At 42.6% G+C, this 72,089-nt stretch overlaps 1 protein-coding gene and 2 long non-coding RNA genes across 3 annotated transcripts in view; all 3 read left to right on the forward strand.

The window, feature by feature from the left end:
• The first annotated feature begins 9,481 nt into the window (after positions 1-9,481).
• Positions 9,482-15,615, forward strand: LOC143737951 (uncharacterized). The gene is made up of 5 exons (XR_013203788.1): positions 9,482-9,534; positions 10,390-10,408; positions 14,145-14,287; positions 14,650-14,694; positions 15,344-15,615. It is a non-coding gene; the product is annotated as an uncharacterized LOC143737951 (long non-coding RNA).
• A 26,444-nt stretch (positions 15,616-42,059) lies between these two features.
• Positions 42,060-43,386, forward strand: LOC143737952 (uncharacterized). The gene is made up of 4 exons (XR_013203789.1): positions 42,060-42,352; positions 42,455-42,497; positions 43,046-43,140; positions 43,206-43,386. It is a non-coding gene; the product is annotated as an uncharacterized LOC143737952 (long non-coding RNA).
• Positions 43,387-71,206: 27,820 nt separating this feature from the next.
• The window catches only part of LOC143737955 (H-2 class I histocompatibility antigen, Q10 alpha chain-like), an 8,576-nt gene continuing 7,693 nt past the window's right edge, over positions 71,207-72,089 (forward strand). The window contains exon 1 of the mRNA XM_077229762.1: positions 71,207-71,463. Within this exon, the coding sequence (XP_077085877.1) occupies positions 71,400-71,463 (64 nt within the window). The 5' untranslated portion in view covers positions 71,207-71,399. The remainder of the gene's footprint in view (positions 71,464-72,089) is intronic.

A 72,089-nucleotide genomic window follows, 5' to 3' on the forward strand; every position in this document is an offset into this window, starting at 1 on the left:
TCTGCCACTAAAGATTGCTTTATCAATAATCTTCCTAATCAGTTTCATCGTCTCAGCATCCCAGATAGCTTAGAAGAACTTGATATTGCAACAGAAACTTTTAACTCTCTCCTTTCCAGCACTTTAGATACAGTTGCTCCGTTGCGCTTAAAGAAGATTAAAGAAAATAGTCCAACACCGTGGTACAACGAGCACACCCGGGCCCTTAAGAGAGCAGCCAGAAAAATGGAGCGCAACTGGAAGAAAACAAAACTAGAGGTATTTCGGATTTCATGGAAGGAGAGCTCGATTGCTTACAGAGAGGCTTTGAAAGCTGCTAGATCTGCTTATTTTTCAACCCTATTAAAAGAAAATAAACATAATCCAAGGTATTTATTTGAAAAAGTGGCTACACTAACGAAAAAGAAAGCTTCAAGCCCAGAAGTTTCCAAGAAACACAGCAGTAATGACTTTATGAACTTCTTCACTTCACTTCACATAAGATTGATAATATATGGACAAAATTATAACTATGCAACCGTCTACTACAGCATCACATCAGGGAGTGCATTATAGTCTCCCCGAGGTAAAATTTGATTCATTTGTTGCCATAGGAGAGGAAGAATTTTGCAAACTCGTTAATTCATCTAAATCGACAACATGTATGTTAGACCCTATACCGACTAAACTACTGAAAGAGATGCTTCCAGAAGTCATATATCCTCTTCTTAACATCATTAATTCATCTTTGTCTCTAGGATACGTACCAAAAACCTTTAAGCTGCCTATGATTAAACCGCTTGTTAAAATAACGCAACTTGATCCTACAGAATTAGTCAATTACAGCCCGATCTCAAATCTACTTTTTCTGTCAAAGATACTAGAAAAGGCAGTATCCTCACAACTGTCTTCCTTTCTTAAAAGAAAAGGTATCTGCGAGGATTTCCAGTCAGGATTTAGACCGCACCATAGCACTGAGACTGCTCTCATTAAAGTCACAAATGATTTGCTCTTATCATCCGATCGTGGTTGTATCTCTCTATTAGTGTTACTTGATCTTAGTGCTGCATTTGACACCATTGACCACAACATAGTCTTAAATAGACTAGAAAACTATGTTGGCATTAGTGGAATTGCACTAGCATGGTTTAAATCATATTTATCTGACCGCTATCAGTTTGTATCAGTAAATGAAGAGATGTCTTATCGATCACAAGTTCAGTATGGCGTACCACAAGGCTCAGGACTAGGACCGCTGCTGTTCACTCTGTACATGCTACCTTTAGGAGATATCATTAGGAAACATGGAATTAGCTTTCACTGTTATACTGATGATACTCCGCTCTATATTTCTTCCAAACCTAACGAAACTCACCAATTCACAAAATTATCGGAATGCATAGTTGATATTAAAAATTGGATGACTAGTAATTTCCTACTACTAAATTCTGAAAAAACAGAGATTCTAACTCATCTTTATCAAGTCAAGTCATCTTCATTTATATAGCGCTTTTAACAATGTAGATTGTTTCAAAGCAGCTTTACAGAGATAAACATATAATTGAAGGTAACAGAGATTGGTTTTGTTTTATAATGGCTCTTGAAAAATGTTTTTTCCAGCTAAAGTTAGTTTTGATTGATTCACTTCCGTCTAAATGATCATTTGTTATTAAATTAGGGGCCGCTAAGACGACACCGTTCTCTCTAGAGAGACTTTAAACGTGAACCTTTGATAGACGCTGATGGCGTTCACATGCGCATTAAGAATTGATTCTATAGTTGTAATTCCTTACAAACCATGCCTAAACAAACGACTTGTCAATAAATTTTGATGCAGAATTTTTATTTTATCTCATCACTTTGGGTAGGTACGCAAACCGAAAAACTCCACAACGCTTTATCTGTAGAGTGGTATAGGGATCCTCCATAGGGAGAGGCTAGTTGGCACTTCAGCACTGCATTGTCATCAGGTCCAGGCGAAAGTCCTTCGTCAGATCTGGAAACAGCCTGGATCCAGCAGGCTGCGGGAAAACCTCGGGATAAACAAAGACACTAAAATTAGCGTAGATGCCATTCTTCTTATGATGTAACGAGTACATCAGGATTTATGGGAAGTGTTCCCAGTTCCGGCTGACCTAATCTAAGCAGCCTAATATTGAATTATAGAAGTCTATAGAGTGTTACGTGAATGCTAGGTCAAAGAGATGTGTTTTTAGTCTAGCTTTGAACTGACAGACTGTGTCTGCTTCCCGGACAATGTTAGGAAGATTTTTCCAAAGTTTTGGTGCTAAATAGGAAAAGGATCTACCGCCAGCAGTCGATTTATATATTCTAGGTATTATCAACTGGCCGGAGTTTTGAGATCGCAATAGATGTGAAGGACTATAATGCGTTAAGAGCTCGCTCAAGTACTGGGGAGCTAAACCATTTAGTGCTTTGTAAGTAATCAGCAATATTTTAAAATGTATACGATGTTTAATAGGGAGCCAATGCAGTGTGACAGAACCGGGCTAATATGGTCGTACTTCCTGGTTCTGGTAAGAACTCTAGCGGCTGCGTTTTGAACTAGCTGTAGTTTGTTTATTAAGCGTGCAGGGCAACCACCCAGTAGAGCATTACAATAATCTAGCCTTGATGTCATGAACGCATGAACTAGTTGTTCCGCATTTGTCAATGAGAGCATATGAAGTACTTTAGGTATATTTTTAAAATGGAAAAATGCGGTTTTACAGACACTAGACACGTGACTTTCAAATGAAAGATTGGTATCAAAGAGCACACCCAGGTTCCTAACTGACGACGAAGACTTAACAGAGCAGCCATCAAGTGTTAGACGGTATTCTAGGTTATTACGTGTGGAAGTTTTTTGTCCAATAATTAGAATCTCTGTTTTTTCAGAATTTAGTAGTAGGAAATTACTAGTCATCCAATTTTTGATATCAACTATGCATTCCGATAATTTTGTGAATTGGTGAGTTTCGTTAGGTTTGGAAGAAATATAGAGCTGAGTATCATCAGCATAACAGTGAAAGCTAATTCCATGTTTCCTAATGATATCTCCTAAAGGTAGCATGTACAGAGTGAACAGCAGCGGTCCTCGTACTGAGCCTTGTGGTACGCCATACTGAACTTGTGATCGATAAGACATCTCTTCATTTACTGCTACAAACTGATAGCGGTCAGATAAATATGATTTAAACCATGCTAATGCAATTCCACTAATGCCAACATAGTTTTCTAGTCTATTTAAGAGAATGTTGTGGTCAATGGTGTCAAATGCAGCACTAAGATCAAGTAACACTAATAGAGAGATACAACCACCATCGGATGATAAGAGAAAATCATTTGTGACTCTAATGAGAGCTGTCTCAGTGCTATGGTGCGGTCTAAATCCTGACTGGAAATCCTCGCAGATACCATTTATTTTAAGAAAGGAACACAGTTGTGAGGATACTGCCTTTTCTAGTATCTTTGACAGAAAAGGTAGATTCGAGATTGGCCTGTAATTGACTAATTCTGTAGGATCAAGTTGCGTTTTTTTAATAAGCGGTTTAATCATAGCCAGCTTAAATGTTTTTGGTACGTATCCTAGAGACAAAGATGAATTAATGATGTTAAGAAGAGGATCTATGACTTCTGGAAGCATCTCTTTCAGTAGTTTAGTCGGTATAGGGTCTAACATACATGTTGTCAATTTAGATGAATTAACGAGTTTGCAAAATTCTTCCTCTCCTATGGCAACAAATGAATCAAATTTTACCTCGGGGAGACTATAATGCACTCCCTGATGTGATGCTGTAGTAAACGGTTGCATAGTTATAATTTTGTCCCTAATATTATCAATCTTATAAGTGAAGAAGTTCATAAAGTCATTACTGCTGTGTTTCTTGGAAACTTCTGGGCTTGAAGCTTTCTTTTTCGTTAGTGTAGCCACTTTTTCAAATAAATACCTTGGATTATGTTTATTTTCTTTTAATAGGGTTGAAAAATAAGCAGATCTAGCAGCTTTTAAAGCCTCTCTGTAAGCAATCGAACTCTCCTTCCATGAAATCCAAAATAGCTCTAGTTTTGTTTTCTTCCAGTTGCGCTCCATTTTTCCGGCTGCTCTCTTAAGGGCCCGGGTGTGCTCGTTGTACCACGGTGTTGGACTATTTTCTTTAATCTTCTTTAAGCGCAACGGAGCAACTGTATTTAAAGTGCTGGAAAGGAGAGAGTTAAAAGTTTCTGTTGCAATATCAAGTTCTTCTAAGCTATCTGGGATGCTGAGACGATGAAACTGATTAGGAAGATTATTGATAAAGCAATCTTTAGTGGCAGAAGTGATAGGTCTAACATACTTGTAACACAGAGTTGGCTTTGCAGCCTTGGCTAAATGTAATTTACATGAGACTAGATAATGATCTGAGATGTCGTCGCTCTGCTGCAGAATTTCAACAGCATCAACATTGATTCCATGTGATAATATTAGATCTAGAGTATGATTACGACAATGAGTAGGTCCTGACACGTGTTGTCTAATTCCAATTGAGTTAAGAATGTCTTTAAATGTCAATCCCATTGCTTCTTTTCCATTATCTACATGTATATTAAAATCACCAACAATTAGGACTTTATCTGCAGTCAATACTAATTCTGATAGAAAGTCAGCAAATTCTTTGATAAAATCTTTATGGTGCCCTGGTGGCCTGTAGACAGTTGCCAGCAGAATTCTCAAACTTGATTTATCGTTTACATTATATATTTTTACATTAAGCACCAACACTTCAAAAGAAATATATTTTAAACTAGATTTTTTAGTGGTTTTGAAAATATTACTATAAATTACAGCAACACCTCCCCCTTTGCCTTTCAGGCAAGGTTCATGTTTATAACAGTAATCATGAGGGGTGGACTCATTTAAAGTAATGTAATCGTCTGGTTTTAGCCAGGTTTCTGTCATACACAGCACATCTAGGTTATAATCTGAAATCATATCATTAACTATGAGTGCTTTTGAAGTAAGGGATCGAATATTCAGCAACCCAAGCTTTATCGTTTGCTCATCTGTATTATATCTATTTTTTATTTGTTGAATATCAATTACATTTTTAACCTTAGATCGGTTTGGACGTTTTTTGGATTTCCAAATTCGGGGAACAGACACAGTCTCTATATGATGATATCTAGGTGAAAGAGCCTCTATGTGATGGGATTTATCTGACCTTGGTGACGCGAGGCCGCTAGCAGACGGTCGGTTTAGCCAGTTTGTCTGCTTCCTGACCTGAGCCCCAGATTGTCATGTTTTGTCTCTAAGACTATGAGCCAAATTACTAGAGAGAAGAGCAGCACCATCCCAGGAGGGATGAATACCATCTCTTTTCAACAGGTCAGGTTTGCCCCAAAAACTTTTCCAATTGTCTATGAATTCTATATTATTTTGCGGACACCACTTAGACAGCCAGCCATTGAGTGATGACAATCTGCTAACTATCTCATCACTCCTTCGAACAGGAAGGGGGCCAGAGCAAATTACAGTGCCTGACATCGTACTTGCGAGTTCAAACACCTCTTTAATATTAATTTTGGTGATCTCCGACTGGCGGAGTCGAACATCATTAGTGCCGACGTGAATAACAATCTTAGAGAATTTACGATTAGCATTAGCCAGCACTTTTAAATTTGCTTTGATGTCAGGCGCTCTGGCTCCCGGCAAACATGTGACTATGTTGGCTGGTGTCCCTATTTTCACGTTCCGTGTAATAGAATCGCCAATTACCAGGGCACAATCAACAGAATTCTCAGTGGGTGTTTCACTGAGTGGGGCAAATCGATTTGTTGTGGTAATCGGAACGGAAGAGTGGTTTTTTGATCCGTGACTAGAGCGATCCCTCACTGTCACCCATCTGCCTGGCTGCACAGGCAATAATTCAGCCGGAACCGAATCATGTAAAGAGTTCACTATGCTAGGCGCATCCAAAGTAGAATCTAAAGCTCTAGCACACTTACTATCCTCAATTAAAGTTTGGATGCGTGTTTCTAATTCTGAAATCTTCTCCGTCAGCCTGACTGTTTCCTTGCATTTATCAAATATAAACCCTATATTGCCGACGGGGAAGGCTATGCTAAACATGTAACATGAAGTGCAAGTGACAATAACAGGACAAGACATTACTCACCGTGTTTGTTGACTGATTCTTACTCACCTGGCCTTTTTATGAACTCAGAGGCGCGGGCGCGCGAGAGCAAAATAAATAAATAACTGAGCGCACGGGTGGCGAGTTACTAGCGTGTTGTTCTAACAATAACGGAAGCTAGCGATGTCAGGGTAATCTGAGATGTTGTCTAAGCTGTATTTAGTAGTATAAACAACTAGAAATGGTAGTAAATGATGGTTCAAAACAGATAGAAATACAAAGCTAATACGAGGCTTAGACGGAGCTTACAGCCTCGAAGCAAACAAAACACAGCAGGCAGCTAGGCAGACAGGAGCAATCGATCAGGAACAGCAATCGAACATAATCGAACATCTCCTATACAGATCCTTGTTTTATTTCGGACTTTGTCACGAAGAATTTCGGATTCATAACGAGTTTATGAGTTTATCTGATTCGCAACGTTAGACTTTTTTTAAATCCGATTTCGACACGTTTGTAGCTGCAGCTGTGGTAACAAGAGTAGAGCTGGCAACCCGGATGCCGCAACACTACTGACTTCGTGATTGGTAGATAGGTGGAGGGTGACGCACCAGACTAAAACACAACATGACAACATCAACATCAGTTGAGGGCTGCAACTTCACTTTTTAAATGACAATATCCTGGCCGGACTACTGTTGTCAGTGATATAAGTATTTGAAATGAACATGATTTCTTAATGTCTAGTGACATATCAGGGCCATTTTATGATTAATTTAAATACATTTCTTACATACAGCTCCTTTAAGCTTACTATCCACTTAAAAAAATCAACTAAAAAAAAAACGTTTCCGGACATTTTATCTTTTTTTCTTATGATTCACTCCATCAGTATTTTTAATGTTTTAATTGTAGATCTATATTCATGTAAATTCTGCATATGGTAACTTAACGATGCGTTTCAATGGGCACGCGTGCTGATCATTCAAGTCGCATTTGATTTGAGCGGAGGGAGTTACCACGGAAACGCCAAACGGAGCGGGGACTCAATTGACGACAAGCTGCAAAACTGTCTGTTGTTTTCACGGCTTTCAGGTAAGTTTATTCCCTGAAGTTACACAAATAATAGACACACTGTTCCTGACACTTTCCTACATGTAATTGATACGCTCCTGGTGAATATTTAGTTTACAGAAATGGTTTAGTGTCTTCGAAAAAGACCGTTAGCATCTTAGCCGTCAGGCTGACTATAAGAGGTTGGCTATAGACTTGAGCTCATTTTTAATGGAAGTTTGTGCTTTGAATCACATCTTATGTGTAAATGAGATTTTTTATATATAGTTTTGTGAAGGTTGTGCTGGTAATTTGTCAATGGATGAAATTTAAGCTAATTAATCGGACTGACACTATTTCAAACACGTTTTGATCTTTCATGTTAAACACATAGCTGCTAATGATAAAAAACAACAACTGTTCTTTGATTTCAGGAGCATCAGAAAATTTACAAGGGAACACAGGTGAGCTGAGAAAGCTCTTTCAATAACTTAATATGCATTTTCACAATAAGTTTCACCTATATCACCATGGATGTATACAGTGGCGGATCTAGAGATTTTTTCCTGGGGTGGCATGAGGTTTCAGGAGGGGGGCCATGGACATTATTCATAATTTAAAATGCTACGGTTTTCATTGAATGTGTTTTGTTCTCTACACTACATTACACGGAGTGGGAGTCAAATCAGAGAAGTAGCTGGGTTTTTGGATGGTGTGGGTCTTAATTTGTGAATTGTGGACCCTTTCTCTGTGCAATCACTATCAACAGTCTGTGTAGTCCCCAGCAAACATGCCAGTGCGGGCCCACTGTGGGTAAGTGTGGGTTTTCTGTGGGACATTGTGGGCAAGGGCAAACCCTTTGGGGCCCCATGTGGGCTTTCTGTGGGCAAGCCCACAGTGGGCTTACCCAAACAAAACCCACACGGGCCCCCAGTGGGTTAGCCCATGCGGGGCCCATTGCAGTTTTGCCCATTTGGGCCCCCATTAGGATTTACTGTGGGCAACCCACTGTGGGTTTGCTCAAATAAAACCCACACGGGCCCCCAGTGGGTTAGCCCATGCGGGGCCCATAGCAGTTTTGCCCATTTGGGCCCCCATTAGGATTTACTGTGGGCAACCCACTGTGGGTTTGCCCAAATAAAACCCACACAGGCCCCCAGTGGGTTAGCCCATGCGGAGCCCATAGCAGTTTTGCCCATTTGGGCCCCCATTAGGATTTACTTATTTTTAGTTTTTCACTGTGGGGCCACCATGAGGGTTTACTGTGGGCAACCCTCCATAACAGTACAGTTACATCATTGTTTTAAGATTAGAAGCTCAGGGTTAATCAACCTATTTTAACGATCCCGTTAAATGTCATAAATGCTATTTCATTCAACAGTCATCCCATAATTGCACACAGACAGTCAACATAGCAATACAAGTAGTATCTTTACCTGTTTGCTTGTAGCAGCTGTTCCCAGACAGACTGATAAAGTGACAGACCAGTACATTACAGTATAGTTTAAATACCATTAGACTATTAGACCTCAATAAATCACAGCACTTAAATATTAATACGTTCATAAATAACATAATAACATTATAGATGCAGGTTGCATCTTTATAAATACATTCATAGAACCATAAAACTGACTAATTAATACTTATGAATCAGTGTATAATGGATTATGAGCATGCGCATTGAAAGAGTAAAATGAGTGACTTATAAGGAATTATAAAAATTAAAATAAATTTAACTATATCTTATAATGCAGGTCTCAATGAGTCTTTATAAATATACTTATAGAATAGTAATATTGCTCCTAAAAAAGTATAAAGGGAGCTATAATTCATAATAATAATAATACATCAGTCTTATATAGCGCTTTCCAAGGAACTCAAAGACGCTTTACAAATGAAACAAACAAACAATGATGAGAGTGCTATTATAGATTGTAGGCAAGCTGAAACAGGTGGGTTTTGAGCAGTTTTTTGTATTTATAAGCATGGTCTGCATAGAAAGTGTTACCATATTTATTAAATAAAATTAACTTATTTGTCACAATAAAACAATGCAAATAGTTGACTGATTTGTTTTGGTATTCATCAGTGATGTATTTATTATTATAAAATTATATATTTTTATACAAATACATCACTGATTTTATATATATATATATATATATATATATATATATATATATATATATATATACACACACAGACACACATATATATTATAATATTATATTTCTGAAACTACAAAAGAAAAAAGAAAAATTATAAGTAACACAGTAGATGGCGTCATCACGTGATTAATTCATACCAATGAGACTGCTGGAACTTTCCATCGCGAAAGGAGCTGTCCATCTGGATCCGACTGGCCGCCCAGCTTTGCACCAAACAGGTAAGCTTTTTAAATTTCCATAGTAATTTGAGTTTTCTATTAAAATTAGTGAAACGGGTCAAAATGGTAATGAATTAAGTAATTGGTATTAAATTACACTCATGTTATTGTTATCTGATTATAGCTAACGTTACTCTGCTGCTGTTTAAATGAAACGGTCTCCGAGGTAATCTCCGAGGTAATATATACTTTAAAACTAAATGAATTCAAGTTTGTGTAAGTGTAAGTGTAATGTAAGTGTTTTACATACCTTTTGGTGCTATTATAATTTGGTTCATTATTGTTTTAACGTTACCGTTTACGCGATGAACTAGGGCCGAGCTAATGTAAACACAATGGCCCGGCTGAATCAGTGATGTCTTTATTTTAAAGTTTTGAATAGCGATGTAACGTTAAACGAGTATTTATGTAGTGTAAATACAATACATAAGCTACACACTCTAACTACATCTCGTTAAATATGATTATGACCGTTCATAATTGATAGACACCTTGTAAACACTGCGCACTGACAGGCAGCAAATCATATAACGTTAGGCTATTTACATAACGTCATAACTATAATGTTAACGTGAGCTAAAAATAACAGATTTTACAATTCTAACTTTAATTGATAACTGAAATGAAATCAACCATCTGTAATATTTAATTAACTTAATTATGAAAAAAATATAATGGAAGTAAAACATTTAGGCCATGAAATAATATTCATTCATTTAATAACATTAAATATGAATGTAATAATTTCTTTTAAATGTATACATTTCATCAACTTTATCCATACAGATACTGTAAATATTTCACTGAAATATTAATATTTGTTTATTTTTCTACTTTTTCCTTGTGTGTAATCAGACAATTGGTACTGCTCTGTGTAAGTCAGGGGTGCCCAACCTTTTTTGACCCAAGATCTACTTTTCAAGTAGCCAACCTCCCGAGATCTACCAGTCCAGTGTCAATATCGCAAACCCACACACATCGTTTCCAGCCTGCAGTAACTAATCTCACAACACTTTTTCTTAATAATAATAAGTTTATTTTTTATAGTGCCTTTCAAGATACCAAGGTTGCTTCACAAAATAATACAAACAGTTGACAGACAAAGAGACAAGCAATCTGCTTATTATAACAATTAAACAAGCAGAAAAGCAGATGGAGACAACCAATAACAACAAATAATTAACATGTTATATAATCAAAGAAAACAAACACTTTGATAAAGCAAGCATGTAACATAAAAAATGAAAGACAAGTAGTTATTGTTGTCACACAACTACTAGACATCACAACACACACAGACAAATTCATCTCACACAGTTGCCAGTTTGCATAGTGCGCTGTATCTCTCTCTCTCACACACACACTCTCTCTCTCTCTCTCTCTCTCTCTCTCTCTCTCTCTCTCTCTCTCACACACACACTCTCTCTCTCACACACACACAAACACACTCTCTCTCTCTCTCTCTCACACACACACTCTCTCACAAACACACTCTCTCTCTCTCTCTCTCTCTCACACACACACACTCTCTCTCTCACTCTCTCTCACACACACACACAAACACACTCTCTCTCACACATACACACACACACACACACACACACACACACACACTCTCTCTCTCACACACACAAAATAAGAATAATATAAATATAAATATTAATAATATTAATATAAATAAAAATAATAGTAATAACTGACCTTAATATGAACCAAACAGAACAATTAATCAGATACAAAACAGGTAGATCTGTCAGAGTTATAATAAAAGGATCCAAGAGCAGGAGTTGACAGGATTTAATGGAAAATATAAACAAGCCAGTCTGTCGTTATGGCACACATAACTGGGTAAAACAAAACAGTCAAAAGAAGAAAAGACTGAATAAAAGACTGTCTTCATGAGGAAATAGAACTGATCACCCGTAGAGAAGGAGCAGGGAAAAGGATCAGAGGATCTCACACAGCTGAAGCAGGACACAGACAAAACTATTGCGTCTGTACCGGACAAACAAGAAAAGGTTGAGTAAAAGGATAGTGAGAAGCAAAGAGAAGATAACCTGACTCATGACAGATCTCTGAGTTTGAAAAAAGGAAATCACTTTCTACCTTAGTGGGAGACCTGGCACTGGGAGGAGGAGGATAGCTTCTCGTAGTCAGGAGTGTATGAGCTGGTTGCAAGGCGTAGGCAGGCTGCAAGGTGGTCATCAGTCATTGTTGATCTGTACTTGGACTTGATGATTTTCATGTGCGAGAAAGCAGACTCACACAAATAAGTTGATCCAAAAAGAGCTGTCAGGTTCAAGGCACATCTTCTGAGATTGGGATACTTCTCCTCCACCAGTAGATTCCAGAACACTACATGCTCTCCAGGTTAAGCGGATGTGGATCTGGCTTTGATTTCAATGTCATTTTGCAATGTCAGAATCTCATCCTCAAGTGCGGAGCTTTCCAAGTCGAAAAGTGCTTTGACTTTGTCGGCAATGTCACCAACATCAATACTTGCACCAAATGGATAACACATATAGCTGGCTACAGGCTCGATGGATGCAAAGTCAGTAAAACGCCTCTCAAACTCTGCCAAGATGCTCTGAACATGCTCCTCATAGCGTGCACTGTCAAGCTGTGTCACACCTTTACCTTGACGTTGTAGTCTGCTTGCATGTGAGGGAAGTTGCACAGGTTACCACGCTGCAGCCTGCTTGACATCAGCTTTAGCTTGCTTTTAAATGTTTTCACTGAACTCATCATGTTGACTACATCTTTATCCTTACCCTGCAGCACTAAATTCAATTCATTGAGCTCGCCAGTGAGATCAGTGAGGAAAGATCAATCTAAAAGCCACTGGTGGTCCTCTAGCTTTGTATAGTAATACACATGTTTTGAAAGCGTCAGGAAGTCCTTGAATCTGGCCAAAATATTATCCTCTGCTTAACCACCTAACATCCGTGTGAAGCAGCAGGTCTGTGTGCTCAGCATCATTCTCCTCCAAGTAAGCACGGAAAAGCCTTCTCTGCAGACTCCTGGCCCGAATTGAACACACAATCTTCATCGCAATATCCATAACTTCTTTCATATTTAAAATCTTTCCACACAACGCTTGCTGGTGAATTATACAATAATAATTCAGGATATCCGGGAAAGATTCACTTTCTTTTCACAGTGCAATGAACCCACAGGTGCGGCCCATCATAGCAGGCGCCCCATCAGTTGTGATGGAGATCAGCTTGAAGAGCGGCAGTTTTGTCTCGCTAACAAATCCCATGAAAGCATTAAAAATATCCTCACTTCTGGTGTGTCCTTTTAATGGCAAAATTGTGAGTAGCTCTTCCTTGGCGCTCATGTCTCCAAAAACCATCCTGATGAAAACAGACAAATTGTGCCACATCCACCATATCAGTCGACTCGTCAAATTGGAGGGAAAAGCACTCACACGCGTCAATATCCTTCTTCAGTTGCTCCTCTACATCCACAGCCATTCTCTCAAATCGCCTTGTTGTAGTATTCCGGGAGAGTTGCACTTCTTTAATGGCCTTCACGATCTCTGTTTTATTTTTAAAGTCGTCAAAAAGGCTATCCGCTGCCTCGCGAAAGGCTTCCTTCACCATATCGCCGTCATTGAATGGCTTCTTGTGTTTAGCAAGGACGTGACTAACGCGATAGGAAGCAATAGTTGCGGCCTTACCCTGGGTCTTCGGTTTGGTGAAGATAGATTGCCGCGCAGCAAGCTGTGCTTTCAAATCCCGCACTTTTGTGGCACGTAAAGGCGTTTTTGCAGGGAAATCCCTCTCGTAGCTCCCGTGTACGGTTTTAAAATGCCGCTCCAGATTTCCTTTTTTTGCCAACGCCACCGTTGCTTTGCAGATCAAACAAACAGGCTTTGAATGAGAATAAACAAAACAATAATCTTCCTCCCATTCAGGGTGAAAATGGTAGGTCTTGGCTCGTTTCCCCTCAGCCATGTTTACGTTTAGGAGCGTGTAACCGCTGTTCGCTAGCTTCTAGTTACTGTTGACAACTGTCAAACTCCTGTCATGCATGTCACGCGCGACCTAAAAACGCGCGGTTAAACGTGACCTACTTTTTTCTTTTTCTCTTTTTTAAATACTTTTTTTGTGGACATGTTGGCAAGGACTCATGATATAGGCTGTAGTGTACATTTAATAAAAAATATAACACACACATAAAAAAAACTTTTATTTAAAAAAAAAAATCTACACTCCTCGCGATCGACTTGGGATCAGTCCGCGGTCTACCAGTAGACCGCGATAGACTGGTTGGGCACTGATGGTGTAAGTATTCTGTTGGAATCACTGTCTGACACATTCTCAGTTTTTGCATTGTAGATTTGTCATAGACATTTACAAAAACGTTCTTTACACCATATATATAACTGTATTTTCATAAACATTTTGCTTATGTTATCTGTTAATATTTTGGGTATCAAATTTTTTTAAATGAGATGTGCCTCACCCACTGAACAAACACTGTATTTTGCAGTACAGTGGTGTCATATGTAGCATAAATTATTAGATGTTATTGTACATATTCATGAATAAAAGTTTAAACTGGGTTTATAACATTAAAATGTTGTTTGTCCTCTCTCTTTTCAGTATTCATTGCCATCTAATCCTGATTGCAGAACTGAGCTCCAACCCCAGTTAAGCAGATTTGAACCAGTTGATCGAGGTCTTCAGGATCAGCAGAAAGTACAGACAGCTAAACTCCTCCATGACCAGGACTGGACACCACTGCTGTAAGTGATCCATCTTGTCATGTTCAGAACATATTGCAGAGGATCTCAGCTCTGGCCCTTGAGGACCACTGTCCTGCAGACTTTAGCACCAAACCCTGGTCCAAGTCCAACACACCTGAACAGCTAGCCTAATCGAGCTCTTTTGGTTAAAAGAGCAAGTGAAATTGATCAGGTCTGGACATAAACTGCAAGACAGTGCACTTCGAGGACCAGAGTTGAGAACTCCTGACATATTAATTAGTCAATAATCACTTACGAAAAAAAATATAAGTTTTATTTGTATAGATTTATGTAATATGTAATATTACTAATACTCAGTTGTCTTCTCTCTTCTTTCCTTAATTGTGTTGTGTGTCAAACAGCTAAATAAACCCAACAGAGAGCCGCACAGGCCACTCTTTTTCTGTGTAAGTACATTTTTGACTGTCAGACTCTGTATTTTCTTTTATAAAAATGACATATCCATGCTGCAAGTTAAAGCCATCAATGATTTCTTGATAAAGACATTAAAGGGATTGTTCTTCATGTTGTTCCAAACATGTATTATTTACTTTTTTCTGTGGAATGCAAAAGAAGAATTTTGAATAATGTTTAATCTGTTTTGTCTATACAATGAAAATCCCATTGACTTTTTATTGAGTAATTTTTCGAAATATCAGAAGAATCTTCCACAGAAGAAATAATGCAGGTTTGGAATGACATGAGTGTGAGTACAAGTTGACAGAATTATATATTGTGTTGATAATTTTGTAAATTGTTCTCATGCTCTCATTTCATCATGCACTCAATTGGTTCACTCTCTGTATGTTTCTCTCTCAACAACACCACCTATATTTGTTTTTAATATTAATAAAAAAACCTGTAACTATTTTCCCGGAACTCAAATTATCCTCCAGTCAAAGTACAGAAGATTATTTTTTTTCTGAGGTGGAAATGGCCTAACCATTGGGAAAACACAAGTGAATAAATTACACTTGGAACAACCCCCGTTTTTTTTTAATACATTTTTTTATGTTAACATTTCAATTGTTGTTGTTGTTTTTTTTCTCACTTTAGATGATGACACAGCTGAAGCAGCATCCAAAGGGGTTGATGCTGATCCTAATGCAAGAGACTGGGATGGTGGAAGGAGCAAGTTACTCCAGTATCTGAGGGGATTGATTGATGTGGTTTTAAATTAATTTTTTGTTTTGACTTTTTTTTTTTTTACTCAAAATCTTTTTCAAATAAATGCCGCTCTTTTGACAGTTCTGTTCAAACATTCCTGAATTTTTTTCACGATTTACATGCTGACGACTAGATTACTTTGTTCAAAAGTAGGGCTATTTGTATATATATTTTACATGACTGTGAATAAATGAAATTATTTAAAACATATGACTTGTAATACTACTTCGACTTTCAACAAGTGAAATTATTTTGCATGTATTGTGGCAAATGCAAAGTAGAACCAAACTAATCTTGTTTGTTAAGGCCACAGGTATATTACAACACATCTTTGAAATTGTTGGATAATTTGGATAAATTTGGATAAATTTGGATAAATTTGGATAAATTGGATAATTTGTCCGCAGTATGCCCACACTTTTCCTAGTGCACCCACAGTATGCCCAAACTTAACCCAATGTACCCACAGTATGCCCACACTTAACCCAATGTACCCACAGTATGTCCACACTTAACCCAATGTACCCACAGTATGCCCACATTTAACCCACTGTACCCACAGTATGCCCACACTTAACCCAATGTACCCACAGTATGCCCACACTTAACCCACTGTACCCACAGTATACCCACACTTTGCCCACCGCATGGGGACCCTGCAAACATGCCCCTGCGGGGCCCACGCTGGCTTTTTGTGGGGACAGTGGGCTAGGGCCAGCCCACGCCAAACCTAAACAGGCCCAGTGCGGGCTTGCCCAGGCGAGGCCCACTGCTTTGGGCTCACCGCGGGCTATCTGTGAGCAGCCCAAACTAGCGTGCTGCCCACATTAAGCCCATGATGGCCCATTGTGGGCCATCCCGTTCGGGCCCAGAGCAGGTTTTGTACCTTTGGGCCCATGCAGGTTTTGTTTAGGTAGCCCACTTTCATACGTTTTGGCTCCTTTTTAAAATTTAATGTGAAATTCATAAGACCTTCCATTTATCTGCTCAGAAGGAATAAAAAGAAAAAATAATTTGCATTGGATTGTGTCTACAAGACAATGCGAGATCCCTTAAAAACTCTAAGAACAAATCTTACTTTAAAAAGGATATTATTTTGATAATTGATAATTCACATGTAACGTGAACGCGTCCCCACCGCATCAAAAACATGATTGCGTGATGAAAACATGAAAAATACAACATAAACATATAACTGTTTAGAAAGAAAACACAGAACAAATATGCGCATATGTCCATCTCGCGAATTTAGCTCTTCTTCATGTCAGTCTTCTTCATGTCCAGTGACGTTGGAACTATATTGTAAGAGGGGGGGGGGGGGGGGGGGGACAGTCACAAAAGAACAGTCACTTTTTAGTGTAGGCCTATAGAAGGCTGTGTTATGTATCCTTATTGACTTTATGATTAGTTAAATCTGTTTTGCACAAGCATCGCCGCAGAGTTAACCTTTTCAGACCGTACCGGACATCGTTCACTTCACGTCTGTGGGCGTTACGCACAGCTCAGTGTGGCCGCTCCAATTTACCTTCAATGAAATCTAATGTAATTGACAGAATTACTAAAAAATATTTAGCTATACCTAAAAGTTAAAGATTTTTAATAAACTCAAGAGATGGTAGATGTGTGCATTTTCATGATTTATGAGCGACGTTAGTCTAGCAGACTTTTCTAAAAAATAATTTGCTATACCTAAAAGTTAAAGATTTTTTGTGTCACGCATGCATGTCTATTTCCCTCATATTAAATATAAAACGCATGTGGATTGTGGACTGATATTTTTCCAATGTCTGGACTCCTTTATTAATGGAGAAGGCCTATATAAACAGACGTTCCAATATATTGGTATTAGGGATGCACGATATATCGACCACATATTGATATCGGCCGATAAATGGTCTTTGACGTTATCGTTATCGTTATCGAGCCGATAAGAAAATTGGGCCAATATATCAAAGCCGATAGATAGATTATTTACTTCAGTTGAGAGATTAGCGCTGTTCACTATGATGGTTCTGAATGATTGGATTCACTTCGAAAAGGAAGATATACAGTTCAGTGCAACGTGTGCAGCACAAATCTGTCACATAAGCTTCATAATATTATAATAAGAGCACTACCGCAAAAGAATGTTGTGAATTCTTGTTCGCCAGTGTTTCAGCGCGACGAGCGCGTTGTGGCGGAAAGAGCGCGTTTATGGAGTTAAGCCTTCATGACAAGCACAGTCAAGTTCTATTGAGCATTCGCAGCATTCTGTGCCATTGTAAGTTGCAATAATATGTTTATTTTGTGTATATATATCTGATTAATCTAATATGGGATGCGTTTGGTTGAGTTAATGATGCAGTAGCGCTTCATTGTACGGGTGATCATCTTTAGCGTGTGCAGCTCAAACAGAAATGCACATTTATAACTATAATTGGGACTGTCATATACATGCCATTATAATGAGAACATTATTGTAATAAAACGTTGTAAATTCTCTGAGTTTAGTTGCCGTTTCAGCGCGCTTGTTGTGGGAATTGCACGTCCAGAACAGGGCCTACACATTATGACCAGCACAAGTTCGATTGTGCATTCACGTCATTTTTTGCAGATAAGTCGTGATATAAAGTTGATGTAATATAAATATATGATTAATCTCACATATGATGCATTTCGTTTAAACAACCTGCTAGAAAAGTTCTTCAGTTTCCCGGTGCTCGTTCTCTTCAGCTTCAGCGCGCGCACTTTAAACAACAATGCAAAACATTAAAAGCTGATTGGGACTGTCATATAATTATAATTGTATTCACTATTGTAATAAATTAGTAAATTGGGCAACCGTTGAGTTGATTAATCTTCTAGCAAAGCGATTCAGTTTCGTTCTCTTCAGCTTCAGCGCGCGCAGCTCACACTGACAGCAATGTCATTTGAAACCGTACTTAAGCTATTAAAGATGTTTACTATCACTGTAATATTAAAAATATTTTTTTTTCAAAAACATTGGGTTATAATTGTTCTCGAATTATTTTCATCAACGATATGGTTTGATTGAATTAATTTCCTTATTGTCGGTGCAGAGGCGATTCCATTTTATTGATCCATGGCACATGCATTTAGTTTCTTTATATGCAGCCCAATGTTATCCAATGACTTATTTAGGTTTTTTTTGTTTTGTTTTTTTGTTAGGCAATAGATTTTTTGATAACACTTTACAATAAGGTCTCATTTGTTAATGCATTAACTAACAGAGAGCAATAGCCTTTGTTATTGTTATTATAAAATATGTGCGTTCATGTTAGTTCACAGTGCATTGACTAATGTTAACACATACAAATTTCTTAAAAATGTCTTATAAAATTTTTGGTTCAACTAATGCTAACAAAATTAAACCTTATTATAGTGTTACCATTTTTTAATAAAGAAAGTTGCCCAGTGTTATTTTACAGTTGATTCTGCTACTTTATTTGGGTGGTCCGCCGACTCATTGCTATCTGGGAAGTCACCTTACACCAACAGTACCATACGAATTAAAACGGGAACGAAAATGTGTAACCAAATGGAAAGATGAATTCGACTGGGTTATTTATGAAGACGGAGTTATGCTCTGTGGTGTCTGTCGGGGTCAACCCAACCTGGCTGACAAGTAAGTGACGTTAGCTGGCTAGCCGTGTACTGTAAACAAGCATTAACAGCATTTGTATTAGGGCTGCACGACATTGAAAAAATGACATTGCGATATTTTATTTTTCTGCCATATATAACTTATGTAAAATTAAGGGATAATGTAGAGCGAGCTTCGATTCGCGTCGGGGTCCTAATGAGCCTGAAGGGATTGTATTCACTATAACAACCGCCTCACTCTACATTATCCCGCTTATTACAAGGCTACCTACCAAATAAATCAATAATTTTACACAAAATATTGATTTAAAAAGGAGTTTATTGATTTAAAAAACGATTGTATTGCTTCCGCTAAAGAAAATAGTCCGTTCCGTCTCTACGGTTAGAATCTATGGTTAGAATCCATGGCAACGTTCTGGTTTTCATGGCAGCGGTGTGTTATACTTAGGTTACCAGCGGTCTGTTGTCAAGCAATAACAGGCCGCATTCTACATTACAATTCAACTTTGTATAGTGTTTCCGATGTCTCGTGAGTTCAGTGTTGGACAGATCAATTGTTTTAACCATTCATTAAAGTGAGTCGTTTAAAGGAGTCATTAACGTTAGTTCGCGAATCAGACGTGTCATTAACGGACCACGGCACACGTTGTGTGATTATACAGGCAGTTTAGGACATCACATAAGATTTGTCAACACAGAAAACATTTCATCACTGGATAGATTTTTTGTTTTGTTTATTGAAAGTGTGGTGTCACACTGAATGTGTGAAAAGCTTTTCAGAGAAGATAAGGCAACGTTATTTTAGCACATTCACAACCAGTGGTAGTTCAGAAAAAAAAAAAAACTTCGGTCTTCCGACCTTTTACCATCGTGTATTCTCAAAGATATCTAGTCAACTCAATTAATTAATATGCGCGAGGGAGGGAGAGAGAGCAAGATAGTTTGAAGACGGTGTGAGTGCGCGCGAGCGAGCGGGGCTTTCACTCTCTCTGCTCGTTCTCTCGGTTAAACAAGCGCAGCAGTCAGTCATCTACATCACTCATCTGCATCACTCACCGGTCAAATAAGGCTTTGGCGGGACAAAAATACGGTTTAGAAAGGCTGACAGAAAACAGGGCGCAAGTTCCAGTTTTTTTGCGCTTGATGTTTAGACTGACAGGACTTGCAAATTGATTACCCGGACAAGTGACTTTTGTGCATGGACAAGTGAAACATAAATTTACTGCCTCAAAAAGTTAATGTCGGGCCCTGCAATCAGATCAGTGCCAGTGCGTTTGATTTCACCGGGAGAAACTTTTTGAAAATATGGACGAAGGTACTAAATACACAGGCGGATGCATTATGGAGGATCTGGATTTTGACGAAGTTATGGTAGAAACGGATGTTCGTGGCTACCTTTATGAGCCACAGTATAGCGACGAGCAGGTGAGGGCTATGGAGGAACCGGAGGCGGCTGAAGCTGCTGCCACCACAGCCGATGCAGACGATCTGCCTGCCGCGGACGAGGAGCCCAAAATGGCTCGAGCTGCTGCAGATTGGTGGTGCCTGTGCTGTCACTGTGCGTCAATGGACATTCAATATCTATTGAATAAGTACTAGTATCTATTGAATAAGTACTAGTATCTAATGAATAAGTACTAGTATCTAATAAACAAGTACTAGTATCTAATGAATAAGTACTAGTATCTATTGAATGAGTACTAGTAGCTAATTGATAAGTATTAGTATCTAATTAATAGGTACTAGTATCTAATGAATAAGTACTAGTATCTAATGAATAAGTACTAGTATCTAATGAATAAGTACTAGTATCTATTGAATAAGTACTAGTAGCTAATGAATAAGTACTAGTATCTAAAAAATAAGTACCAGTACCTAAAGAATAACTACCATTATCTAATATATATGTACTAGTCACAATTGGAATAGATACTAGTCAGAACTGAATAGTTGATATCTAAATGACAGATCCCCATAGAAGTCAATGGCAAAAATTTTTTTTTGTTACTAGTAACAAAAGAATAGTTACTAGTGACTATCGGAATAAGTACTAGCAGGGGTTAAATTGGGATTTATTATGTGGGGGTGCTCTCCCTAGGGGGGTCCGGGGGAATTTTTTTTTGAAATTTTCAAATTTCAAATTTTTTTTTGAAAAATAAACCATTAAATAGCACTTTCTGGAGAGTTTTGTGCAAAGAAATGGAGAAATTGAGTATTACATGATATGTGAAAAACTGCAAGGTTAAGAGCATTTACTTTGCAACAGGTATTAGGACATTTAGCATTTACATTACTGCTAATCAGTCATCACTTGATTACACATTGTAATACCTTGTTATGATATAGTGACCCATACAATGTGCCAAACATAATGTGCCACATGGAGAGACAGTGCAGCATATGACAGTAGCAACAGCTGAGAAGATTTGGGTCTGTGGTGACCAGGTCCACCTCATACAAACTTCCTTCTCCCATTCTCTCTCTTTACTACGACAACACACACACACACACACACACACACACACACACACACACACACACACACACACACACACACACACACACACACACACACACACACACACACACACACACACACACACACACACACACACACACACACACACACACACATAAAAAGGCAAAGTTTTGATTTCTGGCTCCAGTGGTTGCCTCATTACACAACCCACGTAAAGTTGATAATTCCGCGAATAACTGCAATTGCAGATTTCGAACAGAGATGGCGAAAACTGCGGACTGCAGCTTTAAGATATAAAAATGATGATAACACTGGTTAGTTTTACAATCAACATTTGAATTTATTTGTGTTTTACCTTTGTAATTTAATTTTGATTTTACATTTCATTTCATACACATTCTTAAAAACAGTACAGAGAACACACATCTATAACTCATCACTCATCTATAACTTCATTACTTCCCACAATGGCTGGTATGCAAACACCTCAGTATTAGTCTGCCTTTTCTTACACGCCAGGTGCTCTGCAGATCTCCTCCTTGCTACCCACTTTCTAACAAATTTAGTGGGGTCCCAAGATGCTAATGGAGGGCCAACAATGTTAACAAACATTAGAGAGGACACATTTTCAATTCTCAGCAGGGAACGTAAAGGTGTAACAATTGCATTCATTTCAGAAAAACCTCTCTCACATTCTGCACTACTTACAGCAACTGTTTCAACAGCATGTATGAGTGTTTTGCAGTCGTGTTACCATAAGGGCCAATCAGACAATTTTGCCATTCACTTGATAAGGTGTACCTGAGTTTACCACTATGCTCTGCTCCGAGTGATCTTACAGCACTACATGTTTTGCATCCCAAATTTTTCTCTTTTACCATAAGAAATGGATAGGTCTTACAGAAGTATTCATACTGGTGTACCTTCCAGCAGTCTGGCAAGTTGTGACAGGCTCCACCTCCTGCTCCAGTGTCCTGCCCCATGTCCACTGCTCCAGTGTCCTGCCCCATGTCCACTGCTCCAGTGTCCTGCCCCATGTCCACAGCTCCAGTGTTTTGCCCCATGTCCACAGCTCTCGTGTCCTGCAACATGTCCACAGCTCTCGTGTCCTGCCCTATGTCCACAGCTCCAGTGTTTTGCCCCATGTCCACAGCTCTCGTGTCCTGCAACATGTCCACAGCTCTCGTGTCCTGCCCTATGTCCACAGCTCCAGTGTTTTGCCCCATGTCCACAGCTCCCGTGTCCTGCCCCATGTCCACAGCTCCAGTTTCTTGCCCCATGTCCACAGCTCCAGTGTCCTGCCCCATGTCCACAGCTCCAGTGTCCTGCCCCATGTCCACAGTTCCTTGGCCCTGTCCAGAGTAGAGGTGGGGAGATGGATATAGTTCAATATTGCAACATTTTCTGCGAGAAATTATATTGGTACAGTCACTACATAATAGAGCTGTCAATCTTCCTCTATAATACCATTAGAATTCCATTTTATATTTTTTTTAAATATTCAAATAATATTCGAATATTTAATGCTCAATTGTAGCCTGTAAAATAATATGTACTACACTAGCAGGCTTATTCATTGTCAATGCCATTACAAGCATGTGGTTGCTGGTACGTTCTGTCCACTAGAGGGACTTCTTATTAGCCTGTCCTTAAAGAAGACGTGCACGCAAGTTTATTTACATGAAATGTAATTGTTGAAAAAATAATTTCCACCTCTTTACACGTCTCCTCACTTCTGCCACTCTGTCCAGTGTCATTTACTCCAGTCTTCGGCTCCACTCTATATATGAGGGGAAATACAAAAGGAAGAATGCTTAATGTCAATGATGATTCTTAACTCATGCCTGTATAACAAACCTAGGAGCAGATCATATCTTAGTCATCGTAACTTTAACATTAATAGAATGTTGATATGATATCAATTAAATCATCTGGTAAGTCTGCTGAGTACATCACTGTAAAGTCTGCTGCCAACTAGGGATGAGATGATTGCCGGTGTAACGGTAAAAATTATGTTAATTATTACAGAGAAATTAATGTAATTCTTAGTATTGTTTCTTGTATGCTGGTGGCTATAATATTTAGTACTGGTAAATAATTTTCATAGTAAGTCAGATGCTTATTATTGTGCATTATTATTTGTTTATATTTTAGAACCACATCCAACTTCACATGTAACGTCAAATACAACTTCATAGTTGACTTCACGTTGGAGTTGTAAATAAATCTTCCTGGATCTCAGCCAGACATCTCTGGTTCAAGTTCTTTCAGTGTTTCAGACCGTTTTCAATAGTTTTTACAAGCATATTGCCTATATTTTTGTAATATATTAAGCACTGTTACACTTTTTGAAACTATTTCAGCTTGTGTAGGCCTGTCACTGACAGGCTGTCAGTGCTTTCTGAACATATTGAACACACTTTTAAAAATACCGCAATAATACCGAACACTGTGATAATTTTGGTCATTTTCATACTGTCCCATCTCTACTGCCAACATGTTACAGAGCTAGTCATGCTAAACATGTCTGGAATATCACCCCACCTTTTGAAGAAGTAAGTCAGTTTCCTCTTCTTGGGTGAATATGCTCCACTCATTTCAATTTATCTCTGAAAGTTGGAGAATAAATGCTTGATTTAATTTTCATTAACCACAGAGCTTGGTAGCTAAAAGTAACTTAGGTCTAGCAAGTCTTACATTTCTGTAATTCACACAGATCAAATACAAATATGCTGACTGAATAGATTGCTAGTTTATTTTAAGTAGCCAGCTAACGTTAAATTAGCAATTCTCTTGGCAGTTTGCTGATAATCCGGTATCTGAAGTAAAATGCTCAAAACATCTCCTGAGAAAAATCACATGGTCAACCTAGTCCTGGTTATTTAATTTTGATTTAGTCTTATTTTTCTTACCTTGTCATTCAAGGCCAGGGCACTTTTTTGACATTTCTGGAACATCCACATCCCGCGCAACCACGGTCTCCCAGGAACATTCATTATTGCTGCGTACATTTATCCGTGTCAGATGCGCATGCGCGAGCGGTGCGCGATCATGGTCGACTGACAACGAGATTAAGCAGCTGAACAAAAATACGGCCGTGTTCCGATTTTTCTCATCTCAGCTCCGCCGAGACAAAATAGACATGCCATTTCAAAAATCTTTCATTTATTGTCAGAAATATGTTTTCAAAAGCATCACTTTCATCAAATTGTATGTGACATAATTTCCAGTAGGCAACTGACTGCAAACGAGCAGGCTTATGTGCCGGGGCTGAGCCCCGGAGAGCCCCGGCCCAATTTAACCACTGAGTACTAGTATCTAATGAATAAGTACTAGTATCTATTTAATAGGTACTAGTATCTAATGAATAAGTACTAGTATCTAATGAATAAGTAATAGTAACTAATGAATAAGTACTAGTATCTATTGAATAAGTACTAGTAACTAATAAATAAGCACTAGTATCTAATAAATAAGGACTAGTATCTAATGAATAAGTACTAGTATCTAATAAATAAGGACTAGTATCTAATGAATAAGTACTAGTATCTTTAAAAAGGTACTAGTACCTTAAGAATAAGCACTAGTATCTAAAGAAAAGGCACTAGTAGCTAAATAATAAGCACTAGTATCTAAAAAATAAGTACTAGTAGCATGAAAATAGAGACTAGTTGGTTAAAATGATTAAATGTTAAAACGGCTTGCCATAGTATGAGAGCCATTTTAGATATCTGAAATAATATTGATATCAGAAATACATTTTCAGATATCAAAAATGAAAGTTTTTACTAGTAGCAATTAAATTGTTGATATCAAGAATAGACATTTCAACTAGTGACAATTGAATTATTGATATCAGGAATTCACATTCTTACTAGTAACAATGTAATTATTGATATGAAAAATTATATTTCTACTAGTAAGAAATCAATTGTTGATATCAACAATTAATTTTGAATGGCAGCCTATGGTGACATTTCACTAGTGAAAATACAATTACAGATATCAAGAATTCAATTGTTGATATCAAGAATCTAATTGTTGATATCAAGAATCTAATTGTTGATATCAAGAATTAAATTGTTGATATCAATAATTAAATTGTTGATATCAAAAATGTAATTGTTGATATCAAAAATGTAATTGTTGATATCAAAAATTGAATTGTTGATATCAAGAATTCATATCCTGGAAATGAATAAAAGTTAAAACGGCTTGCCATAGTAGATGCGCATATTTGTCCTGTAGTAGGGACGTGCTGATCTACCAGCGGCACACAGGTTCACATGCGCTGCATGTCTCATAAAATATTACAAAATGTAAACGTCTGGGAGAATGAGTAGAGCAGCCATATAGATCTGAATGAGAGTGACGACGACGCATAGTTTTCTGTGCGCACACACCCATGCAGCCACACACACACAGCGCGCGAGGACTGAATTTAGCTCTCTTTCGTGTCTGAATGGACAAATACACAACATTATGTCGAAATGTCCGTTTTGGTGAGTATTCATGTAAACTGTGTCGGTTAAGTCTTAAACAGTTTTGAGTGTATCGGATGTGCATCAGTGCAATTGGATCCGCATGTCATTGGACATGATACGATGTCTTAAAGTGACAGTGAGTAATAAGCCTAATGCAGTCTGTGGCCTTAATATTGATCAAGCAACAAAAGAAAAAGAGAAAAGCATTCACTGCTCGTTAATAGCTTTAATAAGGATTCATTATATTTAATTCATACAAATAAATATGTCTGCTGCTTGAAATAATAAAGAATGATGTATGCAAGTAGTTATAAAGAATGCATATATCATTCATTGAAAGAAGACTATTCTACTTTAGGAAAAGTGGTTTTATTTAATTTTAAGATATTTTTTTAAGTCAAAGTAGTTAAATCGTCTCGGTTACGTATGTAACCCTAGTTCCCTGATAGGGAACGAGACGCTGCGTCAAACGCTGTGGGAACGCCCCTGCGTTGTGCGTCATGAAGCACGTATGGAATCAGCCCAATGGAGAGATGAAACGTCATAGGCGGGTGACGTCATCGACCAGGAAACTATAAAGCACCCCAAAAACACAAGCGCATTAGCTTCTGATAGGCTTGAAGGAAGCGCTAACGGGAGTGCCGGGAGTATGGCGGAGCGACGCAGCGTCTCGTTCCCTATCAGGGAACTAGGGTTACATACGTAACCGAGACGTTCCCTTTCAAGGGAACTTCGAGCTGCGTCAAACGCTGCGGGAACGCGAATACCCACGTCGCCATAGGACCAAATGACCGTCATGTGAGACTAGCGCACAGAGGACGAGAGCACCTGTGCCCCAGGGGTAGAGCTTAAGTCTAGGTCATAGAACTTAATAAAAGTATGCGGTGAAGACCATCCAGCCGCATCACAAACATCACTCAGGGAAACCCCCGACAAAAGAGCTTTAGAAGCAGCCATACTCCTGGTAGAGTGAGCTCGGACAACCAAAGGTGAAGGCTGGCCAGCCGACTCATAAGCAAGTGAGATAGCCTCAACCACCCACTTGCTCATTCTCTGTTTAGACGCCGGACACCCTTTCCTGGGTGGCCCGAAACATACAAAAAGTTGTTCTGATTTCCTCCACAGGGCAGCTCTGTGGACATAAGCGTCTAATGCCCTAACAGGGCAGAGTGAATTAAGTTTCTCCTGGTCCGATGACATAAATGGAGGAGGACAGAAAGCCTGCAGAACCGTAGGTCTAACAATATTAGTAGGAACCTTAGGAACGTAACCTGGTCTAGGATGCAGAAAAGCTTTAACCATGCCAGGTGCAAATTCCAGGCACGAGGGTGAAACCGACAGAGCCTGCAAATCTCCGATTCTTTTTAGTGAAGAGATAGCAAGCAAAAAGATAGTCTTAAAAGTGAGAAACTTCTCGGGAACTTCTTCGATAGGTTCAAAAGGAGCTAGGGAAAGACCTTCTAATACAATGGCCAGATCCCAAGTCGGCACCCTCGTACGAACTGCTGGCCTCAGCCTCAAAGTGCCACGGAGGAAACGAGTTATAAGCGGGTGTCTCCCAAGAGAAACTCCACTGAAAGGGACGTGGTAAGCAGCTAGTGCCGCCACATACACCTTTAGTGTGGAGGGGGATAACCCTGTGGAGAAGCGCTCCTGCAGGAATTCCAGCACTGCACCCACTGGGCAGTTAACTGGGTCCTGCAGGTGTTCTCCACACCAAGAAGTGAAAAGTTTCCACTTCAAGGCATAAAGCTTCCTCGTGGATGGAGCTCTGGAGTTAAGAATGGTCTCAACAACCTCGGTTGAGAGACCGGAGTCTATGAGCTGGGCCCCCTCAGAGGCCAAGCCCACAGTTTCCACAATTCTGGGCGGGGGTGAAGTATCGTGCCCCCCGCCTGGGAGAGTAGATCCCTCCTGACCGGGAGCTCCAAAGGAGAACCGTCCAGGAGAGAAATCAGGTCCGCAAACCATACTCGGGCCGGCCAGAACGGGGCTACTAGTAGTAGACTGACCCCGTCCCGGCGGACCCTCTCCAGAACTCCTGGTAACAGAGCAATCGGGGGAAAGGCGTACAGACGTGACCTCGGCCACGGCTGCACCATAGCATCCAACCCCAGGGGGGCTGGAAGAGTGATGGAGAACCACCGATGACAATGAGTGGTCTCCTTGGAAGCGAATAGGTCCACCTCGGCGCGACCGAAACTCAACCAAAGGAGCTCCACCACCTCGGGGTGGAGTCTCCATTCCCCTGGCCTCGGCCCCTGCCTCGACAGGGAGTCTGCTACCACATTCAAATACCCAGGGAGATACATTGCTCTCAGAGATAGTAGCTTCCCTTGGGACCACAGGAGGATCTGACGGGCCAACTTGTAAAGCCGGCGAGACCGCAGGCCCCCCCTGATGATTTATATAAGAGACCACCGACGTGTTGTCTGATTGAACTAACACATGATGGCCTCTCAGGTCTGTTAGGAAGTGTTTCAGAGCCTGAAACACAGCCAACATCTCTAGACAATTTATGTGCCACGAAAGATGATGATCCTGCCACAGACCTTGGGCTGGGCGACCACTCATGACCGCCCCCCACCCTGTGAGGGAAGCATCCGTCGTTAGCGTTATGCGACGACAAAGAGCCCCCAGCACAGGACCTTTGGATAGGAACCAAGTTTCTCTCCACATGACCAGAGCACGAAGGCAGCGCCGCGTGACTTTGAACGTGCGGAGCGGATTTCCCCTCGGGGAGAATCCCTTGGTCCTGAGCCACCACTGTAGCGGTCTCATGTACAACAGGCCGCAAGGTATAACGTTGGACGCTGCTGCCATCAGACCCAACAGTCTCTGAAACTGCTTGACAGTGAGTAGCTGGCCTAGCTTCACTTGTTTCACAGCTGAGAGAATCGAAGCGATGCGGGTCGGAGAGAGTCGCGCCCGCATCGATACCGAATCCCAAACGACACCCAGAAAAGTGGTCTTCTGGGAAGGAGATAATACACTTTTCTTTGCGTTCAGCCTCAACCCCAACTTTCTGATATGAGCGAGGACGACATCTCGATGCCGAACCGCCATCTGCTCGGTCTGAGCTAAAATCAACCAATCGTCGATGTAATTGAGAATACGAATGCCCTGAAGCCTCAGAGGCACTAGTGCTGCATCCATGCATTTCGTGAAAGTGCGGGGAGATAAAGCTAGGCCAAACGGAAGAACCCTGTACTGGTACGCCTCGCCCCCGAAGGCGAACCTCAGGAACTTCCTGTGTTGTGGAAGGATGGACACATGGAAGTATGCGTCCTTCAGATCTATCGTGACAAACCAGTCCTCGGACCTGATTTGAGACACGATCTGCTTGATAGTGAGCATCTTGAATTTTAGCTTCCCTACCGAGCGATTCAATATGCGCAGGTCTAAAATTGGACGCAACCCCCCATCCTTCTTTGGAACGATGAAATATCGGCTGTAATAACCTGACTCCAAACTGGGAGGAGGAACCCGTTCTATAGCCTCTTTTTGAAGGAGCGTTTTCACCTCTTGTTCCAATACCAGAGCCTGCTCGGGGCCCACCACTGTGTGCAGAACCCCTCTGAATTTTGGTGGACGACACCTGAACTGGATAGCATAACCCTTTTCTACTGTCTGCAGGACCCAATGAGATATTTTTGGAAGGCTTTTCCACTCTGCCAGAAATTCTACTAAGGGTACCAGCCTCTCGAGACTGGCCTCTGGTGTAACTTGAGCAGCAGACGCAGCGCCCTGTAACGGCGCACCGGCAGGGAACAACTGGTCTGACCGCTCTGAGACCCTCCTCAGAGGGAGCGAGCGTCCCTCGGGAAAGCGCTCGCTGGGATCGTCTGTGCCCCGGCATAAAGGCGGGGTTGGCAGAACGAGCCCCTGAGGGCACCGAGGAGGAATGGGCACCGTAAAAAGAGGTGAACACCTTTCCGCCTCGGTGGGGACCACCCTCAGCATCCTGAACGGCTTGGCGTCAGGACTTCTTCTTAGCCGAAGCCTTCTTAGCCAATATAACTGTCCTCAGATCAGTTCTACTGGGAGAAGGCTTCGGCTGAGAGTGTCGCGGCTGAGCCCACTGTCCAGCAGGGGGAGCACGAGACGCGACACTCTGCCTCCGCTGCGCTCTATGTGATGAGCTCGAAGACGGCCGGGGCTGCTCCCGCCCAGCAGCCCCAGGGACATGAACTTTAAGGGGAAGAAACTTTTTAAAAGCTGCAGTTTGTTTCTTTTCTTCTTGGAATTTATCGATAACTGAATTCACAGCATCACCAAACAACCCCAAGGGAGAAAGAGGAGCATCTAAAAGAAAAGCTTTTTCTCTCTCTTTAATATTAGTCTGATTTAACCACAAATGTCTTTCTGCGGCCACCAGAGCTGCCATAGAACGACCCATTAATTTGGCCGATTCTCTGGTGGCACGCAGGGATAAATCAGCAGCCTGACGCAGTTCGCGAACTACGTCAGTACTGACCTCCTCACTCTCACTCATGTCCCTTAGCAGATCAGCCTGGTATGCCTGCAAGATTGACATAGTATGCAGACATGACGCAGCCTGACCTGCTGCCGAATATGCTTTACCCACCAAAGCCGAAGTGTTTCTTAAAGGCTTGGTGGGTAATGCCGGTGCCTTAAAAGATGATGCTGCTTCGGGGGAGAGATGGCTCGCAAGCGTCTCTTCCACACGAGGCAAAGCACCATAACCATGAGCCTTGGCTCCCATAATATTAGCGTATGTTGAAGTCTGGGGACTAAACACTCTATATGACACCGGTTTTCTCCATGATTTCGACACCTCGGTGTGGAGATCATGGAAAAACGGCAGGCACCGGCGTGGAGGCTGCACACGTGACGGCAAAAATCTCTCATCCAACTTTGATTTAGAAACAGACTCCTGTCTAGTCACTGGCCATTCAATATTAAGTTTTTCAACAGCTCTTGTTAACACCTCCATAAGCTCATCACTCTCAGGAGTGTGGGGTGGCGAATCCTCCACATCTCCCTCAACACTAACAACATCAAGTTCCTCAGAACTGGATAGCTGCAGCATTGGTGCCTCAGCCCGAGCGGAAGAAACCGCAGCGCGTGCTTCCGAACCCGGGACTGAGGCACTGGATCTCACAGGTGAAGGGAGAGATAAGGCAGAGCCCGTCTCAAACCCCGCTGTGAGATCCATCTGCGATCCCCACGATAAGCGCCGCCGCTCTGCCTCGGCAGAAGCGGGACCCGAACCGCGGGGAGCGCGCACCGAACCGCTCTCCTCAAAGAGCGATCGGCGGGAGCGGAGCGTCCTTAACGGCAAACGCTCGCAATGCTCACAGTCTGCTCCCTCGAGAGCAAACTGGGCATGCTGAACTCCCAAACAAACAACACAAAGATCATGTGTATCCCCGCTCGTTAAATAACGCGAGCAGGGAGGAACACACTTTCTAAACTGCTGTTCGTCCGCCATAATCTCTCAATATATATATATATAGGGATAAATTGTTTGTGTGGTGCAGGGTATGTAAGACAGACAATATCACACAGGGACAGATTCACATGTAGCGCGACTGAAAGCACAGAAGCTAATGCGCTTGTGTTTTTGGGGTGCTTTATAGTTTCCTGGTCGATGACGTCACCCGCCTATGACGTTTCATCTCTCCATTGGGCTGATTCCATACGTGCTTCATGACGCACAACGCAGGGGCGTTCCCGCAGCGTTTGACGCAGCTCGAAGTTCCCTTGAAAGGGAACTGTATATGTATTGCATATATATATATATGGACTCGGCGCAGTAATATCATCACTCCGGAGAGGGAGAGGGAGAGGGAGGGGGGCGGGGGGTCAAAGTGCTCCCACGCCGAGTCAAAGTGCTGTGGTATTACTCCATACATTATAGTTATCCACTTTACACGCTTAGAAAAGCGCAATGTTTTATTTTGTGTCACCATTCTTGGTCGAGTTACACTACTCGTGTAACTGTATTTAAGGCGAGACACTACAGGTGAATTACTACAGGATACACTACAGGATAATTTTTTTAGCTAGCAAATATCACCATGAATCTTTCCCAGCTGATTACCTACATTAAGATGAAAAAAATGTATTACAAGTTTTCTGTAATTTAATGTTTAAACATGCAAATTAGGCATTATCTAATTAAATATGCGCTAATTTGCATATATTTTAAAACAAAATCTGAGTATTTAATAAAGCCAGGTTCACTTTTTTTATCTAAGGTATCTACTTTTTTTTAGAATATATGTACATAAAATAGTCTTAAAAAGATGATTTTCGCCATGTTTTTTGGAATAAAATGTTATATAAATCAGGCTAGGAATAATCTATTTACAAATCCCTCTGTAAATGTCTTCATAATATAACTAGGTATAAGACTGGGAAGTTTGGTGTATATAGGTGCTACTGAAGTGGAGATTTCGGACTTTGAGTATGAAAAAAAAGGCATTTTGAGAAAACGGGCTTTAAAGATTTAGCATCAGCCAATAAGATTGTGCATTTAGAGTGAAATCCCCCCTTTTAGTTTGGCGATTGGTTGCTGATAAAAAGGAAGTTACCATATTTGGATCCGGCAGTATTGTTCAGGAGAGAGAGAGCTTTCTAACGGTGTGTGTGATGACAGGGTGCAGATCACGATCGTGAAGCAGAGGGATGATTTATAACGACAACTTTTGATGAATTTATGAGAAATTTACAGTTGCAAACAGACAAAGTGTAGTAAAATAAAGACCTAAATGTGTATTTCGGACTTTTTTTCACCACAAGTCTGAAAGAAGACATGTTATTGAAGACAAATATCCCAAAATCTCAAAATTTACCAGTGAAAAAAAACACAATGTTTTTGCCTGCCGTGTCTCGCCTTAAATAGGGAAAACGTGGAGGTGTTTGGTCACTTCTCTGCTTGGATCCTAATGAATGAACTGGGCTAAGTTAAGTGCTATCAAAGTGTCTTGTGCGCCAGAGCGATTAAGTGCACTCACTGAGACGAGAGAGGTATGTATCAACTCGTCTTAGTTAAGGGAATAACATAGTTTAATATGAAAAAACGGTGGAGTATCCCTTTAAAGAGGAAGCGGTCTAATAAACATGCTGACCATTGAGCCATTACTGCGAATCAAACAACAAAAGGCAAAGAGAAAATCACTCACAGCTATTGAATGAATAACTTCAGCTATAATAAACATTAATCTATCTATGATAAAGTATGCAGTGTTATTTTACATTTGATTAGATATCTTTTTAGACCATAACTGAACAGTAATGTTAGTAAACCTTCCTGGAATTAAAGCACTCTGTAGGCCTATATACAGGTGCTGGTCATATAATTAGAATATCATCAAAAAGTGGATTTATTTCAGTAATTCCATTCAAAAAGTGAAACTTGGATATTATATTCATTCATTACACACAGACTGATATATTTCAAATGTTTATTTCATTTAATTGTGGAGTATTAAAACTGACAACTAATGAAAATCCCAAGTTCAGTATCTCCGAAAATTAGAATATTACTCAAGACCAATAAAAAAAAAGGATTTTTCGAAATGTTGGCCAACTGAAAAGTATGAGCATGTATAGTAGGGGTGGTTAATCTGTCTGATTTCCCGATTCGATTCGATTACGATTATTGAAGTCCCGATTGGATTACAGTCAATTTTCGATTATTGATTTTCCATTTCACAACAGTAAACGAAAATACACTACAAAGTGATTGCAGTATTAAAAAAAGTCAGCTGCTGAATTACTTAACTCTTTTATTGAGTAACAACAACTCAAAGCACTTTCTGTGTCGTGTAGTTATAACTTCAGAATTATTTGTATGTAGCTTATGTTCTGTAGAACACAGAAATGAATACATCACATTGTGTTGTGACCAGGGCCGGATTAAGAGTTCAGAGGCCCCTGGGCACAATGTCTTGTAGGCCCCCCCTTAGGCAGGCCAAATGTATAAAATTGACTGTAATCCAATCGGGACTTCAATAATCGTAATCGAATCGAATCGGGAAATCAGACAGATTAACCACCCCTACTATACATGCTCATACTTTTCAGTTGGCCAACATTTCGACAAATCTTGCTGGGCGATAAATTGTCCAAACAATTATTGCGATAAACGATAATATTGATAATAAAGTCATTCTGAGACCATTTTCTTCTAAAATAATGTTAATGGCATAATAATGAAGGTACTCCTTTTCAAAGATCAATAAACTTTTATTTCTAAAGACTATTTAAATGAACAAAACAACCAAAAACAATAAAAGCAATGGACTCTGTCTCTGTTAACAAAAAATGCACTTACCAATGTGTGATTTCTGTTCACACTGAGAATCATATCATGTACTGTGTGAGCATGCGTCTCAGATGAGTATGTGCTCGGAGAGTTTGTGTGTGTTCCGTCTCATTGAGTTTGTGCGCGAGTTTGTGTGTGTGTTCTCTGTCTCATTGAGTTTGTGCGCGAGTTTGTGTGTGTGTGTGCACGAGTCAGTATGTGCGTGGAGAGTTTGTGTGCGCGTGCGCGTCTCATATGTGCGTGGAGAGTTTCTGTGTGCACCGCGTGTCTCATACGAGTAGGCTATGTGCGTGGAGAGTTTGTATGTGCGCGCATCTCGTGTGTGTAGAGTTTGCGTGTATGTGCGTGAGCGACTTTAGGTGTGTCGTTGTGCATTTCATATGTATTTGTTTGAGCATTCAGCCTTATACATGTATGTTTGACTACTTAATATATGTGTATGCAAGTGTTTCATATATGCGTGCGTGAATGAAGTTTGATATAAGCCCTTGACGGCGCCTCATATGAGGGTAAGAGAGCGCGCGCGAGAGAGAGAGAGGAACGAGCGAGAGGTAGTCTTGCGCTATGGCGATCTGCAATCAAATACGATTGTAAATAGGCTCAGTAAAAAAAACAATAATTAAAAAAAACATTCGAAAATCAATGTCTGGCGGTTAGTGTTGATATTGTCATCCAGTGTCTTTGGTAGAGAGAGAGAGAGACGAGGAAAACAAGCATTCAAATGGAAATTATCGCAGCCGGAAAAATTATCGAGCTAATTTTTTTTCATCGTGCGATTAATTGATTTATTGATTATCGCGACAGGCCTAGTAACACCCTGCCTCCTGTGGATGAAAGTGGGAAAAGCGGGAAATGCGGGCCCTCAAGTTGCTCGTATTGCCGCAGTACTTCAGTTTAGTGTGGAAATGTCGACAGACGGCATGCGTCATATCAACATGTTTAGAGCTCCTGCCATGAAAACCAAAATGAATCCACACGCTTGCTTTGAGCCCAGATGGAGCTCGTTCCTGGTTCTTCCATTTTACACACCTGCTCTAACTCGCTCTGGCTGGTTACACCATAGACAGTGCGTTACACGCGCTTGCTAACTGGAACTGGGCGCGTTCGTGACGTTCAACTTATGCTCAACAAATATGTCCATAACATATTCGCGATTAATCAATAATCGATTTTTTTCACCACCCCTAATGTATAGTACTCAATACTTAGTTGGGGCTCCTTTTGCCTGAATTACTGCAGCAATGCGGCGTGGCATGGAGTCGATCAGTCTGTGGCACTGCTCAGGTGTTATGAGAGCCCAGGTTGCTCTGATAGTGGCCTTCAGCTCTTCTGCATTGTTGGGTCTGGCATATCGCATCTTCCTCTTCACAATACCCCACAGATTTTCTATAGGGTTAAGGTCAGGCGAGTTTGCTGGCAAATTAGAACAGGGATACCATGGTCCTTAAACCAAGTACTGGTAGCTTTGGCACTGTGTGCAGGTGCCAAGTCCTGTTGGAAAATGAAATCTGCATCTCCATAAAGTTGGTCAGCATCAGGAAGCATAAAGTGCTCTAAAACTTCCTGGTAGACGGCTGCGTTGACCTTGGACCTCAGAAAACACAGTGGACCAACACCAGCAGATGACATGGCACCCCAAACAATCACCGACTGTGGAAACTTTGCCTCTCCTTTCTTCTTCCAGACTCTGGGACCTTGATTTCCAAAGGAAATGCAAAATTTACTTTCAACAGAGAACATAACTTTGCACCACTCAGCTCTAGTCCAGTCCTTTTTGTCGCGAGACGCTTCTGACGCTGTCTCTTGTTCAAGAGTGGCTTGACAAAAGGAATGCGACAGCTGAAACCCATGTCTTGCATACGTCTGTGCGTGGTGGTTCTTGAAGCACTGACTCCAGCTGCAGTCCACTCTTTGTGAATCTCCCCCACATTTTTTAATGGGTTTTGTTTCACAATCTTCTCCAGGGTGCGGTTACCCCTATTGCTTGAACACTTTTTTCTAACACATCTTTTCCTTCCCTTCGCCTCTCTATTAATGTGCTTGGAGACAGAGCTCTCTGAACAGCCAGCCTCTTTAGAAATTACCTTTTGTGTCTTGCCCTCCTTGTGCAAGATTTCAATGGTCGTCTTCCCCATGATTGTGTATCCTACAGAACTGGACTGAGAGACCATTTAAAGGCCTTTGCAGGTTTTTGAGTTAATTAGCTGATTAGAGTGTGGCACCAGGTGTCTTCAATATTGAAACTTTTCACAATATTCAAAATTTCTGAGATACTGTGTCACGACACACACACAGGGAAACAGTAGATCCAAATGCAGTATGTTTAATGGGTAATCCGTACACGTAATCCAGTCCAGGCAAGGGTCAAACACCGTAAAAGCAATCCAAGAACAAAACAACAAAAACGAGAAACGAGCAGAAACAAACCTCAGAAGTGTGGGGACATAAAATACAACGACTCCGTACACATACTAACACAGACAGGGAATATATACACACACATCTAACAAGACTAACAATGAACAGCTGGGAACAATGATGACGGGGAACAGCTGAGTGCAATGAACTGATGAGTGACAGTGACAGACAGAATGCTGGGAAATGAAGTCAATAGTGAAGGACACCGTGATAACGAGGACCTCTAGTGGACACCTGGGGAACACAAACCCAACACTGTGACATAACCCCCCCTCTACGGAGCGGCTACCAGACGCTCCAAGACAAAACACACAACACAAGAGTTCAGGAGGGAGGTGGAATGGTGGAGGATCAGGGGGAGGGATGGGGGGCCAGGTCCATGAAAGGGAACAGAAACAGGGGGTGATGGTTTAGCCGGGGGCCAGGGCGAAGCAGACAGTCCATCGGGCGGCCAGGGCGAAGCAGACAGTCCATCGGGCGGCCAGGGCGAAGCAGACAGTCCATCGGGCGGCCAGGGCGAAGCAGACAGTCCATCGGGCGGCCAGGGCGAAGCAGACAGTCCATCGGGCGGCCAGGGCGAAGCAGACAGTCCATCGGGCGGCCTGGGCGAAGCAGACAGTCCATCGGGCGGCCTGGGCGAAGCAGACAGTCCATCGGGCGGCCTGGGCGAAGCAGACAGTCCATCGGGCGGCCAGGGCGAAGCAGACAGTCCATCGGGCGGCCAGGGCGAAGCAGACAGTCCATCGGGCGGCCAGGGCGAAGCAGACAGTCCATCGGGCGGCCAGGGCGAAGCAGACGACCCTTCGGGCGGCCAGGGCGGTGAAGACCCCTCGGGCGGCCAGGGCGTTGAAGACCCCTCGGGCGGCCAGGGCGGTGAAGACCCCTCGGGAGGCCAGGGCGGTGAAGACCCCTCGGGAGGCCAGGGCGGTGAAGACCCCTCGGGAGGCCAGGGCGGTGAAGACCCCTCGGGCGGCCAGGGCGGTGAAGACCCCTCGGGCGGCCAGGGCGGTGAAGACCCCTCGGGAGGCCAGGGCGCCACTGGCTTTGGAACAGACATTGGCTCCAGCTCTGGAACAGGTACTGGCTCTGCCTCCGGCTCTGGAACAGGCACTGGCTCTGCCTCCGGCTCTGGAACAGGCACTGGCTCTGCCTCCGGCTCTGGAACAGACACTGGCTCTGGAGCAAGCACTGGCTCTGTCTCCGGCTCTGGAACAGGCACTGGCTCTGCCTCTGGAGCAGCAGCCACCGGCTCAGGAACTGCAAACACCGGCTCAGGAACAGTCACTAGAACAGACATGGTCACAAGGACAGACACAAACACAGAAACATACACTGGCTCTGGCACTGGAACAGGCGCTGACTCTGGAACAGACATTGGCTCCAGCTCTGGAACAGGCCTTGGCTCTGCCTCCGGCTCTGGAACAGGCACTGGCTCTGCCTCCGGCTCTGGAACAGCAGACACTGGCTCCTGCTCTGGAACAGCAGACACTGGCTCCGGCTCTGGAACAGACACTGACTCTGCCTCCGGCTCCGGAACGGGCACTGGCTCTGCCTCCGGCTCCAGAACAGGCACTGGTTCTGCCTCCGGCTCCGGAACAGGCATTGGCTCTGCCTCCGGCTCTGGAACAGGCACTGGCTCTGCCTCCGGCTCTGGAACAGCAGACACTGGCTCCGGCTCTGAAACAGGAGACACTGGCTCCGGCTCTGGAACAGCAGACACGGGCATGTCCAGGATCCGAGCCAGACGCTCCAGATAGTCCGTAAGTGCCTTGGCGGCCACACAAATGGGCATTTCCGGATCTGTCTCTGACTGCGCAGACTGGACGTGCTCAGTCTCTGACTGGGCAGACTGGACGTGCTCAGTCTCTGACTGGGCAGACTGGACGTGCTCAGTCTCTGACTGGGCAGACTGGACGTGCTCAGTCTCTGACTGGGCAGACTGGACGTGCTCAGTCTCTGACTGGGCAGACTGGACGTGCTCAGTCTCTGACTGGGCAGACTGGACGTGCTCAGTCTCTGACTGGGCAGACTGGACGTGCTCAGTCTCTGACTGGGCAGACTGGACGTGAACAGTCTCTCGCTGGGCAGACGTGACGTGAACAGTCTCTCGCTGGGCAGACGTGACGTGAACAGTCTCTCGCTGGGCAGACGTGACGTGAACAGTCTCTCGCTGGGCAGACGTGACGTGAACAGTCTCTCGCTGGGCAGACGTGACGTGAACAGTCTCTCGCTGGGCAGACGTGACGTGAACAGTCTCTCGCTGGGCAGACGTGACGTGAACAGTCTCTCGCTGGGCAGACGTGGCGTGAACAGTCTCTCGCTGGGCAGACGTGGCGTGAACAGTCTCTCGCTGGGCAGACGTGGCGTGAACAGTCTCTCGCTGGGCAGACGTGGCGTGAACAGTCTCTCGCTGGGCAGACGTGACGTGAACAGTCTCTCGCTGGGCAGACGTGACGTGAACAGTCTCTCGCTGGGCAGACGTGACGTGAACAGTCTCTCGCTGGGCAGACGTGACGTGAACAGTCTCTCGCTGGGCAGACGTGACGTGAACAGTCTCTCGCTGGGCAGACGTGACGTGAACAGTCTCTCGCTGGGCAGACGTGACGTGAACAGTCTCTCGCTGGACAGACGGGACGTGAACAGTCTCTCGCTGGGCAGACGTGACGTGAACATTCTATCGCTGGGCAGACGGGACGTGAACAGTCTCTCGACCACCTCCTCCACTGCGACCTCCACGGGTCCCGCGAAACTTGACTAATCGGGTCCCCTTAAATAACTCCCTACTCTCCCGCTCGGTAGCTGGGGAGGAGATGTTAAAAAACATACCGCTGGATCTGAGTTGACGGAGTCGTTCTGTCACGACACACACAGGGAAACAGTAGATCCAAATGCAGTATGTTTAATGGGTAATCCGTACACGTAATCCAGTCCAGGCAAGGGTCAAACACCGTAAAAGCAATCCAAGAACAAAACAACAAAAACGAGAAACGAGCAGAAACAAACCTCAGAAGTGTGGGGACATAAAATACAACGACTCCGTACACATACTAACACAGACAGGGAATATATACACACACATCTAACAAGACTAACAATGAACAGCTGGGAACAATGATGACGGGGAACAGCTGAGTGCAATGAACTGATGAGTGACAGTGACAGACAGAATGCTGGGAAATGAAGTCAATAGTGAAGGACACCGTGATAACGAGGACCTCTAGTGGACTCCTGGGGAACACAAACCCAACACTGTGACATACTGATTTTGGGGTTTTCATTATTTGTCAGTTATAATCATCAAAATTAAAAGGAATGAACACTTAAAATATATCAGTCTGTGTGTAATGAATGAATATAATATCCAAGTTTCACTTTTTGAACGTAATTACTGAAATAAATCAACTTTTTGATGATATTCTAATTATATGACCAGCACCTGTATATGTATCTTTTATTAATTGTTTATCTTTTGTTTATCTTTGTTTAATATAGAGAACATATATATATATATATATATATATATATATATATATACAGTATATATATATATATATAAAAACAAAAAGAACCGATAAGAATACCGTTAAAGTACCGGATCGATAAGCAGTATCGGTAAGAGTAGTAATACCTTATACCGTTAAAACCTTAACGATACCATCCCTATGGTGGTAAATTAATATGTTATGATGGCTTATGTTCTTCTCACTTAAATGATACTCTATAGGGCTATGAATCTTTGGGTAGGCTGCGAATTGATTCGATTCACGATTCATATGTTTTCGATTCAAGAACGATTTTTGCAAATTCAGAGAGATTCGATTCAATGCGATTCACATTAAAATTCGATGTGATTCGATTAATTCGATTCTTCATTTTTTATATGCATTCATAGGATTATTTAAATGCTTCCCCCAATGGGTCTAAGTCAGGGTGTGAATTACACAGTGGTCTTCGGGGGTAAGAGAGTGGGGACCAAAAAAAACAACAACATTTTGTCTATTGTTAATGTTAGTTCATGTTAGTTTTTAATGAATCTATTATTATAAAAAATATTTCCAAAGCCTATAAATTAGCATTTGTAGAAATGTAAGCCAAGATTTAAAAAGGCTTTAAAAGTATTGTTAGTTCATCATGCTAACTATTTTGTAGGATAGTGTTAATGGATACACAACCTTAAAGTGTTCCTGGTACATTAAACATCCTTTCATTGTGAGACTAAAATGAACTTTCCCAACTAAACTTTAACTAACTTTTCCTCATGGAATAGTAAGTATTCCTCATGGAATACTCTGTTTTTACTTTATACTGAACATTTTCCTTATGATTCTGAAAGAAAACGCGCCAGGTGTCTACTTGTGCTATAGTAACGATTACGAATGCAGTTTTAATGGGCATCTGACTGATGGATAAACCACGCGCTCTTATTTCAGTGTAATTAATATTGTAGTTATTTCAGCAGTTTCCTTTGTACTTTCAGTTTAACAACGTTAGATTTCATTCATCGGAAGCGTGTGCATTTTAGACATCTATTATGCGTTTGCTCTTTCCTTGTAATAAATGCGCACTCTTGAATAAGTAGGGTTTTACTTCAGCTGCTCAGGACGGGTATGACCCATTTCCGTAAAACTTCAGTATCTTATCTGAAAGAAAATAACGGAGTTGTTTCATAGCAGTGCCCGCGCAATGACATGGCAGCTTTATCAATGGCTTAATCGGTTTGACTCGAGACTTGCTTTCTCGATAGCGAGCTGTCATCTGCTCATGTGAAAATCAGTGGCTGTCCTGAGGAGAGCTCAAACATGGACTGCTCAAAAATCTGTAGTTGAGAGCTATATGTGACCGAGCGCGAGCGAAATCCAGTGAAAGATGGTAAACAGTGCAGCGAGTAACTGTGAAGGAGAGCTGTGAGGACGCGAAATGACGCCGCACAACGCCTCTATTAATTTGTGCATGTAGTCATTTAATGTTTATATATTTTAAAGCACTGAATCTTTATAGAATCGCAAATTATTCGATTCTTAGCATTTTTAAATCGAATATTGACCGAAATAAACGATTCACGATTCAAAATACATGTTTCAAGATCGATGCATATGCATCGTCAGGATTTGTAATCGATGCATCGAGAAAACAAGTAAATCGTTACACCCCTAATACTGTAGCATATGTAGTCTATTCCAAAGAGACTCTGAGCAGTGAGGACAAATAATACATTTACTAAGGGATCTTGAAAAAATCTGATTGTAATTTTATACCACATAAACCTAAGTAAGCAAAAATAGGGACTACTGGACCTATGGTGCAAAATACATGTGATGTGAAACCGGTGTAATAGAGCTAACTGAATTATTGTCATTTAAGAATAAGACCGCGTGTGTGAGTGAATCAAAATCGTGATATTTTAATGATTAATTGTGTAGCTCTCCAGCTATGCTAATCTTTCTTCTGTTGATTTCCTGTTTTTATCTTGGTATGCCCATCCCAAGGTTATTAGATATTATGCCACTTCCAGTTTGGATTCAGCCTCACTTGTGAAGACTTCCGATGACACCAACACTAGATGGACATACAAAACTGCCCAAATACTAACCCTATATAATATAATCATTGCCTTTAGGGTAAGGTCACAGATTTTTAACTCTCTTTGTATTGTTACAATGTTGGTAATTAAATGCATACATTAAATGTGTTGTACTAAATGTGTTAAACTTATGTTTTAGACAAATGGATTCGTTTGTGAAGGAAAGACTACATCATTTCACGGTAAGCTATTATTGTTTTTTTTTTTACATTAAAACTTTTAAAAAATGCATTAGGCTGCAATTTACCTCTGATGCCTCATTCAAGACCATCATACACTCTTCCTAGAGTTTTCCTTCATATACATTTACAGCTAAAACTTTACAGAAATACCCTGTATACCCTGAAATAGCCTGTCACATGAACACCTATGTTGTTTATAATTTACTTATTTTTTTATTATACCTATAATTTACTTATTTTTTATTATATTATTACTTATAATCTACTTAATAATTTAATTAATTTACTACAGTCGCTGCTTTTTTTAACAACGGTTTCTTTGTGACTTTCCATTACACTTTCCATTACACTGTACCTCGTTTACTAAACAAAATGCTCTGAACAAACATAAAATCCTCCAAAGCTATCTGGGACACCATTTAAATAAACCATCCACTTGTTTCTGATGCTGTTGTCAGAAACAATGGAACGTAGTATGTCTGAAGCAATCTAACTAGAACCACCTCAAGTAACCACTGACAAACATTCTTTCTTGTTTTCTTTTACAGATGCTGCCATAAATCGGCATGAGAAGGCAACTGTTGTACAGTTGGGCCAGGCCATGAATAATAATTTGTCAGATATGAGGTTCCAGAATAAGAGGGTATGCACTTGAGAGCTGTGTGTTTGACTGTACAAATAGATGTAACTAGAACTATCTTTTTACAGACTGCCAAAAGTTACAGAAAAGAGAAGCGAATAGATTGCTGCAATTCGCAGAAACAGCTGGGATCCAGGCAGCAAAACATGGAGTGAATGGGTTAAAATTATGTTGAATTTAGGTGTAAAATCATATCCTGGGTCATATATTGTATTGGCAACTCATCAATTAAATATTTACCATCTAATATTCTGGATAACTGTAAAGTTCTTGTCCGTTTTTATTAACCCGGTTCCTGGGCATATGTCAATGTCCATTGACCACAGTCTTTTTGGTAAGTTGTATAAGTGTTGAGTCCAACTGCAACAATTTTTGTTGCTTGTTTTACTCCTGTTTTTGCAATTTCCCTAATTAAAGCCAGTAATGCTTAAGGATGTTTTGCCCCTCAGACTGAGGGGGATGTGTCCCCGTAGGAAAGTAGCCTGAGAAAAAGTCTATTTATTTATTTATTTATTTATTATTTTATTTTTTGGCATACTTATAATAATTTTGTTATTGTGCAGATAGTTTTATATATGCTGTGTACTTTTACTTTTTGTTAACATAAATAAAAATCCCACATTATGTTTGTGTTGTAGGTGTTCTCTGTAACCCCTTAATGCATTGTCCAATAACTAGCACATTTTGATTATGTCCAATGGGTCAACATCTTTCCATTCCTGGAAAATAGCATTTTGACTGTTTGATTTACAGGGGGGGGGTAACATTTTATATATAAATATATATATGAAAATATTTACATATGGAGACACATAAGCTTTCATATATTTTAGATTCATTGCACACCAACTGAAATATTGCAGGTCTTTTATTGTTTTAACACTGATGATTTTGGCATACAGCTCATGAAAACGCTCATTAATCTCAAAATATTAGCATATTTCATCCGACCAATAAAAGAAGTGTTTCTAATACAAAAAAAGTCAACCTTCAAATAATTATGTTCAGTTATGCACTCAATACTTGGTCGGGAATCCTTTTGCAGAAATGACTGCTTCAATGCGGCGTGGCATGGAGGCAATCAGCCTGCAGCGCTGCTGAGGTGTTATGGAGGCCCAGGATGCTTCGATAGCGGCCTTAAGCTCATCCAGAGTGTCGGGTCTTGCGTCTCTCAACTTTCTCTTCACAATATCCCACAGATTCTCTATGGGGTTCAGGTCAGGAGAGTTGGCAGGCCCAATTGAGCACAGTAATACCATGGTCAGTAAACCATTTACCAGTGGTTTTGGCACTGTGAGCAGGTGCCAGGTCATGCTGAAAAATGAAATCTTCATCTCCATAAAGCTTTTCAGCAGATGAAAGCATGAAGTGCTCCAAAATCTCCTGATAGCTAGCTGCATTGACCCTGCCCTTGATAAAACACAGTGGACCAACACCAGCAGCTGACATGGTACCCCAGACCATCACTGACTGTGGGTACTTGACACTGGACTTCAGGCATTTTGGCATTTCCTTCTCCCCAGTCTTCCTCCAGACTCTGGCACCTTGATTTCCGAATGACATGCAAAATTTGCTTTCATCCGAAAAAAGTACTTTGGACCACTGAGCAACAGTCAAGTACTGCTTCTCTGTAGCCCAGGTCAGGCGCTTCTGCCGCTGTTTCTGCCCAACATGACATCATGACTTTGCGTAAACATACACGCCACTTTCAAGTCAAGTGGCGTGTTATCTATACGCATTTTGAGTTTTCCGCGTGTATGTCCACGCCGAAATCTTTTGCGTGTATGTCTACGCCATTAAATGTCCGAGTGATTCCGCGTGTATGTGTACGCCGTTAAATGTCCGAGCGAAACGAAGCAAAATCTATATCTACATCTGTGGAGCGATATTTCTTTTCCTAGGATGGTAGGAGAACACTCATAAATGGTATTAACCCCAGTGACGGGTAGGTTTAGGGACGGGGTTGGGGTAGGTCATATATTTATATATACATAATACATTAATATAACGTTAAGTCAAAGGCGTTGGTAAACACGCTGAAAAGCTGTTATGCGTGTGTATAGTACGCCAAAAATGGAAATACGAATTGGCGTGTCATACATACGCCATTTCATGAGATCAGTCTGTTCTGCCCCATTTCCTGCACACGCCTGTGCACGGTGGCTCTGGATGTTTCTACTCCGGACTCAGTCCACTGCTTCCGCAGGTCCCCCAAGGTCTGGAATCGGTCCTTCTCCACAATCTTCCTCAGGGTCCGGTCAATTCTTCTCGTTGTGCAGCGTTTTTTGCCACACTTTTTCCTTCCCACAGACTTCCCACTGAGGTGCCTATTTGTTAAGAAATTTCTTTCTGTGTCTTTCCCTCTTGCTTGAGGGTGTCAATGATGGCCTTCTGGACAGCAGTCAGGTCGGCAGTCTTACTCATGATTGCGGTTTTGAGTAATGAAACAGGCTGGGAGTTTTTAAAAGCCTTCTGAATGAACCACTTACGAATTAGTTAAGTTAAGCATGCGTTGAACGAGTTCCACATCCAAAAAAGTGCTGTCATTCTGTGGATCAAAAGCTGAAAGTGCTTAATATATCAATCTTTTGCAGGTGTTTAGAGTTAATTAGTTGATTCAGATGATTAGGTTAATAGCTCGTTTAGAGACCCTTTTCATGATATGCTAATTTTTTGAGATAGGAATTTTGGGTTTTCATGAGCTGTATGCCAAAATCATCAGTATTAAAACAATAAAAGACCTGAAATATTTCAGTTGGTGTGCAATGAATCTAAAATATATGAAAGTTTAATTTTTATCATTACATTATGGAAAATAATTAACTTTATCACAATATGCAAATTTTTTTAGAAGGACCTGTATATTACATTAATATATTTACATAATGATTTCCATTACACAAGAGTAGATGTTAAAACTTCATGCTGATTTGTACTCGGCTTTCGCCAAGATAAGCACCAACTAAGACGTAGCTTTACAGTAACCTTTGAGTAGTAGATAACAGACAACAACTGTCAAAATGATTGATTGACAGGTGGGCATGTCTATCCTTTGATCTGCCCCCGCCCCTTGTTGTCACAATGTTTTTGTTGTTTTAAAAGAAATCCCAGGACTCTACATTGCTCTTATTTAGATTAAGTTGTATAATTTAGAAAATCACCACACATGTTCTGAGACGCGATGTGCCTCTGTGGTCCATGACGCTGCATAAGTAAAAGTTTGTCTTGAGCGAATATTTAATTTTACTCGTCTTAATTCAAAGCATGATCTTACTTTTTTCTACGGTAGCTATGATCTATTGTACATATAAGATCATTTTTACTTTTCTTGTATCTCCCAAACTATCCTTATTCATTGTGGAAACACACAGGGTGAGCCCCTTTACTGAGAGTATAGGCTTGGAAATAGTTATTTTCAACTTTAATGGTCAATATGGACATCTATGTGATAGGAGCTACTTCAACCCTGGTCAAAATGTAAGATGATTTTTATCTAAATCTAACAAAATTGGTACAGTAAATTTGTAAAATATTTATTTTAAATGAACAGAATGCTTTTCAACTTCAGTAATTTAGTAAGATTTTTTAATGAACGGCATGATTTTCAACTTCAGTAATTTAGTAAGATTTTAAATGAACAACAATTAGTAAACTTTTTATTTTATATATGATTATTATTTTAAATTATACACTTTTAAAGGAACACAATTTTTTTTCAATGGGATCAGGAACGTGTCAAAAAAACAGATACCAGGCCAGCCACACGCTGGTAAAACAGTAAGATGATTTTATTTTTGTTTAATTTATATACTTTTAATTGAACAGCATGGTTTTTCAACTTGAGTCAGTGTCAAATATTTGTGAATGACTAAATGTAAATTTTATAATCATTTCATTTAAATGAACATAATGGTTCCCTTACGAAGGGAACTCAACGATGCGTCCATCGACGCCATGGGAACGCCCCCAGCGTGACTGCGTCTGAAGCATCTATGTCAACTAGTCCAATGGAAAGAATGAGCGTCACGGGCGGGTGACGTCATGACCAGGATATGATAAAAGCACATCCGGTGCAAACCGGCATTAGCTTCTGTTGCCTCAGCAAGCGATCTGTGTCAAACTGTCTGTTATATTTACTGTTGTCTGTCTGATATATATATTTATGGAAACTAAACAATTGCACAAACTCTGTGTTCTCCCTGCTCGCGCTATTTAACGAGTAGGGACACACACGAGCTTTGTGTGATGGGTTTGGGAGTAGAGCATGCGGTATCAGCCTCCGAGGGGGCTGATTGCCAACATTGTGAGAAGCTTTCGCTTCGCATGCTCCGCTCCCGCCTGTCACTTTTCGAGGAAAGTGGCCGGGCTCGCAATTCTCAGGGTGACAGGTCCCGCGTCTGCCGAGGCAGCGCGGAGAATGCATTCCTGTGGATCGCGAATAGGATCTCTTTACGGGGTTGGAGACGGGTCCGCGGATCTTATCTCCTCCCTTTCCACGAGGGATCCAGTGCTCTCTCGCCGGTCTCGGAAGCCCGCGCTGCGGTCTCTTCCGCCCGGGGAGAGAGAGAAATCAATGCTTCAGTGCTCTACCTCCGAGGAGGTAGATGTGCTGGGCATTGAAAGTGACACAATCATGGGGGAAGTGAATTTGCCATCTCTTTCCCCAGCGTATGAGAAATATATATAACCTATATATATATATATATATATATATATATATGATAGTTTATATATTATATATAAAATAAAGTGAATATATATAAAATATATATATAAAAATAATAAGCTGGTGGAAGTGTTTACTAAGGCTGTAGATAAATTAAATATTTATGGCCAGCAGAAATAAGGGGGCACTCGTCCTAAAAATAAAATAGATTAAACGAGTTTCCTTCCCTCTGTTTTTCCACCTCCATCACGGGGCCTTCCATTTTTCCCGATCTGCACAGCGAGCTGTCTAGATCATGGAAAAAGCCTTACTCCTCTTGTCTTTTAGCCCCCACATTCATGTATATTCAGATATTTGGGGGTTAAGAGGGTATGGCTATGGGGCAATACCCCGGGTAGAACAGACGCTTGCGAGCTATCTGTCTCCCGGTTCAGTATTGTACCTGTAGGCGTCGGCTTCTCTCACTAAACCATTAAAGAAAACTATTTTTTAATCTAGTGGGAAAAGCATATATGGCAGTGGGTCTAGCATGGGCCTGCTTGCACACCATAGCAGTGCTACAAGCATATCAGGCTGACCTGCTGCGGTATTTGGACAGAAGTGAGGGAGTTTGGCCCGATGGGGTTTGAGAACTCCGTCGGGCCACAGATTTATCTCTCAGGGATGGCAGCCCTTGTGGTCACTGAGAGACACCTCTGGCTCAATTTGATGGGAATCATAGAGAAAGATACAAGATAATCTCTCCCTCGCTATGTCCAACCCCCTGGGGCTGCTGGGCGTGAGCAGCTCCAGCCGTCTAGTTTCTCATACACAACACAGCAGCCAAAGCCTTCAAAGCAGAAGCCGGATCCGAGGACCGTTCTTCACGCTGAGAAGGCTGCGGCTCAAAAGAAAAAAAGGTCCTGATGTTCACGCATCAGGCCTGTGAGGACAGCCCCGACCGAAGTGGAGCGGTGTACACCTCATTTTACGGTGCCCGTTCCATTTCGGGGTCCTCACGAGACCGTTCTGCCAACCCTGCCACCCTCGGTGCTTCAGGGCGCAGCGGTCTCCAGCGAGTCGCTGATGCTATGCTGCGGCACAGCATCGGTTTCGCGCCCTCTGAGGGGGGCCTTAGAGCGGCCAGTTCAGGTAGTTCCTGCCATTATGTTTCAGGCTCCGGAATTGGCTGTCTCGATAACACCAGAGACCAGCCTCGAGAGGCTGGTTCCCTTAGTAAATTTTCTGGCAGCGTGGAAGCTTCTGCCGAATATTTCTCATTGGGTCCTGCAGATTGTAGAGAAAGGATACAGAATCCAGTTTGGTTCTCGTCCTCCTCGTTACAACGGGGTGCTGCCCACAGTGGTGCATCCCGAGCAGGCTCTGGTAATGGAGCAAGAGGTAAAGGCCCTGTTAGCAAAGGAAGCTATAGAGCAGGTGTACTCACCCGACATTGCGTCGGGTCTTTACAGTCGTTATCTCATTGTTCCAAAAAAGGATGGAGAGCTGCGTCACATACTAGATCTTCGTCTGTTGGAGTGTTTGGTGCTGGAACTCAATTCCAAAATGCTGACACTCAAACAGATCGTGACTCAAATCAGATCCGAGGACTGGTTTGTCACGATAGATCTAAAAGACGCATACTTCCATATCTCCATCCTCCCTCAGCACAGGAGGTTCCTGAGGTTTTCTTTGGGGCAAAGAACACCAGTATCAGGCACTTCCTTTCGGTCTAGCTCTATCACCCCGCACATTCACGAAGCGTGTAGACGCAGCTCTGGCCCCGCCAGGCTGCAGTGCATATGCATTATGAATTGCATAGATGACTGGCTGATTCTAGCGGAATCAGAACAGTTAGCGGTTCGGCACCGAGGTGTCGTTCTCGCTCCTATGCAGATGTTGGGGTTGAGGCTCAATGCCAAGAAGAGTGTGCTTTCTCCAGTACAGAGAACCACTTTCCTTGGTGTGGTATGGGATTCAGTGACGATGCGGGCCACTCTGTCGCCCGTTCGTGTAGCTGCTATCCTAACAGCCACAAAAGAGCTGAGGCTAGGCCAGTCACGCACTGTAAAACAGTTAGAGAGACTGTTGGGTCTTGTGACAGCAGCGTTCAACGTGATAACTTTTGGCCTGCTGTACATGAGACCTTTACAGTGGTGGCTCAGGACCAGAGGGTTCTCCCCGAGGGGAAACCCACTTCGTATGATCAAGATCACGCGGCGGTGTCTCCGCACCTTGGTTATATGGAGGAAACACTGGTTCTTAACCCAGGGTCCGGTGTTGGGAGCTCTTTGCCATCGAGTTGTGATCTCGACAGATGCTTCCCTCACCGGCTGGGGAGCGGTATTGGAAGGCCGCTCAGCTCAGGGCTTGTGGAGGAGTCATCATCTCTCTTGGCACATGAATTGCCTAGAGATGATGGTCGTCTTCAATGCGTTGAGACATCTCCTCCCAGACCTGAGGGGCCATCATGTGTTGTTCTGGTGACTGTTAGGCCTCAGGGCAGCAGCGTCCAATGTGATACCCTTTGACCTGCTGTACGTGAGACCTTTACAGAGGTGGCTCAGGACCAGAGGGTTCTCCCTGAGGGGAAACCCACTCCTTACGATCAAGATCACGCGGCAGTATCCCCGCGCCTTGGTTATATGGAGGAAACTCTGGTTCTTGACCCACAGACAACACGTTGGTGGCCTCTTATTTTGGTCCCTCAAGAAATTACGCTGTCTGAGGGCAGTGTATATTCCGGGGGGGGCCAGAATATTGGAGCAGACACCCTGTCGAGGCAGGGGCTGAGGCCAGGGGACTCCACCCCGAGGCGGTGGAGCAAATATGGGAGTTTTACGGCCAGGCAGAAGTGGATTTGTTCTCGTCTCAGCATACGACGCACTGTCCACTCTGGTTATCCCTCACTCAACCAGTCCCCTCGGGGCTGGATGCTATGGTGCAGACGTGGCCGAGGCTACGTCTGTACGCATTTCCCTCCGTTGCTCTGCTCCCAGGAGTTCTGGAGTGAATCCGCCAGGATGGAATAAGCCTATTTAGTAGCACCACCCTGGCCGAGCTGAATTTGGTTTGCGGACCTAATTTTTCTCCTCGACGGACCTCCCTTGGAGGTCCCGATCAGGAGAGACCTTCTGTCTCAGGCAGGGGATGCAATATTGCACCCCCGGCAGGGGATTTGGGAACTGTGGGTTTGGCCTCTGAGGGGGCCCAACTCATAGAGAGTGGTCTCTCAACCGAGGTTGTTTAGACCATTCTAAGCTCCAGAGCTCCCGCTACGAGGAAACTATATTCACTATTTCGAGAGTTTTTCACTTCTTGGTGTTACCAGCGTCAGTGGGATCCGGTTAACTGTTCAGTAAACACAGTATTCGAGTTTCTGCAAGAACGCTTTGTATCAGGTCTATGTCCTTCCACGCTTAAGGTATAATATGTGTGGCGGCCATTGCGGCTTTCCACGCCCTGGTGGGTAGTACATTTTTGGGTCGAGACCCCCTGATCACTCGTTTCCTTCGTGGCACTTTGAGGCTGAGGCATGCAACTTGCACTAAGGTGCTGGCTTGGGACCTTGCAATAGTTCTAGTAGGCCTATCTGGGGCTCCCTTCGAGCCCTTAGATTTGGTCTCAGAGAAGTTCCTTTCTTTTAAGACTATTTTCTGCTAGCTATTTCGTCCCTATAAGAGTCAGACCTTCAGGCCCTTTCGGTCCCCACCTGCCTTGAGTGCACCGGGATGGCCAAGGCAATCTTACCCGAAACATGGATATGTTCCAAAGGTGCCTACCATTATTCCGAGGCCTATTGTGCTGCAGGTTTCTGTCCTCCCCCATTTTTCGGACCAGGAAAAGCTGAACCTCTTGTGCCAGTGCGAGCACTGGACACTTATGTTCATCGGACTTCTCTGTCGAGAAAATCCAACCTATTGAGCATATAGATAGTCGAGACTATTCTTCTTGCTTGTGAGTCTTCTGGCCAACCATTTGGTGGTCAGGGCTCATTCCACTAGGAGTATGGCTTCTAAGCGTATTATCTGGAGTTCTCTCCAAGACGTTTGTGATGCGGCGGGCTGGTCCTCACCGCTCACACTCATGAGGTTTTACAGCTTGGACCTGGATGCTGCCCCAGGATCCCAGGTGCTTGGTGCAGTGTGACAACAGGCTGACACTCAGGCATTTGAAAGTCTGGCGCTTTGGGTATTCTCGTTCCCATGGCGTCGATGGACGCATCGTTGAGTTCCCTTCGTAAGGGAACGTCTCAGGTTACTATTGTAACCATAGTTCCCTGAGAACAGGGAACGAGACGATGCGTCACCCTGCCATACTTCCTGCATCCCTGTGATCGGCTTGCTTCGGCAATTTTCGAAGCTAATGCCGGTTTGCACCGGATGTGCTTTTATCATATCCTGGTCATGACGTCACCCGCCCGTGACGCTCATTCTTTCCATTGGACTAGTTGACATAGATGCTTCAGACGCAGTCACGCTGGGGGCGTTCCCATGGCGTCGATGGACGCATCGTCTCGTTCCCTGTTCTCAGGGAACTATGGTTACAATAGTAACCTGAGACGTTTTTTCAACTTCTGTGTGAGATAAACTTCCAAGGTCCTCAGCAATGCGGAGGGAGGGGAAATTCCTGCTTTGACACACACACACACACACACACACACACACACACACACACACACACACACACACACACACACACACACACACACACACACACACACACACACACACACACACACACACACACACACACTCACACACACACACACACACACATACATAGACGCGCGCTCCCTATGTTTTGGGCAAGTGTGTGTGTGGTTTTAGTAAGATTTTATTTTATATTCTTTTACAGAACAGACAAACTGCTCTGGAATGCTGGGGCGGTGACACCAGCTTCAAAGACAATACATCTTCAAAAGTAACTATTATCAAACTAACTTCAAATGATCAAACTAACTGTCACACATTCTATACCCCTCCCTTTTCTTGATCAAATGAACTTCAAACGATCAAACTAACTGTCACCATCCATCATTTTGACAGAAGCTGTAACCGCAAGGGGCGGAACTAGATTAAAGGTCATCATCCATCATTTTGACAGAAGCTGTAACCGGAAGGGGCGGAAACTAGGTTAAAGGTGACAGGAAGGGGCGGAACTAGGTCAAAGGTAACAGGAAGGGGAGGAACCGGAAGGGGCGGGGAAGATCAAAGAATAGACACGCCCACCTGTCAATCAATCATTTTGACAGTTTGTGTCTGTTATCTACTATTCCTATGCTTCTCCATCCATTTACGCTTCTTTCCAAATGGTGATGTGAATCTCCTTCTGTCTGGTGTTAATAGCTACAGTGTATTTGCACACACAACGGCTGCAACCACAGTGCGATCCCCTCATGACAACCGCCTGCTTTGAGCAGAGGAGGGGACATCTCTAGGGTCTTTAAGTGGGCACCTTCCGTCCTCAGTGTTTCGTCGACTAGCCCATGACACCTCAAGAGGGCTCGACAGTGACTCTGGCGTCCCAGAGTCACCCCCCTCCGTCCCCCACTCAACTCAGCCAAGCTTACTGACCTTTACATCCCTCCTGCTGCTGACGCTGCTCCTTTGACCTAACCACAATCTCTCGAAACATCTCCACAACCCGACCATACGCGCCAACCCGTTTGACTAAGGCTGTCGAGCCACTGCGGACGTTAAAGCGGTCAGTGGCAACGGTTCCGTATGGCATACTACCGCAAAACACAACTGTCCAAACACCAATCCTCATTCACGCAAAATAAACATCTCAAGCCCCCCCTCCCCAGCAAAGCTAGGCAAGAACATAAAATCTTAATTAACTATTTAAATAAATATAATATTACATAAAATGGGATGCTAATTCTTAATGAAAACTATTTTAAAAACAAAACATTAATTTATTATTTCATTTTAAATTTGATCGATTTTTAATCCTAGCATAGATCAGATCAGGCAAAAACCTGACATGACTGTCAGACGGGAGGTAGGCGGAGATTTCTATTGGCCAAGCAACCTATCAGTGTGCGTCTTGCAATTGTGTGATTCATCAGTGACGTATAGATAGAATGATCGATTAATACGTCTAGATACTGTTTTTAAGATAAGTTACCATAATAACAGAATATAAAAATGGATATCTGAAAATATATGACAAGTCGGTACCGTAGTTTTCCAGATGCGACCAAGCAACAACAACCGCAACCATCCAACAGCAACAACTCAGCAGACTTACCAGGTCCCCCCAACACGACACCATCACCGGCTGATCCTCTGCCCTCGTCCCCCGGCTTAAGCACGCCTGAAACCCCAAGAATGCCTCTCGACCTTGGTGAGGATAAACCGAATCAGGTTAAGTTTTGACGTTTTCCTCTTCGCTTTTGCGGCAACCAGCAACGCTCATTTGTTGCGTCATGGTATATGTCACGTGAGTGGTTGGAATACTCCAAGGAAGCAGATGCTGCATTTTGTTTTTCGTGCAGAAAATACTTAATTTCACCATCAGACTCTGCTTTCACTGTAAGGGGCTTCAGTGATTGGAAGCATGCAGTAGAGGTCGGGAAAAGGCCTAAACAAACATGCTGCGTCAAAAGAACATATGACAAGTATGGCACTCTGGAAAGAGAGAGAAAAAACATAAAAACGAGACAATTTTGAAAGTGGACAGGAGATTTCCACCCTAGTTAACAGTAACCAGTTAGCTAGGAATCGCTACTATCTCTCCTCTATAGTGGACATGGTTGAATTTCTTGTGGTGAATCATTTGCCGCTCAGGGGAAGCACAGATGTTTTTTGATAGTCTAACAGAGGATGGGAGTGGACATTTCCTCTCATTATTTGAATATACCCTCCGCAAAGACCCAGACCTTTGGAGTGTTGTACACAATAAAAGTAGATGGGACACGTGACCCAACCGGAATGGAAAATATTTCCATTATCGTTTGCTTTGTCAAGGACAATTATCAAGTCACAGAGTGACTTCTTTCCATGATAACAACTGAAAAGGGGGATGCCCAAACCCTGACCAACAAAGTAATTGCAGAGCTTGAAAAGACTGGGCTGAATACTTCTAAAATATTGAGCCAGGTCTATGATGGGGCGTCACTTATGTCTGGGAAAAACGGAGGAGTACAGAAAATCTTGCAGGACAAATTAGGAAGAGTGATTCCGTACGTGCATTGCTTCAATCATCAGCTCCACCTTGTGGTTGTGCATGCAATATCCACCGAGCCTGCAGTTGAAGACTTCTTTAATGTGTGTAATTTGCTTTAGAAATTCATTAAAATGCCAACCGTCGCTGTCTTGTACGGTGGGCAACAGCTTAAGAGACTACTTGAACAGCGGGGGCAGGGCATCTTCAAACAGTCTAAACAATTCTGAATTCTTTTCAAGGCATTACTGAGTTGTTGGCACAGATCAATGGCAATCGCAGCTATGAGACAGAGGGGCCCATGGAAGCAGTTGGCCTGATTAAGGAACTATCAGATACGAGCTTTAAATTCATTGCCCATATGGTCTATAAGATTCTCCAGCTGCTTGATGCTCCAAACAAATTGATGCAGTCAGAGGACATGGACCTGCTAAGTGCAGTCAAATTAGTTACATGCGCGTCAGAATGCCTTGTGAAATTGCGCTGTGAATCTGACTACTTAGAGCATTGGGAGAAGGCCGACGACAATGAAATGCCAAAACCTTCCAAACGAAAACGCACCATTAAAAAGGCCTTAAAGAATATCTGCTGGAGGAGAGCATTGGCCAGGCTCAAAGTGATTTGGGAAATGAAGAAGAGCTTCGGCGATTGTACTACAGTGATTTGGACGCGATGCTTGCAGAAATCTCTGAGCGTTTCGGAGAAAGAAACAGCAAGTTGGTTGAAGCACTTTCGGCTTTTGATCCACAGAATGACAGCACTTTTTTGGATGCGGAACTCGTTCAACGCATGATTAACTTAACTAATTCGGAAGTGGTTCATTCAGAATTTGCTGTGGCCCGACAATTTCTGCGTAAAGAACTGTCTGGATCGGTTTCAAGTGGCGAGATGACGACAGTTAAACAAATACTTCAGCGGCATCATGCCACCCTTGAAGCCATGCCTAGTGTACTTGCTGCAAGGAAATGTGCACTGACATTTGGAGCTTCTACAGCCATGTGCGAAAACTCATTTTCTACTCTGAAAAATGTGTTCACGGACAATCGAAAGAGCATGCTACATCAGCGAAAAGCACATTTACTGCAACTGGCATTTGAAAGGGACTTGACTAGAAAATTTCGGCATGAATGGAAAGACTTCCTACTGAGAAGGTTCAACGACAGTAAGCACCGCAGAATCCAGCTCTTCTAGCAGGTTGGTGTAATTTTATTAATTTTTGACTGCTTAGTTTGTTTATAACGCCGTCTCATATTAATTGTGATTTTAAAAATGCTTTTGCATCAGCCAGTGCTGATGTGCATCTTGGTCCAGTGCAAAATCAAAATACTGTTTTTTTTTTCTTTTGTGCAATAATGGCGTAATGATAGGAATCGGTTTGTTGTATAGGTAAAATTACATGATACCGATGTAATTTCTAAATGGCCACTGAAACTTATGTGCCCCCCCGTGCAGGAGGGATAGCCCACCCTGTTAAAATGTTCTGGCGCCGGGGGTGCATGGACTCTCCATCCTCGCTGTTCTGCTTCAGTGGCCAGCTGAGCATACCGCAGTTTCTTCCTCTCATATGCCTCATCTACAGCATCCTCCCATGGCACTGTTAACTCTATCAGTTGAACAATGCGTGCTGATCCAGACCACAAAACAATATCTGGTCGGAGGTTAGTGGTGGCAAATTCAGGTGGAAAAATAAGCCGTTGATCAAGATCAGCCAGCATTTTCCAGTCCCTAGCAGCTTCCAGTTGTCCTGAGCGAGAATTGGTTTTAACACCTTTTCTTGGTGGTTGCTCGCCTGGGCGGAGGAATATTGTCTTCTGTGTGTAATGTTTTGCTAAAACAGGTGAAACTTATTGGTCATGTTACGCTCTTCCAATGCTAAAGCCAAACATCGGAGTACTTGGTCATGGCGCCAAGTAAACCAACTTTGGCTAAGAGCCACCTTACATCCTGTCCAAATGTGCCTTAATGTGGCAGGTGATGCACACAAAGGACAAGAGGGATCCTCTCCTACCCAGAGGTTTAGGTTCTGTGATGATGGAAGAACATCATATGTTGACCTGATAAGGAAACTGATCCTACTCTCTTCCATTGATCAAAGGTCTTGCCAGCCCATCTTGCGTTGTTCCGCGCTCTCCCATCTCATCCACTCTCCCTGCTTGGCCTGGGAAATGGCCTTTATACACCTCATCCTCTCCTACTGCTTTCGCACCTCGTTGACTACGAGCTTGCTCCTTTGAGCTGGGGCTGCCTTGTGCCATTTAGGAGGAGCTAAATTGAGCCCATAACCCCCTCTTCCATGCTATACCTGCCCCACGATATCACCAATTTGAAGGGCAGCCTTTGCCTCTTCCACAGATTTCTTTGCTGACCACTTTCTACCAGTTTTTAACACAGGTGCTGCCTCCCATACACAGTTGTCGCGTTACTCTACTAAGGTCTACCTTGGCGCACTTAAACTCCTCGGTTAAAGCAGAGACTGGCAGCTGCAATATTCCTTTACTATAAAGTCCCACTCTGCTGAGACAGTGTGGAACTCCCAACCATTTCCTGATATATGAACTTATTAACGCTTCCAGCTTATCCACTGTTGTCAAAGAAACCTCGTTCACAGTCAGTGGCCACAGAACCTCGGCAGTAGACCAAACTGAAAGCACCAGAGTTTGTTTCCCTGGTAGAGCGCAGCTGTTTATGCTCTTCAAACCTTCCACTGCTTGTCGTCTAACTTCTCCCACTCGAACTGTGTCCTTTAGATCCCCATCGTACCATCTCCCAAGACTCTTCAGTGGCTTCTCAGAAACTGTTGGTATTGCCTCACCATTAATGAAGAATGTTTTATCTACCACCTTGCCTTTAATTATCGAGATGCTCCTTGATTTAGAGGGCTTAAATTGCATTCGTGCCCATTCAATGTTATGGGTTAATTAACTTACCCAATAACCGATTAGTGCAGGCTACTGTTGTAGTCGGTTGTCATGTCATCCATGTATGCTCTGATTGGTGGTAGTCGCATCCCAGAAGCCAAGCGCTCTCCTCCTACTACCCATTTTGATGCCCTAATGATTACTTCCATTGCCATGGTAAAAGCCAGGGGAGAAATTGTGCATCCTGCCATTATTCCAACCTCTAAGCATTGCCATGTAGTGCTGAATTCTGGAGTTGAGAAACTAAATTGCAAATCTCCAAAATAGGCTTTCACTAAATTTGTTATCGACATCGGTACCCTGAAAAAATCAAATGCTGCCCAAAGACGCTCATGTGGCACTAAACCATATGCATTAGGCAAATCCAGGAATGTCACATGGAGCTCCTTCCTCTCCTTTTTATCTGATTGAATTCGTTGCCAGATAACATTGATGTGTTCTAAGCATCCTGAGAACCCTGGAATGCCCGCTTTTTGAACTGAAGTGTCAATGAAGCCATTCTTTAATAGGTAGGTTGACAATCTCTGAGCAATAATGCTGAAGAAAATCTTACCTTCGACGTTTTAATAGTGAAATAGGACGAAACTGACTGATGCTTGTAGAATCTTTTTCTTTAGGTATAAAGACTCCACCTGCTCGGCGCCATGCTCTAGGTACAACCTGCTTTTCCCATGCCACTTTTATCAATTTCCACAGAATTCGTAGAACTCTTGAAGCACTCTTGTACACTCTGTACGGAACTCCGTTGGGCTTTGGAGATGATGAAGCCCTTGCCTTTCTCAGAGCCTGCTCTATCTCTTTCCACTTAGGTGCACAGACCTCCATTTGGTATTCTGGTGGATTGATAGTTGGGATGTCTGACGGAATTGACATAGGCTCATGCCTTTTTGCATCTGTATGCGTTTCCTCCAAATATCTCTCTAGCTCAACCCTAGATGCTTTTTAAGTGCCATTCTTCTCACTGGTGAATAACTTCTTTACGAATTTGAATGGGTCTTTATAGAAATTAGCCCTCGGATGCACCTTCTTTTTGTAGCGTTTCCGTAGGCGCTCAGCTCTGCGTAATGTTGCAAGCTTATCTTTTATGGCCCTTTGTAAGAAATTGAGTCCCTCCTTCTGACCTTGTTCTGCTCTTTTCCATTGCTTCCTCAGCTGCCTCCTTTCTCTAACTAAGCCTTCAATTTTCTGCTGCCGTCTAGACATTCCAGGAGTAGTTTGTACTTTTTCCTTCCTTTTTTCCACACCAAACCTCTCACTTCCATATGCATAAATGATGTCCCCAAATTTATCCAGCTTCTTTTCAACTTTACCAGTTAACTGTACCAGTTGTACCAGTCTTTCCAATGCAAAGCATAGATCTGTGTTTACCGTTTCCCATGCAGTTTTCTCAGTCTTCTCTTTTGCTGGTTAATCTGACCGGGTTCACAAATATCAATGTGTTCATCACTAACTGTGCAAACCCTCCCCTCCTCTATGACAGGGGTGCTGATATCCTGCGAACTGTGGTTTGCTTCCTGTCGCGGGATTTCATTTGACTGGCTTGACTGACTTCGTAAGAAGTACTGATAACTAATATATTAACATATATTATAAATTAATATATGCACATATATTGAACATTAATGTATTTACATAGATGGATATCTAAACATATTGACATATTAAGAAAATAAATATATTTAAATTTTGCAATAAAAATATATTTACATATGCTTAATATATGTGAAAAGTTGGTTATTATTGGAAAAAGGGGCCAAAATCAAATATTTAAATATATTTTTTACATATATTTCAAAATGTATTTAAATACAAGTAAAAATTATTTCTTTTTTATTATTTTTTATTATTTCTGGTACAGAATTAATAGATTTAAATACATGGAAATGTATTTATTACTAATATATTTCAATATATGTGACTTCCGTATTCTGACTGAGTGCTTGGTGGTTGCTATGGCATTTCCAAATGATTTCAAATCTGTTTTCTGTCATAATATAAGTACTGCCTTTAATAAAGAACTTAACTTCTCGACCATAAACAATGTGTGTTGTATAAATACAATCCAGACGTCCAGGGGCGGATCTAGAAAAACATTTATGGGGTGGCGAGAGGGAGGCAGGAATTTTTGAGGGGTGGCAACATATGGCAGACGTATATACTGAATTTAATCACAGTTATCACTGTTTGATGAGAAATGGTATGTACACACTACAAAAGGGCACAGACTGCCATTTACAAACTCATACAGACAAACGTCCCGGGTTACGTATGTAACCCTAGTTCCCCGAAGGGACGGACGCTGCGTGTAATCGCAGTGGGAACGCCCCCCAGCGTAGCGCGTCTGAAGCATGAATGAAATCAGTCAATGGAGCGTCACAGCGGGTGACGTCACCGACCAGGAAGCTATAAATATCCCCTGAATACACAAGCCACCAGCTTCTAATGTTACTGAAGCAAGCGATCCAAGGGGATGCCGAGAGTATGGCAGAACACGCAGCGTCCGTCCCTTCGGGGAACTAGGGTTACATACGTAACCCGGGACGTTCCCCTTCAGGGACTACCGCTGCGTGTAATCGCAGTGGGAACGCAATACCCACATCCCCATACGACCAAATCCCCGTCGTGTGTCATAAGGAGACACAAGCCGACGAGAGAACCTGAGCCCCGGGAGTGGAGCTAAGGTCAAGGGAATAAAATCTGACGAAAGTGTGCGGTGAGGACCAGCCTGCCGCATCACAAACGTCCTGAAGAGAAGCTCCTGAAAGAAGAGCTGTAGAAGCAGCCATACTCCGGGTGGAATGAGCCCTTACAGCCAAAGGTGAAGGCTGATGGGCCGAACCGTAAGCAAGCGAGATGGCCTCGACCACCCACTTGCTCATCCTTTGCTTAGATGCTGGACACCCCTTCTTAGGTGACCCAAAACAGACAAACAATTGTTCTGATTTCCTCCACAGGGCAGCTCTGTGGACATACGCATCTAAAGCCCTAACAGGACACAGCAAATTAAGTTTCTCCTGGTCTGACGTCAAAAAAGGCGGAGGACAGAAAGCCTGCAGAACTATAGGTCTAACCGAAGTGGTTGGTACCTTAGGAACATACCCTGGTCTCGGACAGAGAAAAGCTTTTACCATACCGGGAGCAAATTCCAGGCACGAGGGAGCCACCGAAAGTGCTTGAATATCTCCAATTCTTTTTAGAGACGAGATAGCAAGAAGAAGGATAGTCTTTAGTGTAAGGAACTTTTCCGAAACTTCCTCGATGGGCTCGAAAGGAGCTAGGGAGAGACCTTCCAAGACGATGGCCAGATCCCAAGCTGGTACCCTCGTGCGGACTGCAGGCCTCAGCCTCAAGGTGCCACGAAGGAAGCGAGATACAAGTGGGTGTCTCCCGAGAGAACCTCCACTCGAAGGGTCGTGGTAAGCAGCTAAGGCCGCCACATACACCTTCAGTGTGGAGTGAGATAACCCTGTGGAGAACCGATCCTGCAGGAAATCCAGCACTGTACCAACCGGGCAGTTAACTGGGTCCTGCTGGCGCTCTCCACACCAAGAGGTGAAAAGTTTCCACCTCGCGGCATATAACTTCCTTGTGGCGGGAGCTCTGGATTGGAGGATGGTCTCAACGACCTCATTCGAGAGACCAGAATCTATGAGCTGGGCCCCCTCAGAGGCCAAGCCCACAGCCTCCATAGTTCTGGGCGGGGGTGAAAGATCGACCCACTCGCCTGAGAGAGTAGATCTCTCCTGATCGGTATCTCTAGGGGAGAGCCGTCGAGGAGAGACACTAGGTCCGCAAACCATACTCGGGCCGGCCAGAACGGGGCTATTAGCAGAAGACTGAGCCCGTCCCGGCGAACCCTCTCCAGAACTCCCGGGAGCAGAGCGATCGGGGGAAAAGCGTACAGACGTGACCTCGGCCACGGATGTACCATCGCGTCCAACCCCAGTGGGGCTGGCAGGCTGAGAGAGAACCACAGTGGACAATGTGATGTCTCTCTGGAAGCAAATAGATCTACCTCGGCACGACCGAAATGTTCCCATAGGAGCTCCACCACCTCGGGGTGAAGACTCCATTCCCCGGGCCTCGGCCCCTGCCTCGACAGGATGTCTGCCCCCTGATTTAAGTACCCTGGGAGATAAATAGCTCTCAAAGAAAGAATTCTCCCCTGGGACCATAGGAGAATCTGACGTGCCAGTTTGTAAAGTGGGCGAGAACGCAGACCCCCCTGATGGTTGATATAAGAGACCACCGATGTGTTGTCTGTTCGAACAAGAACATGGTGGCCCCTTAGGTCTGGGAGGAAGTGTTTCAGAGCCTGAAACACTGCCAACATCTCTAGACAATTTATGTGCCATAGACGGTGATGGTCCCCCCACGGACCCCGAGCTGGGCGACCACTCATGATCGCCCCCCACCCCGTGAGAGAGGCATCTGTCGTTAGCATAACGCGACGACAAGGAGCTCCCAACACCGGGCCTTGGGAAAGAAACCGAGGATCTTTCCACATAACCAGGGCGCGAAGACATCGTCGCGAACTCATGATCATGCGAAACGGATTTCCCCTCGGGGAGAATCCCCTGGTTCTGAGCCACCACTGTAACGGTCTCATGTGCAGGAGGCCAAAAGGTATCACGTTGGACGCAGCTGCCATGAGACCTAACAGTCTCTGGAACTGTTTTACAGTGGACGACTGGCCTAGCTTGACCTGATCTACTGCGGCGAGAATCGAAGCAACACGAGCAGGTGACAACTGTGCCTGCATCGTCGTCGAATCCCACACTACACCGAGAAAAGTGGTTCTCTGTAATGGAGAAAGAACACTCTTCTTGGCGTTGAGCCTCAACCCCAACCTCTTGATGTGAGCAAGAACGACATCTCGGTGCCGAACCGCCTGCTGTTCTGATTGAGCTAGAATTAACCAATCGTCTATATAGTTCAGAATACGAATGCCCTGCAGCCTCAGCGGGGCTATAGCTGCATCCATACACTTCGTGAACGTGCGGGGTGACAGTGCTAGGCCAAACGGAAGAACCCGATATTGGTACGCTTCGCCCCCGAAAGCGAACCTCAGGAACTTCCTGTGTTGAGGGAGGATGGATACATGGAAGTAGGCGTCCTTTAGGTCTATCGTGACAAACCAGTCCTCGGATCTGATTTGTGACACGATCTGTTTGAGAGTGAGCATCTTGAATTTTTAGCTTCCCTACAGTGCGATTTAAGAGACGCAGATCTAGAATGGGACGCAGCCCTCCATCTTTTTTCGGAACGATGAAGTACCGGCTGTAGTATCCTAACTCCCTGCTGGGCGGAGGAACCCGTTCTATAGCCCCTTTGTGCAGCAGAGTTTCTACCTCCTGTTCTAATACCAGAGCCTGCTCGGGGCCCACCACCGTGGGCAGAACCCCTCTGAACCGAGGTGGACGCGTTCTGAACTGAATAGCGTACCCGTTCTTTATAATATTCAGGACCCACTGAGAAACATTGGGAAGCATTTCCCATTCCGCCAGGAACTCTACTAAGGGAACCAGCCTCTCGAGGCTGGCCTCTGGATGAACATCCCGAGTGACAGACACAGCGCCCTGTAACATACTGGCAGGAAACAGCTGGTCTGAGCACTCCACAACCCTCCTCGGAGGGGGCGAGCGTCCCTCGGGAAATCGCTCGCCGAGTCTCTCTACGCCCTGTATAGGCAGGGTTAGTAGAACAGACCCCTGAGGGCATCGAGAAAGACAGGGCGCCGTGTTTTTGAGCGGCGAACTCAAGTCTTTCCCGATGGGGACCACACTCAGAGTCCTGACGTTCAGCCCGTCAGGACTTTTTCGACGCGGCCTTCCTGGCGACAATGACCGACCTCAGATCAGTCCTGCCCCGAGAAGGCCGCGCCGGAGAGCGCCCCGCCTCGTCCCTCCAGTTTGTCTGCGGGGGGGCACGAGACGCGACACTCCGCTTCTGCTGTGCTCTTTTAGAAGACGAACTCGACGGCTGGGACTGCCCTCGCTCAGCAGCCCCAGTGACGCGCACTTTGAGAGGGATAAACTTATGAAAAGCAGCCGCCTGTTTTTTCTCTTCCTGGAACCTCTCAGTGACAGAGTGAAGAGCGTCACCGAAGAGGCCCGCAGGCGAAACAGGAGCATTTAATAAGAGAGATTTATCTTTTTCTTTCATAGAGGTTTGACTCAACCATAAATGCCTTTCTGTGGCCACCATGGCTGCCATAGACCGGCCAACAGATTTAGCTGTTTCCCTGGTGGCCCGGAGAGTGAGATCAGCAGTCTGCCTGAGCTCATTGATCATATCTGCCGAAATTTCTCCCCCCTCACACACATCTTTGAGCAGGTCAGCCTGATAAGCCTGCATAATGGCCATTGTATGCAAACATGCAGCCGCCTGCCCAGCCGCCGAGTAAGCCTTCCCCACCAGCACAGAAGTATTTTTCAGTGGCCTGGAAGGAAGAGCTGGTGCTTTAAGCGAAGATGCCGAGGCAGGAGAGAGATAGCTCGCGAGCGTCTCCTCCGCCTTCGGCATCGTCACATATCCAGCAGACTTTGCACCAAAAATATTACCATAAGCATTGGATTGATTGGTATATATTCTGCTCGAAACCGGTCTAACCCAGGTCTTTGAAACCTCAGCATGAAGGTCTGGGAAGAATGGTAAGCACCGGCGAGAAGGCTGAGGACGTGCAGAGAGAAATCTATCATCTAGTTTGCTTTTATTTCTAGATTCTTGTTTATCAGTTGGCCATTCAATACTGAGTTTTTCAACAGCCCGAGATAACACATCCCTTAAACCTTCTTCAGCAGTATAATGAAGTGAGCTAGTTTCCTCTGATGCCAAACTTTCGACATCCAGATCCTCAGAACTGGATAATCTAAGTTCCACATCATCGCGTGCCTCCACCCGGGCAGAAGTAACCGCCGCAGCGCGTGCTTCCAGAGCCGGGTGAGAGGCACTGGATCCCGCCGGAGAAAGCTGAGATAGGGCGGGGCCCGTCTCAGCGTCGCCGGTGAGATCCATCTGCGAACCCCAAGTCAAGCGCCGCCGCTCTGCCTCAACAGAAGCGGGACCCGAGCCCTGGGGAGCTCGCAACAAACCACTCTCCTCAAAGAGCGATCGCCGCGAGTGCAGAGTTCTCAAAGGAAAACGCTCGCAATGCTCACAATCGACTCCCTCGAGAGCCGACTGGGCATGCTGAACTCCCAAACAAGCTACACATAACTCGTGAGAATCCCTACCCGTGATGTAACGTGTACAGGGGGGAACACACTTTCTATACTGCTCGCTCATTTTGGTTTTTTAATATATATATATATATATAGTGAAAACTCCTGACAAATCAGACAAACACAATCGAAAGATATCAGACACACACAGAGCGCTGCTGAAGTAACAGAAGCTGGTGGCTTGTGTATTCAGGGGATATTTATAGCTTCCTGGTCGGTGACGTCACCCGCTGTGACGCTCCATTGACTGATTTCATTCATGCTTCAGACGCGCTACGCTGGGGGGCGTTCCCACTGCGATTACACGCAGCGGTAGTCCCTGAAGGGGAACTCAGTCTCATGCCCCCCCGGGATAAAAAAAAACATTAAATGGCACTTTCTGGAGAGTTTTGTTCAAAGAAATTGGGAAATTGAGTATTACATGATATGTGAAAAACTGCAAGGTTAAAAGCATATACTTTGCATTGTTGTAGTATCAACAGGACATTTAGCATTTACATTACTTTTAATCAGTCATCACTTGATTACACATTGTATTACCTTATGATATAGTGACCCATACAATGTGCCAAACATAAAGTGCCACATGAAGAGACAGTGCAGCATATGACAGTAGCAACAGCTGAGAAGATTTGGGTCTGTGGTGACCAGGTCCACCTCACACACACTTCCTTCTCCCATTCTCTCTCTTTACTACTACAACACACAAACACACACGCACGCACGCACGCACGCACGCACGCACACACACACACACACACACACACACACACACACACACACACACACATACACACACACACACACACACACACACACACACAGACACACACACACACACACACACACACACACAGCCTACTCTGCATAATTTCACATCCAGGTATGCACAAGTCACTCAATTTTTTATCAATCTATCCTTGTGGAAAAGTTTCTTGGTAGCTAAAAGTAGGTCTAGCAAGTCTTATTGTGTAATTCACACAGATCAAATACAAATATCGGTAGACTGAATAGATTGCTAGTTTATTTTGAGTAGCCAGCTAGCAGTTCTCTTGGCAGTTTGCTGATAATCCGGTGTCTGAAGTAAAATGCTCAAATCATCTCCAGTGAAAAATCATCACATGGTCTACCTAGTCTTGGTTATTTAATTTTTATTTAATTTAATCTTATTTTCCTTACCTTGTCATTCAAGGCCCAGGGCAATTTTTGTACATTTCTGGAACGTTTGCGCGCTTGCACATCCCGCGCAACTACGGATCTCCCAGGAACATTCATTACATATTGCTGCGTACATTTATCCGTGTCACCTAGATGCACGTGCGCGATCATGGTCGACTAACAACGAGATTAAGCCCCGGCTCAATTTAACCACTAGGAATAAGTGACCATACCATGTCATCTCACGTAATAGGAGATAGAAGTATGATATAAATAAGGGGCATTATCACAGGAAAAACATTAAGGTAAGACACGGGTGATGAGTGGCAGATGTGTGAGAGTTTTCAAATCAAATCAGTCTCTTGCCGCTCTGACGTAAACTCATAAGCAACACTAATGAAGAAATACTAATGAAGAATAGCACCAACTCCTAACTCAAAGTTATCAGCAAGGGCTCTCACTTTAGCAAGCACACAGACAGACAGTTTTCAGTCTAAAGCTGGGGAGAAGTGCTCCTCAATATAGCATTTTCTGAGTGCTCATTATATTCCCCTCTGCTCCGGCATGCGCACGACGAGTTGCAGCAGGAGGTTGTTACCCTGAGTGAGAGAGTGATGGAGAGAAATGGAAGAGAGCACAACACAGGGCACACACATTTTCCTCACAACGAATATTATAATCACAACACCCTGGGACATAACAACACTAACCATAAGGAGACAATGGCGAAATTCTTCCATTCATTTCTCAGACCTCTTGGTGAGGTACAAACTTGTGTGTTGCCTTGTGTGTTAGATTGCATATATGCCCATTTTCAGTAATTGTACACTTCAGCTCTCCCAGTTAAGCTGAATGTGTATCTTAGTTAAAGGAATTTTGATGACATTGTGGAGATGTTCTTGTGCGTCACATGGATGTTTTAACCACTTAATGAACAGCTGTCTAGTCATTGACAATGAAGAAATCTAGCATGGGTGGGGTATTTAAAGAAGCTACAAGCAGATGGCTTGATGGATAGAGATTCAGAACACGCTGGTAAGGTAAGTCCTATAATTGGCTTGTTGGGAAAAGTCAGTTGAGGATGATATTTGTCTCTTTTTGGAAGGTATTCTCTTAACTTTTCTCCTTTCAGATGAAATTCCAGGTTTTCCATCTCTCCTCTACTCCTCAAACCACAGTTTTATTTTTGCTGGTGCTCCTGGTTCAGCCTCCCAGAGGTCTAATGCTACCACACCATCCCATGGTTTATCTGCCTACACTGGACAACCCTGAGTGGGAAGCAGCAATGCTCCAGCTACAGGCTTCACTGGGAGGTCCAGATGGCAGACCAGTGGCGGCGCTCCAGCCCTTGGCTCTGATTCAGGAGCCGGAACCCAAGGAGCTTCTGGAGAGGGTGAAGGCAGAACTGGGATGGGGACCGAGGGACATGGTGAAGGACAAGAAGAGAGAGGAGCTGGGACGGAGACCCATGGGGACATTCCCAGACAATCATATAATGCCTGTGCCTTATCCACAGGGGGGAGAGGTGGAAGAAGAGGGTGGAGAGAAGCGGAATGAGGCGCTCACTTCCATTGTAGGAGGTTTGCAAGCCTTCAACAGACAGAAAGGAGGATTTGGCTTTCGATTTGGCAGAAAGTGAAGGGGAAGGAGTGTGTATGTGTGGATTTACTTAACTATACTTTGGAGACAAATTTGTCCCTAAAAGTGGGGTAAATCTGACAAAACCACCCTTCAGGAATGTCCTTGGAAAATTGTCAGGGTCAGGGGTTGTCTGCTAATAAAAAAGAATATCAGAGAAACACGATTGTTTATTTCATGGGGAAAAAAACATGCAAATATATTACATTTATTAAAAATTGTTAACAAATATTCTGCAGTCCTCACTTATTTTTCCACAAAACATCTTTCTCACTTAAGGTTATAAGCTATGTAACCAGTTCTACTGACCCGCAACGAGTGAGAATCTCACCGCGGTCTCCGGCGTGGGAGTCGGGTGATCTAACAAGGAGGCTGAAGACCACAGCCACTAGTGTCAGTTGCTAGAGCGCCTCGAGATCAGTGAGCTTCACACGCACAGCTCTTACTGACCTACAACATTTACACATATACTGTCTTTGACTCAAATGGGCAACTATCATTAAACATCTTTGACTTCCGGTTTCTCTGCAGTGAGTAAATCTCTGTCAGTTTACAGAGAGATTGTCTGTAACTATACTAGTAATTTACACACCTACATTCCAGATTACTGAATAATAATTAATAATTTTCCTGGTTTGAAAAACATCAATACAGTAGGGTATGAATCTTTCTGACAGTAGAAAATGCCAAAAAAAATATATATATATTTGTGGCAATGAAGTGTGAAAGAGAATGTCATAGAGATAACTTGGTCGGGCAAAACATATAGAAAGCAATAAACTAAACTGTCTCCTTTATCTCCTTTATAGTTTGAAAAATGATTGTGTGTGGTATAGGCTAATTACCCAGAATGCATGGCCCTTGAATGACTATACAAAGATGGGCTTGATGATAAAACATTTGATGAAGCAATACCCAGTCAAGGGGAATTAGTTATTGGTATAATTGTTTTTTTTCCTCTCTCCTGTTTTCACACTTTTTTAAAGCTACATATGACTGTTCTTCAATACAGAATGACTGCATGAAACATATTGCTGTTTTATTATTACTTTTAGTTTAGCCTACTGTTAGCTTTGCGAATAAATCTAACAGCATGGAAAAGGGTCAATGCCAAATCAATTAAAAGCTGTCCGGTTTAGTCCACCGACTGTTAGCCCCTTATAGAGATATAGGCCTAATGGTTTACAAATAGCCTAAGCCTACTATTTAGATATTGTTGTAGGAAATCCAATAAATAAAGCTTATTTCGTTTAATCCTATTTAATTTAACATATTTTGTTTTGCATACGTTATGAAATGATATTCACATAACAGAAACAAGGCCGTATACAAACGTCTTAACCTGTGGCGGTTCTAGAGGGGGGCCAGGGGGGCCCGTGCCCCTGTGACAACAAGTTTGGCCCCCCTTGTGGCCCCCCTAAATGTGGAGTGTGAAATAATTTTTACAAAACTGTTTTTTGCTATCTTTGTTATCGTTATATGCATATATATTTTTTTATTATTCTATCTTTGTGGATTTGCTTGTTCACGTGACAATTCGCATCACATTCGTGGGAATCGCGGCAGAATAACGTCTGTCTCCTGCACGCGAGAGAGGAGAGAAGGAGAAAGCTGGTCAGTTGCAAGTTCATTCTTTATGTGCGTATCGGGTGTGCGATGTGTATTGTCTATTAAAATATTGTAATACTTGTTTTAACTATGTACGAGGCACTGTGAGCTGACATCGCATTTGTCTCTCGTCCTTTCACTGCTGTGTGCGGTTCATAGGTAGGCTATGTCCCCAAATTAGTTTATGTCTTATATCATATTATGTTCTTATATTAGAATATCAAATCAGCAAGAGTGCTGTTTTCCCGTGCACAATTGCAACTGTGATATTGATGTTATACAACAGTTAAATTAACAATAAGTTAACATGAGTTACTTTTTAGACACAATATTGTCAATATTGTTTGTTTTCCCTTTATTTCGCCGACTAGAATTTCAAAATGAAACCGTAGCAGAGTCTCAATGCAACAGACAGCGATGATTTATTGACTGAAATCCGCGTTTTGAAGGACTCACTTGCTCCTTTCCCGAATGAATTAGCCGTTTGAACAAATCGGTTGAATGAATGAATCCCTCAACTCACTTCTGTGACTTTCCGCCGCCTACTGGCGGTTTTAGTTTCATATTTAAAGTACCCTTTAATTAAAACGTTAAAATTAGATATCATTTCATGTTTAAATATTGATTTAAAAAAAAAATCTCATAGCTTTATTTATGCAATTGTAAATGGAGTGTAAATATATTAATGCCGCTTCTGTGTCACCTCTAGACTGCACTGCAAACATGGATTTTGATTGAATGAATTAATTTGACTGGTAACAGTGGTACTGTATAATTATTGTATAATTAAGTATTATTCTATAAATAAGTATAATTACTGTATAATTAGAATGTTAGTATTTGACATAAAAGGTGATTCATAACTCTAAATAAGTTCAGAAAGAATGTCCATATATAGGTGAAAATGCCCCTGGAAATCGATTTAAGGTGGCAAATTAAATTAATTAAAAATTTATTAAAAAATGAATTTCGGTCCCTGCTGTTAACTGACCACTGCATAGAATATTAAAAAATATGAATATCTTTGTGAGTCTGCTGTCAAAAACAGGCCTAAACCAGCCATGGCACCAGCACAAAAACACAATCAGTAAAATATCATCTAATTATCAACAAAACATTGAAAATATTGAGATATATTTTTGTCAATATTCCACACCCCTAATGTACGGTATGAATTTTGATTTCTTCAGGTCTTAAAAAGCCATAAATTTGATTTTAAAAAGTGTGCAGGAACCCTGTAAACGGTTAGACAGTTACCTATAATATTCCTTATATATAATTAATTTTAAATAAAAATTAAATGAATTATATATTTTAGATGTTTTTAGTTTGTTTTTAGTTCAAGTCAGTTATTTTCAGTAAATGAATTAATAAGCTTCTTGGTCCCCATTGCTTTTGCTCTATAGTTCTCACCAAAATGAAGAGAAAGAAGGACATCATGTCAATTACAGTTACTGTGACTAATACTGAATATGTAATGCAAATGTAAAAATATAATGGAAATGCAAATACATTGTTGAATGATTATAAACATGGTATTTTGCCTGTTAATGCCTGCAGTGCAGTGCAGAAAATTATATGACAACAATAACGTCTAAATGTAACTGGCCCCTCTAACAGTACAACTGGCCCCAGCTTGGCCCCCCCAGTTGAAATGGTCTAGAACCGCCACTGGTCTTAACTCTTAAGCTAACATCACAAGACGAGCAGAAACTCGTGACTACCTCCGCTCCATGTTTTAAATGACGCTGCGCTGTCTGTTTTAGTATTGGTTAAAGACCTCTAAAGGGTGTGGATGGAGATCTGGATTTACATATTAACCTGTCCGACTGGTATCAGTTAAACTGGAGCCGTCAGCTGAGGAAGACACAGAAAGGCAGCGAAGGTTTAACAGGCGTTAGAATGGCACTTTTCACAGTTTTGTGTTCGGCAGTTCTCCTCTGTGCTGTTGTACCTGCCTGGAGCGGTGAGTCTGCTGTTATTTCGATTAAGATAAGATTATTTCGTTCTTAAAACTTTTCTTAAATTAAAAAGCGTTGTCGTTTATTGCAGTTTCTCAATACATTCATTACTATATATTATCAGAATATAGGCTAGCCTACTAAAATGCCCGAAACTTTAATATGCCCACATGTTCAAGTCTGTTTAGGTGTCTAGGTGTGTCGGTAAAATGGCGCAGGTAGCCTAAACAAGTCTATTGAAATCCTTTCGGTTCAGGAACCTGTTGAGCTTCCTTGACATTATGTTTTACATTGAACTGTTTGTACAGTTCGTAAAAAAATCAAAAAACGAGTTAAATCAGCTCGACTTTTATAGGGCCTAATAAAGGGTGAAATGTTTCTTTTTACCTGCGACTTTCGTATTTAAAAAAATTAATAAATACAAATCGTAATTTATTTTATAGGCTAGTATAATGACGTGTTGCACTATTTAAAACAAACCGTCTTTGATTCAGTTTCTGAAAGAGAAGAAAAATAGGAAACCATAGAAAACATATAAAACTATTTTCTAGTTCATTATGGGATTTACTTTTAAAAGAGAGGAATCCTTTACCAGTCATACTAAAAATCTTTATGAAAAATGTTGAGAGAT

Source organism: Siphateles boraxobius, unplaced genomic scaffold (genome assembly GCF_051911475.1).
Source record: "Siphateles boraxobius isolate OS27281-9 unplaced genomic scaffold, OSU_SipBor_1 133, whole genome shotgun sequence".
NCBI classification, from domain to species: Eukaryota; Metazoa; Chordata; class Actinopteri; order Cypriniformes; family Leuciscidae; genus Siphateles; species Siphateles boraxobius.